This window comes from Bubalus kerabau, chromosome 2 (assembly GCF_029407905.1).
Source record: "Bubalus kerabau isolate K-KA32 ecotype Philippines breed swamp buffalo chromosome 2, PCC_UOA_SB_1v2, whole genome shotgun sequence".
NCBI lineage: Eukaryota > Metazoa > Chordata > Mammalia > Artiodactyla > Bovidae > Bubalus > Bubalus kerabau.
Genome location: NC_073625.1, coordinates 112877736 through 112946078, shown reverse-complemented (window position 1 = coordinate 112946078; position 68343 = coordinate 112877736). Strand labels below are relative to the sequence as shown.

At 41.9% G+C, this 68343-nt stretch overlaps 1 protein-coding gene across 2 annotated transcripts; it reads left to right on the top strand.

Annotated features, from left to right (window-relative positions):
• Positions 1-26807: 26807 nt before the first annotated feature.
• Positions 26808-61255, top strand: ILDR1 (immunoglobulin like domain containing receptor 1). Of its 2 annotated transcripts, none has more exons than XM_055568370.1 (8): positions 26808-27099; positions 39944-40114; positions 41427-41576; positions 47755-47874; positions 48149-48295; positions 55013-55144; positions 55363-56157; positions 60492-61255. In XM_055568370.1, the coding sequence occupies exons 1-8, from the start codon at positions 27045-27047 to the stop codon at positions 60509-60511; spliced, it is 1590 nt and encodes a 529-aa protein (XP_055424345.1). In that variant the 5' UTR covers positions 26808-27044; the 3' UTR covers positions 60512-61255. The 2 variants fall into 2 exon arrangements, with proteins under 2 accessions (XP_055424345.1, XP_055424344.1); XM_055568369.1 differs by having other exon boundaries at positions 55363-56198.
• Positions 61256-68343: the final 7088 nt, after the last annotated feature.

Genomic DNA, 68343 nt, shown 5'->3' with positions numbered 1-68343 from the left:
ATATTACTACAGAAAAACTGCAGCAATAAAAACACTACCACTAAGATAACCTTCCCAAATAAATTATTTAAATATGTATTCCAGAATAGTTAAAAATGAATTAAAATTGAAAGTCTAAGAATGGAAACACTATGGTTAAAGAAAGAAAGCTTAGGTGAGCTTAAAAGTCAGTAAAACATATAGAGATAACACTAAAAATAATTGTTGTAAATTAGTTTAGAAGATTAGAATGTTTAGAAAAAATCATTAGAGATAGAGTACCTGTATTTTTATAGAAGTTTGAAAGTAACAGGTGATAGGATTTTGGGAAGATGGCAGAGTAAGAAGCACCAGGAATCTCTCTCATTACTGAGACAATTGCAAAGGCAGCCTTTGTCTGATGTAACTATTCTGGAACTCTGCAGTCTATTGAGGGCTCTCAATTTTCAAGGGAAGGTTTGGACTGTAAACTGTGGTTAATTTCTATACATTTCAGCTGTTGGCACAGAAGCAGATACTCATCTGCCACTCCCAGCTCCACTGCAGGCAACTGTGCACGGTTCCTGGAGCTGCTTGCACATAGCTTGCATGAGTCAGAATGGACAAAAACAAGGCCCTATACTCCCAACCTATGGGGTTTATGTTCTGATCCCTGATGGCTGCTTCTGATACACAAGCACAGAAAAGAGATGAGAAGCCATTTTGTTGCACTTCCTCCTCCAGCTGAAATGGCCTACAGAGAGGATTTAAAGGACTGGTCCCCTTTCTCTTCCTTCGTTTTTCTCTTTTTCCTGTTTTTGGAGCCAGACATTAAAGACAAAGAAATTCGAAAGCAACTGCATATATGGGGAAATTGTGAAAGGCAAAGATTCACAAGAGACCTGTGAGAACCTTAACTTTATACCTCAGTCTGATCCTTAGCACAGAGACAAAAAGGGAACAATGTGAAAGGTAGACAATCTGATCTCCAGGGTTAGTACATTATTAAGATTCAAATGTCCAGTTTTCAGTAAAAAAAAAATCATATCCAATGTATATAAAGAAATATAAAGTATTAAAAGAAAAAAATAAATCAACAGAAACTGCTCTTAAAGACTTCATGGCACATCTACTGGACAAAGACTTTAAAGCAACTGTCTTAAAGATGCTCAAAGAACTAAAACAGGATGTAGAGAAAGTCAATAAAATGATGTATGAACACAATGGAAGTGTTGGTAAAAGAGTTACAAAACCTAAAGAGAAACCAAAAAATTATAGAGCTGAAAAGTACAATAACTGGTATTTTAAAATTCACTAGGAGTCAAACCAAAATTTGAGTAGGCAGAAGAGTCAATGAACTTAAAGATGAGACCAAAAAAATTATCAAGATTGAGAAACAGAAAAAAATAAAGATGAAGAAAAATTATTAGAGGCTAGGTTACCCATGGAACACCCTGACATTAATCAATATATTCATTGTGGGAGTCTAGAAGGAGAAGAGAGGGAGAAAGGGGAAGAACACTTCACAAATTTCATGAAAGACTTAAATATAAATATTCAAGTAGTTCAACAAACTCCAAGTAAGATGAACTCAAAGAAACCTATACTGAGACATATAATGAAATTTCTGGAAAGCAAAATACAAAGAGAGAATGTATTTATTTATTTTTGGCCATGCTAGGTCTCTGTTGCTGTGAGGGCTTTTCTCTGGTTGTGGAGAGCAGGACTGCTCTCTAGGTGTGATGTGGAGGCTTCTCATAGCAGTGCTTCTCTTGTTGCTGAGCATGGGCTGTAGGAATTCAGGTGTCTTCAGGCTCGAGAGCCCAGGCCCAATATTTGTGGCTCATGGGCTTAGTTGCTCCCAGGCATGTGGGATCCCAGATCAGGGATCGAATTCATGTCTCCTGCATTGGTAGGTGGATTCTTTACCACTGAGCCACCAGGGAAGCACCAGAGAACCTTCAAAGCATCAGGTGAGAAAGACTTGTCATATACAAAGTGTTAGTCACTCAGTCATGCCTGACACTTTGTGACCCCTTGGACTGTAGCCTACCAGATTCCTCTGTCTACGGGATGCTCCAGGCCCAGAATACTGGAGTGGGTAACCATTCCCTTCTCTAGGAGATCTTCCCGACTCAGGGATTGAACCTGTGTCTCCTGCATTTCAGTCAGATTCTTTACCTTCTGAGCCATCAGGGAAGCCCCTTTAGGGTCCTTTATAAGATTATCACCATAGTATTAATACTTTTTAGAAACTTTGGAGGCCAGAAGGCCATGGGCCAATATATTCAAAGCACTAAAAGAAAAAAGAAAAACCTATCAACCAACAACCCCATATATGGAAAAACTGTCCTTCAAATGTAAGGGAGAAATTAAGTCATTCCCAGGTAAACAAAAGGATTGTTTACTACTTGATTGTCTTCACAAGAAATGCTCAAGGGAGTCCTGCAGGGTAAAATAAAGCAAACTAGAAGTAACTCAAAGTTGTGCAAAGAAATAAAGATCTCAGTAAAGTTTAATAAACTGGCAATTCTAAAAGCTAGTATCATTAGAACTTTGATTTGCAACTCGATTTTTTTTTTTTCAAAATAAATAAAACAGAATGTACTCTTATTTAAAAAGTGGAATATTAAAAAATTAGCTGTAAAAGATATGCATCAAAAAATACCTCACAGAAATGTTGAAAATAAAAAAATCGAAAAATATATACCATGCAACTACTAATTGTAAAAAGATGCTAAAACAAAATATTAATGCATTTAACACACTTATTAGTTTGTATTTTGGGCCCACAATGAATAAAGATGTAATTCTGTGATGTCAACAACTGAAAGGGGTGGTGACAGAGCTATAAAGGAGCAAAGTTTTGTTTATTAAAGTTAAGCAAATATAATTCAAATTAGAATGCTACAATTTTTAGATGTTTAAATATAGTCCCCAAGGTAACCACAAAGTTTGGTGGTTATATATACATAGCTATATATAGTTATATAATATATATAAAATGATATGAGAAAGAAATTTGAGCATTTCACTATAAAAAAGAAAATACAACTAAGCACAAAAGAAGACAATAGGGTAGGAAAATAAGGACAAAAAAAATCTATAAGGCACATAAGAAGACAAATAGAAAAATGAAAAAAATAAGTCTCATCAGTAATTACTGATAGTTGAAGACTTCATTAGCCACTCTCCATAATGGGTAGAACAACCAAACAGAAGATATGCAAGGAAATAAAGGACAGTAATATAAGCCTAACAGATCTGATGAACATACATATAACATTTACCCAACAACAACAGCATTGATCTTCTCATTAACAGAAGATATTTTCTAGGATAGACTATAAGTTAGGCCTCAGATTCACTTTCAGTGAACTTTAAGAGATAGATATAATACAAAATATGTTATCAGACCACAATGGAATAATGTTAGAAGTCAATAACAGAATCAAAACTAAAAGTTCACATATTTATAGAAATTAAGAAACATATTTTTAAGCAATCAGTAGAGCAAAGGGAAAATCCCAGGGGATATTAGAAAACCTTAGAGAAGAATGAGAACAAAACACATCAAAACTTATAGAATACAGTGAAAACTAGGACTAAGGTGAATATTTATAGCTATAAACACTGATGTCAAAAAACAAGGATCTTAAATTGACAACATAAGGAACCAGAAACTTTACAGCTTAAGTAACTAGAAAAAGAAGAACACACTAAACCCAAAGATAGCAGAAGGAAGGAAATAATAGCAATTAGGACAGAAATAAATGAAAAAAGAATGTAAAAAATAGAGAAATCAATGAAATCAAAATGTTGTACATTTTAAAAGATAAAAAAAAATTGACAAACCTTCAGCTAGTTGGATTAAGAACATGGAAGATCCAAATTACTAAAATCAGAAGCAATCAAAGGGTCAAAGAAGGAATTAAAAAAAGGAATACAAAATAATCTTGAGACAGACAAAAATGAAAACACAAATTACCAAAATTCATGGTATGCAGAAAATGCAGTTCTAAGAAGGTAGTTGATAGGAATTAATGTCCATATTAAGAAAGAAAAGAAGTCTCCTTTAAATCTTTAAGAACTTATCAGTAAATTTTAAAATTGTGCTATTTTTGTCATCTATTTTACTTTACCCATGCTTCAAACATTGTTATTATTTTGCTTTATATAATCGCTTATTTTTTAGCACATTTAAATCTAAGAAAAAGATTTTATTTTCTTTTATTTATTCATTATTTCCTTAAATTTTTTGTATATACATTCATATCTCATTTTATTGCACTAGGCTTTATTACACTTTGCATATGCTTCATATTTTACAAAATGAAGGTTTGCAGCAACCCAGAGTTGTCAGATAATGGTTACCATTTTTCAGCAAAAAATATTTTTTACTTAAGGTATATTCATTTTTTAGACATTATACTAATGAACAATTAATAAGCTACAATATAGTGTAAACATAACCTTTATATGTACTCAGAAATCAAAAAAATTGTGTGACTCACTTTGTTGAAGTGATTTGGAATCAAATCAGCAGTATCTCTGAGGTACACCTGTCAATTCTAACCAATAAATATTCCTTCACCTAAATGACTGTTTTTTTTTTTCCACATTTCTTGGGGATGAATTTTATCAACATTTATCTGAAATGGTATTTCTCCATCATTTCTGAAGACAATTTTTTTCTGAGTGAGGAACTGGAGGAAATTCCTTGGTGATCCAGTGGTTAAGACTCTGTGCTCTCACTGCCAGGGGCCTGGGTTCAATCCCTGGTCATGGAACTATGATCCCACAAAACGAGTGCCCCTACCCAAGGGGAAAAAAAAAGAATTGGAATTAACAGTTTTTTTTTTTTCTTTTCAGCACTTTATTTTAAATTTTTTTTTTTTAAATTTTATTGGGGTGATAGTTCATTTACAATACTATGTTACTTTCAGGTATACAGCAAAGTGAATCTGTTATACATTTATCCACTCTTTCTAATATTATTTTCCTAGGTCAGGCCATTATAGAGCATTGAGTAGAGTTCCCCATGCTGTTCAGTAGGTCCTTATTAAGTATCTATTTTATACATTGTAGTGTGTGTGTGTCAATCCCAATCTTCCAATTTATCCTTCCCCCACCCTACCCCATGTAACTGTAAGTTTATTTTCTACATCTGTAACTCTATTTCTGTTTTGTAGATAAGTTTATTTGTAGCCTTCTTTTAGCTTCCACGTTTAAGTGGTATCAAGTGATATTTGTCTTTCTCCATCTGACTTACTTCACTCAATATGACAAGATTCGGTCCATCTATATTGCTGCAAATGGTCTTTCAGCACTTTAAACATGTTACTCCATTGTGTTCCTACTTAGTTTCAAGTTTCAGGGGGAGAAAAAAATCTACTGTAATTCTTTTTTTTTCCTGGCTGTGTCATGTGGTATGTGGGCTCTTAGTTCCCTTACCGGGGATAAAACTCAAGCTCCCTGCAGTGGGAGCGTGGAGTCTTAATCACTGGACTGGCAGAGCAGTCCTAAATCTGCTGTAATGCTTCTCCCTGTTCTTCTGTAGGAACATTTTTTCCCCTATTTTTAAGATTTTCTCTCTGCTCTTGGTTGTCAGCACTTTGAATATTGGGATGGACTGAACTGTTCCCCTCCAGAGCTATATGTTGAAATTCCAACCCCAAGTACATGGAATGTGACTATATTTGAAGATATGGTCTTTAAATGAGGCTGTTAAGAGGGTTCCTAATCCAATCTGACTGATATCCTTATAGGAAAGGAACGTTTAGATACAAAAAGAGACACCATGGGTGACAGCCATGGACAAAGTGATGACCACGTGACAAGATAGCAAGAGGTTGGCCATCTGCCAGCCACGAGGAGATGCCTCAGATGAAGCCAACCCTACCACACCTTGATCTTGAACTTGGAGCCTTCAGAACTGTGAGAAATTGATTTCTGTTGCTTAAGTTACCCAGTCTGTGACATTTTGTTATAATAGCCTAGCAAATACAAATACCAACCATGCTGGCACCCTGATCTTGGACTTTCCAGACTCCAAAACTGTGAGAAATAAATTTCTGCTTAAGCCACCCAGTCTAAGGAATTTTGTTATAACAGCCTGAGTCAACTAGGACAGCCTCATAATTTTTTGTTTAAAATCAGATGTTTTATACAAAATAATAGATGTTGAGGTAAATATGTTTTGTGCTTAGAGTTAAACATGCCTTCCTTCTGCTAGGTCCTTAGCCATGTGGGAGTTGTGTTAATTTTGTCTGGAGTTGAGTTGGGTTTGAAGTTTGTTGTTGATATGGCACACCTCAGTGTACCATAGGCTTCAGATTTCTCTAATGATACCTTGTGAGGGCCCACACAACCAACACCAGGGTGTTTCTTCACATGTCTGCTCGACACACGGTTTTAACTCATTCTGTTTTGAGTCTTCCCTTTGAACTGCTCCCCAGGAAGAATCTGTCTTTTGCAATTCTCCTAGCTATCAGTTCAGTTCAGTCACTCAGTCATGTCCGACTCTGCTACCCCATGGACTGTAGCACACCAGGCCTCCCTGTCCATCACCAACTCCCAGAGTTTACTCAAACTCATGCCCATTGAGTTCGTGATGCCATCCAACCATCTTATCGTCTGTTGTCCCCTTTTCCTCCTGCCTTCAATCTTTCCCAGGATCAGGGTCCTTCCCAATGAGTCAGTTCTTCGCATCAGGTGGCCAAAGTACTGGAGTTTCAGCTTCAACATCAGTCCTTCCAATGAATATTCAGGACTGATTTCCTTTAGGATGGACTGACTGGATCTCCTTGCAGTCCAAGGCATTCTCAGGAGCCTTATCCAACACCACAGTTCAAAAGCATCAATTCTTCGGCACTCAATTTTCTTTATAGTCTGACTCTCACATCCATACATGACCACTGGAAACACCATAGCCTTGACTAGACAGACCTTTGTTGGCAAAGTAATAGCTCTGCTTTTTAATATGCTGTCTAGGTTGGTCATAACTTTTCTTCCAAGGAGTAAGCATCTTTTAATTTCATGGCTGCAGTCACCATCTGTAGTGATTTTGGAGCCCAGAAAAATAAAGTCTCACACTGTTTCCACTGTTTCCCCATCTATTTACCATGAAGTGATGGGACCAGATATCATGATCTTCGTTTTCTGAATGTTGAGCTTTAAGCCAACTTTTTCACTCTCCTCTTTCACTTTCATCAAGAGGCTCTTTAGTTCTTCTTCACTTTCTGCTATAAGGGTGGTGTCATCTACATATCTGAGGTTATTGATATTTCTCCTGGCAATCTTGATTCCAGCTTGTGCTTCTTCCAGCCCAGTGTTTCTCATGATGTACTCTGCATAGAAGTTAAATAAGCATGGTGACAATATACAGCCTTGATGTACTCCTTTTCCTATTTGGAAATAGACTGTTGTTCCATGTTCAGTTCTAACAGTTGCTTCCTGATCTGCATACAGGTTTCTCAAGAGGCAGGTCAGGTAGACTGGTATTCCCATCTCTTGAAGAATTTTCCACAGTTTATTGTGATCCACACAGTCAAAGGCTTTGGCATAGTCAATAAAGCAGAAATAGATGTTTTTCTGGAGCTCTTTTGCTTTTTGATGATCCAGCAGATGTTGGTAATTTGATCTCTGGTTCCTCTGCCTTTTCTAAAACCAGATTGAATATCTGGAAGTTCACAGTTCATATATTGCTGATGGCTTGAAGAATTTTGAGCATTACTTTCCTAGCGTGTGAGATGAGTGCAATTGTGCGGTAGTTTGAGCATTCTTTGGCATTGCATTTCCTTGGGATTGAAATGAAAACTGACGTTTTCCAGTCCTGTGGCCACTGCTGAGTTTTCCAGATTTGCTGGCATACTAAGTGTAGCACTTTCACAGTATTATCTTTTAGGATTTGAAAGAGCTCAACTGGAATTCCATCACCTCCACTAGCTTTGTTCGTAGTGATGCTTTCTAAGGCCCACTTGACTTCACATTCCAGGATGTCTGGCTCTAGGTGAGTGATCACATCATCATGATTATCTGGGTTGTGAAGATCTTTTTTGCACAGTTCTTCTGTATATTCCTGTCACCTCTTCTTAATATCTTCTGCTTCTGTTAGGTCTATACCATTTCTGTCCTTTATTGAGCCCATCTTTGCATGAAATGTTTTCTTGGTATGTCTAATTTTCTTGAAGAGATCTCTAGTTTTTCCCATTCTATTGTTTTCCTCTATTTCTTTGCACTGATCACTGAGGAAGGCTTTCTTATGTCTCCTTGATATTCTTTGGAACTCTGCATTAAAATGGGTATATCTTTCCTTTTCTCCTTTGCTTTTTGCTTCTCTTCTTTTCTCAGCTATTTGTAAGGCCTCCTCAGACAGCCATTTTGCTTATTTACATTTCTTTTTCTGGGAGGATGGTCTTGCTCCCTGTCTCCTGTACAGTGTCACAAACCTCAGTCCATAGTTCTTCAGGCACTCTGTCTCTCAGATTTAGTCCCTTAAATCTATTTCTCACTTCCAATGTATAATCGTTAGGGATTTGATTTAGGTCATACCTGAATGGTCTAGTGGTTTTCCCTACTTTCTTCAATTTCAGTCTGAATTTGGCAATAAGGAGTTCATGGTCTGAGCCACAGTCAGCTCCTGGTCTTGTTTTTGCTGACTGTATAGAGCTTCTCCATCTTTGGCTGCAAAGAATATAATCAATCTGATTTCAGTGTTGACCATCTGGTGATGTCCATGTGTAGAGTCTTCTCTTGTGTTGTTGGAAGAGGGTGTTTGCTACGACCAGTGCATTCTCCTGGCAAAACAAAAGGTAAAGCCTTTACCCTGCTTTATTCTGTACTCTAAGGCCAAATCTGCCTGTAACCTCCAGGTGTTTCTTGACTTCCTACTTTTGCATTCCAGTCCCCTATAATGAAAAGGACATCTCTTTTGGGTGTTAGTTCTAGAAGGTCTTGTAGGTCTTCATAGAACTGTTCAACTTCAGCTTCTTCAGCATAACTGGTTGGGGCATAGACTTGGATTACTGTGATATTGAATGATTTTCCTCGGAAACGAGATCATTCTGTCATTTTTGAGATTGCATCCAAGTACTCCATTTCAGACTCTTTTGTTGACTATGATGGCTACTCCATTTCTTCTAAGGGAGTCTTATATCTACTACTGCCCACAGTAGTAGATATAATGGTCATCTGAGTTAAATTCACCCATTCCAGTCCATTTTAGTTCAGTGATTCCTTAAATGTCGACTTCACTGTTGCCATCTCCTGTTTGACCACTTCCAATCTGCCTAATTCATGGACCTAACATTCCACATTTCTATGCAATATTGCTCTTTACAGCATCGGACTTTGCTTCCATCACCAGTCACATTCACAACTGGGTGTTGTTTTTGCTTTGGCTCTGTCTCTTCATTCTTTCTGGAGTTATTTCTCCACTGATCTCCAGTAGCATGTTGGGCACCTACCAACCTGGTGAGTTCATCTTTCAGTGTCCTATCATTTTGCCTTTTCATACTGTTCATGGGGTTCTCAAGTCAAGAATGCTGAAGTGGTTTGCCATTCCCTTCTCCAGTTGACCACATTTTGTCCCTTCTCCAGTGGACCACATTTTGTGAGTATTCAGCAAGAATACTGAAGTGGTTTGCCATTCTTTCTCCACCATGATCCATCCATCTTGGGTGGCCCTAAACGGCACGGCTCATAGTGTCATTGAGTTAGACAAGGCTGTGGTCCATGTGATTAGATTGGTTAGTTTTCTGTGATGGTGGTTTTCAGTCTGAATGCCCTCTGATGGAGAAGGATAAGAGGGTTATGGAAACTTCCTGATGGGAGAGACCGACTGAGGGGGAAACTGGGTCTTGTTCTGATGGGTGGGGCCATGCTCAGTAAATCTTTAATCCAATATTCCTAGCTATATTCTTATTTTCAGTTAAGTTCAGTTCAGTTGCTCAGTCGTGTCCGACTCTGCGACCCCATGAATCGCAGCACACCAGGCCTCCCTGTCCATCACCAACTCCCGGAGTTCACTCAGACTCACGTCCATCGAGTCAGTGATGCCATCCAGCCATCTCATCTTCTGTCGTCCCCTTCTCCTCCTTCCCCCTAATCCCTCCCAGCATCAGAGTCTTTTCCAATGAGTCAACTCTTCGCATGAGGTGGCCAAAGTACTGGAGTTTCAGCTTTAGCATCATTCCTTCCAAAGAAATCCCAGGGCTGATCTCCTTCAGAATGGACTGGTTGGATCTTCTTGCAGTCCAAGGGACTCTCAAGAGTCTTCTCCAACACCACAGTTCAAAAGCATCAATTCTTCGGCGCTCAGCCTTCTTCACAGTCCAACTCTCACATCCATACATGACCACTGGAAAAACCATAGCCTTGACTAGACGGACCTTTGTTGGCAAAGTAATAGCTCTGCTTTTTAATATGCTATCTAGGTTGGTCATAACTTTTCTTCCAAGGAGTAAGCGTCTTTTAATTTCATGGCTGCAGTCACCATCTGCAGTGATTTTGCAGCCCAGAAAAATAAAGTCTGACACTGTTTCCCCATCTATTTCCCATGAAGTGATGGGACCAGATGCCATGATCTTCGTTTTCTGAATGTTGAGCTTTAAGCCAACTTTTTCACTCTCCACTTTCTTTTTCATCAAGAGGCTTTTGAGTTCCTCTTCACTTTCTGCCATAAGGGTGGTGTCATCTGCATATCTGAGATTATTGATATTTTACTTAGTGCTTATCAGAGTGGTTACAGAGGAGGGGTGTGAGGAAGGCAGAGTTCTCTGATGTTCTCTTTGTTTCAGTTTTAGGCAGACATTGTGAACCTCATGGGCTTTCACTAGTGTTCCCATCCCTCCTTCAAATCTAGTGCTGGGCTAGAACCTACTCTTGAATTTTTCCAAGGGGTAAACATGGTTTTTCTGTTTTCTTCCCCCTAGTGGCAATGGGCTTCCACCAGTGCCTCACAGACACAGTTTTTGTTTCCATTATCCCTGCAGATTAAGCCTTTTGTTCCCTAAGGGAGATAAGACAAATGGGTTTGGGCAGAGTTTTGGCAGCAATTTCTAATCCCCATCATTCACTCATTCCTGTGAGGAAAATTCCTCAAGATTTTCTCCAGTTTTCCTTGTGAGCTCCTGGTGATATTCTTACAGAAAAACCCTGCAAGAAGATGAGAACTCCCAGGGGCTTCACTGTATCACACAAACCTGCACTCAGTCTTTAGCAACTTATTACAATTTTCCAGCTGATTCTTGTTGACATGAGGCATCTGGAGACCCCTACCCCAGGTAATTGGCTTCCTGGATGGCTCAGTGGTAATAAATCTGCCTGCCAATGCAGGAGACACAGGACATGCAGGTTTGATCCCTGGGTCTGGAAGATTCCTGGAGGAGGAAATGGCAACCCATTTCAGTATTCTTGCCTGGGAAATCCCAAGGACAGAGGAGCCTGGAGTGCTATAGTCTATGGGGTCACAAAGATTTGGACACAACTTAGCGACTGAGCACTCATGCACACCCCAGGTAATCAGATCCTGTTTTTCCGTTTAGGAGCTTGTCTCTCCCTAAAATTTGGGTTCCCTTTTTGCCTGATCATGGCAGTTCTAAGAATTCAAGAGTCTTCATTGGTTTGCAGTTTATCCATCATTTTCTTATTGTTAGGGTGGGAAGAAGTCTCCTTATAACTTTCTACATCTTCTGAGTTGAAACTAAAATTAATCTCTATAATTTTTCATGTACAATTTCTGGGCTCAACAAAAATGACCAGATACACAAGTTTGCTGAATAGAAGGTTAGTATACAAAATCAACTTGACTTCTATATGCCAACCACAAATAATAGAAAATAAAAAATTTTAATGATAGAGCTTGCCATCAAACAATGTCAATAGAAATAAACCTCACGAAGATGTATGGCATTTCTACCAAGAAAAAAAACCCTAAAGTAATTATTAAGATAAATTAAAAATATAAAAATAAATGGAGATATTAGAGGGCTCAAAATATAAAATGTTAAATTTCCCAAATTGACCTATTGATGAAAGGCAATCCCAATTAGTAGCCTAGCAGGTTTTTTTCTGGAAATTATTGCACTGATTCTAAAATATATGTGGAAATGCAAAGAGCTAAGAATAGTCTAGTCAGTCTTGGAGAAAAAATGAGGTAGAAAGACTTGCTGTAGCAGATATCAGGACTTTTTAATAAAGTTCTGATTAAAAGAATGTGGTACAGGCACAAATATAGACAAATAAATAGACCAGTGGAAGAGAATAGAGAATCCAGAATCAGATACACACATGTATCAATACTTGATTTTTTTTAATGTTGACACTGCTGAGCAATGGAGAAAGGAATTAATTTTCAGTGATTGGGCTTTGTCAATTGGATATTCACATGAGAAATGATGAAATTTAACTCACCCTTCCACCCCTTACCTAATTCACACCTTAATTCTATTTGTATAATAGACTTAAAAGTAAAAACCAAAATATAGTCCTTCTAGGAGGCAACAGAGGACAATATCTTCATGAACCTAGGGAAGGCAAGTATTTCTTAAATAAAATACTAGAATCTTAAGCACATTAAAGGAAAAGATTTACAAATTTATATATAATAAATAAATAAAAACATTAAAAAATACATTTGTTCATCAAACAAAATCATTAAGAGAGCAAAATGGCTAGTCAAAAATTAGGAGAAGACGTTTTTAACCACAAAAAGGACTACACCCCAGACACAGAAGAAACTCCTAAATATCAAGAAAGTGATAGAAAAATAAGTGTAAGATTCCACAAAAGCCAAAAGTAAGATATCCAAAAGGCCAATAAACATATGAGAGAGTGTTCAGTTTCATTAGTCGTTAGGGAATGCAAATTAAACCACAAGGCAATACCATCACACATCCACCTATAGAGTTATACTTGAAAAGACCATTGGTTCCAAATATTGCCACGGATGCTGAGCAATGAAAACTTTCATACACTGATATATGGGTATGTGGGTAAATTTGGAAAAAATCTTTGGCATCTTACAGAATGATCTCTGTTCGTTTCCAAGGCAAACCATTCAATATCACAGTAATCCAAGTCTATGCCCCAACCAGTAATGCTTAAGAAGCTGAAGTTGAACGGTTCTATGAAGACCTACAAGATCTTTTAGAACTAACACCCAAAAAAGATGTCCTTTTCATTATAGGGGACAGGAATGCAAAAGTAGGAAGTCAAGAAACACCTGGAGTAACAGGCAAATTTGGCCTTGGAATACGGAATGAAGCAGGGCAAAGACTAATAGAGTTTTGCCAAGAAAATGCACTGGTCATAAAAAACACCCTCTTCCAACAACACAAGAGAAGACTCTATACATGGACATCACAAGATGGTCAACATCGAAATCAGATTGATTATATTCTTTGCAGCCAAAGATGGAGAAGCTCTATACAGTCAGCAAAAACAAGACCAGGAGCTGACTGTGGCTCAGACCATGAACTCCTTATTGCAAAATTCAGACTTAAATTGAAGAAAGTAGGGAAAACCACTAGACCATTCAGGTATGACCTAAATCAAATCCCTTATGATTATACAGTGGAAGTGAGAAATAGATTTAAGGGACCAGATCTGATAGATAGAGTGCCTGATGAACTATGGAATGAGGTTCACGACATTGTACAGGAGACAGGGATCAGGACCATCCCCATAGAAAAGAAATGCAAAAAAGCAAAATGGCTGTCTGGGGAGGCCTTACAAATAGCTGTGAAAAGAAGAGAAGCAAAAAGCAAAGGAGAAAAGGAAAGATATAAACATCTGAATGCAGAGTTCCAAAGAATAGCAAGAAGAGATAAGAAAACCTTCTTCAGCAATCAATGCAAAGAAATAGAGGAAAACAACAGAATGGGAAAGACTAGGGAATCTCTTCAAGAAAATCAGAGATACCAAAGGAACATTTCATGCAAAGATGGGCTCGATAAAGGACAGAAATGGTATGGACCTAACAGAAGCAGAAGATATTAAGAAGAGATGGCAAGAATACACAGAAGAACCATACAAAAAAGATCTTCACGACCCAGATAATCACGATGGTGTGATCACTGACCTAGAGCCAGACATCCTGGAATGTGAAGTCAAGTGGGCCTTAGAAAGCATCACTACGAACAAAGCTAGTGGAGGTGATGGAATTCCAGTTGAGCTATTCCAAATCCTGAAAAATGATGCTATGAAAGTCCTGCACTCAATATGCCAGCACATTCGGAAAACTCAGCAGTGGCCACAGGACTGGAAAAGGTCAGTTTTCATTCCAATCCCAAAGAAAGGCAATGCCAAAGAATGCTCAAACTACAGCACAATTGCACTCATCTCACATGCTAGTAAAGTAATGCTCAAAATTCTCCAAGCCAGGCTTCAGCAATATGTGAACCATGAACTTCCTGATGTTCAAGCTTGTTTTAGAAAAGACAGAGGAACCAGAGATCAAATTGCCAACATCCGCTGGATCATGGAAAAAGCAAGAGAGTTCCAGAAAGACATCTCTTTCTGCTTTATTGACTATGCCAAAGCCTTTGACTGTGTGGATCACAATAAACAGTGGAAAATTCTGAAAGAGATGGGAATACCAGACCACCTGACCTGCCTCTTGAGAAACCTGTATGCAGGTCAGGAAGCAACAGTTAGAACTGGACATGGAACAACAGACTGGTTCCAAATAGGAAAAGGAGTACGTCAAGGCTGTATATTATCACCCTGCTTATTTAACTTATATGCAGAGTACATTATGAGAAACGCTGGGCTGGAAGAAACACAAGCTGGAATCAAGATTGCCGGGAGAAATATCAATAACGTCAGATATGCAGATGACACCACCCTTATGGCAGAAAGTGAAGAGGAACTCAAAAGCCTCTTGATGAAAGTGAAAGTGGAGAATGAAAGAGTTGGCTTAAAGCTCAACATTCAGAAAACGAAGATCATGGCATCCGGTCCCACCACTTCATGGGAAATGGATGGGGAAACAGTGGAAACAGTGTCAGACTTTATTTTTCTGGGCTGCAAAATCACTGCAGATGGTGACTGCAGCCATGAAATTAAAAGACGCTAACTCCTTGGAAGGAAAGTTATGACCAACCTAGATAGCATATTCAAAAGCCGAGACATTACTTTGCCAACGAAGGTCTGTCTAGTCAAGGCTATGGTTTTTCCAGTGGTCATGTATGGATGTGAGAGTTGGACTGTGAAGAAGGCTGAGCGCCGAAGAATTGATGCTTCTGAACTGTGGTGTTGGAGAAGACTCTTGAGAGTCCCTCGGACTGCAAGGAGATCCAACCAGTCCATCCTGAAGGAGATCAGCTCTGGGATTTCTTTGGAGGGAATGATGCTGAAGCTGAAACTCCAGTACTTTGGCCACCTCATGCGAAGAGTTGACTCATTGGAAAAGACTCTGATGCTGGGAGGGATTGGGGGCAAGAGGAGAAGGGGACGACAGAGGATGAGATGGCTGGATGGCATCACTGACTCGATGGACATGAGTCTGAGTGAACTCCGGGAGTTGGTGATGGACAGGGAGGCCTGGTGTGCTGCGATTCATGGGGTCGCAAAGAGTCGGACACGACTGAGCGACTGATTTGATCTGATGAAGATTGAACATATGCTTATTCTACTGGTAATCTATTGTTGCATAATAGCAATACTGTTTTAGTAACTTTAAATAATATATATTCTCTTATTCTTTCTGTGGGTTAGGAATTTGACAGTAGTTTAGCTGTAGAATTTTGGGCTCAGGGTCTCTCAGAGTTTAGTTAAGATATCAGCTTTTCTGAACACTTGACTGCTGCTAGAAAATTTCCTCCCAGGATAGCTCACTCACACATCCATTGGCAGGAATCCTTGCTTCCTCAGTGTGTGGGCCTCTCCATAGGACTACCTGAGTATCTTCATAATATTGCAACAGGTTTCCCCCAGAGGAGACAGGGAAGAAACTGTAATGCCTTTTAGGACCTAGTCTCAGAGGTAACACAGTGTCACTTCTGTTATTTTATTCATTAGAAGTGAGTCACTTAGTCCAGTCTATACTTGAGGGTCATGAATTTAGGCTCCCCCTTTTGAAGACAGGAGGGTCAAAGATTTCATGGACATATTTTAAAATCATCACACAGAAAAGGGAATCTATTACACTGTTGGTGGGAATGCAAATTGATATAGCCACTGTGGAGAACAGTATGGAGTTTCCTTAAAAAACTAGGAATAAAGCTACCATATGACCCAGCAATCCCACTACGGGGCATATACCCTGAGGAAACCAGAACCGAAAAAGACACATGTACCACCAGTGTTCACAGTAGCACTATTTACAATAGCTAGGACACAGAAGCAACCTTGATGTCCATTGACAGATGAATGAAAAAGGAAGTTGTGGTACATATACACAATGGCATATTACTTGGCTACAAAAAGGAATTTCCTTCAAAAAGGAATTTTGAGTCATTTGTAATGAGGTGGATGAACTTAAGAGCCTATACAAAATGAAGTAAGTCAGAAAGAGAAAGACAAATATCGTATATTAATGCATATATGTGGCATCTGGAAAGATAGTACTGATGATCCTATTTGCATGGCAGCAAAGGAGATACAGACATTTTGGACACAGTTGTGGGTAGGAGAGGGCGGGATCATATGAGAGAGTAGAACTGAAACATACACATTACCATGTGTAAAACAGCCAGTGGGAGTTCGATGTATGACTCAGTGACCCAAAGCCAGTGCTCTGTGACAACTGAGAGGGATGGGATGGGGAGGGAGGTGGAAAGGGGGTTCAAGAGAGAGGGGACATATATAGGCCTAATGCTGATTCATGTTGCTATAAGGAGAAACCATCACAATATTGTAAAATAATTATCATCTAATTTAAAAAACAAAATATAAAATAAAATCACCACACATACCCTATAAACTGATCATTCAACCCTGAAATATAGAAGCAAAAATGGGTTGGTGTGTGGCCTCTAAAACATTTATAAGTATTTTATACCATCATTATTCATAATAGCCAAATTGTAAAAAATAAGCAAAATATCTATCAACAATATAATGGATAAATAAATTGTGGTATATTCTAACAATGGGAAACTATTCAGAAATGAAAAGTAATAAATTACAGATTAATAAATTATAGGTACATGCAAACCCATAGAAGAATCTCACTAATTCTTTTGCTTGCTAACTTTTTGCTCACTAATATTAAGCCAAAAAGACAAATTCAAAAAAACTGTACTATTATTTCCTTTATATAGATACTAAAAGAGGCAAAACCAGAATGCAGTGGAAGAAGTCAAGATGGTGATTACCTCTGCAGAAGAGGAAGGAGGGAATGACTAAGAGGGGTAATGAGGAGGACCTTCTGAAATGGTGTTAACTGATCTATAACTTGCCCAGAATAGTGGTTGCAAAGGTGTGTTTATAGTGTGATATTTCATTGAGTGATACACCTTTTATTTGTGCAGATTTCAGAATTGTTTTATACTCTAAATTTGCAAAAATTCTAAATGCTACTAAGAAAGGAAAAATAAAAATACTCTTCAGGCAAATTCAAAACAAGTCTTAGTGCTAGATTTGGCTTGCAAGTAGCCAGTTTGTAATATCTGCTTTAGTCTAGGCTTGGTAAATATGATATTCAGTTGGCCTCAAACTATATGGGTTACAGTAGCCTTTGATGGTATCATAAATCTATTCCTGTAGAATTTAGAATAGTTGAATGTTGATTCTGGAAGAGAACTTCTGGATCATTTGGTCCACTGATTTTGCAAATCAGGCAGAGGCAACCCCTTAGATATTTCACAGAATAGTTTCTCAGAACACAGTTTAAAAACTACTGATCTAGTTTAACTCGCTTTTACTACAAATAAAGACACAGGCTTAGAGAACATGTGTTGCTGCTGCTGCTGCTGCTGCTACTAAGTCGCTTCAGTCGTGTCTGACTCTGTGCGACCCCGTAGACGGCAGCCCGCCAGGCTCTGCCATCCCTGGGATTCTCCAGGCAAGAACACTGGAGTGGGTTGCCATTTCCTTCTCCAATGCATGAAAGTGAAAGGTGAAAGTGAAGTCGCTCAGTCGTGTCCGACTCTTAGCGACCCCATGGACTGCAGCCTACCAGGCTCCTCCATCCGTGGGATTTTCCAAGCAAGAGTACTGGAGTGGGGTGCCATTGCCTTCTCCGAGAACATGTGTTACTACTGTTATAATTGTTTAGAGTTATTACTTCGTGTTAATGACCTGAGATTCACTGCCATTTGAAGGTACTGAGCTGCCCTGATGGAGAAGCCAAAAAAGGGGCAAAGTTACACCTCTCAGAACCATGGTTTTTGAAGTAGAGACTCCTATTCTGTCACTTGAGGTGGTGGCAAAGCAAAGTTACTAAAGAGAAGCTGAGATGGGAGATGTGTTGGAAAGTGTTTCATTTAGGGACTGTCCTGGGGAATACCCTGATTGGTAGTAAATAAATGGGGCATTCTCTGAGCCAGCACACCCTTCAATTAGCTTCTCAACGCTGGCTGAACATTAAAACCACCTGGGAACTTAAAAAAAAAGAAAAACTGTTTCCTGGGCCTCCCTCATAGACTATTGAATCAGAGTCTGGAGTGTGCTGCAAAGAACTGGATATTCTGACCCTTATTGAGCTTTACAGAGATATGCATGGACTGAGCTCATTTTCTCAGAGGAGCTCTGAGTTTACACAGCAAACCGGGCCTTGACAAAAGAGAAAGAAACATTAGAAAAGAAAAAAAAATCCCTCTCATGGTAGCAAAACTGTGGGCTTTCTACCTTGGTTGCTATGACCTGAGAACATGGACCTCTTCTCTATGGCTCCAGCCTCAGGAATGCAGACCCCTTCTCCCCTCCTTAGAAGAAAATATTGAAAGAATCAGATTCTTAGACCTTTCAATGACAAGTGTGATTACAGAATGAGTTTCATGCTTTGGCAGAACATGGAGTCCATCCCTCTGCTCAGAATCGGCAGAGCCTGGCAGGACCCTTCTCTGAAGGAGGTCAGTTATGTGTTGGCTCTGTTTTTCTCTGTCCAGTCAAGGGACCCTGACGTCTCCTAATCTGGCTTCTTCTCACCTTTGAACTGCAGAATGCCAGAGGTGGGAAGGACCAAGAAGGTTATCTTATGCAGTTTCCTATTCGATAGATAAAAACCTCTAAGCCCAAAGTGGCTTACATAGAGTAACACTGAATGCCAGTGGAAATGTCATGACACAAACACTTGGTCTGATTCTACATCCAGTGCTCACTCTCTTTTTTCATCTTGAAAGTAAATCACTCTTACAATACCAGTTATAAAAAATAATATAACTGGTACCATTTATACCACCGAAATGTAGCTGATTTTACACTTTTAGCATATTTGTTTCAGATATTTAAAAAAAATAAAACATCACAGATTCAGCTAAAGTCCCTTCCATTTCTCTCCTCCCTCCCTCTCAGGAGTAACAACACCCTAATGCTGGTGAATCCCATTCCCCTGAATGTTTTTATACTTTGTTCTACATATAAATGAATCTTCCATAACACTGCATGATATTGTTTTGTGTCTTAATATTTGACAGAGAAGTATCTTGCAACATCTTTATTTATATGGTATTATATTTTTAATGTTCATCTGTGGTATATATCTAGTTAATTAATTTTAACAGTGCAATATTATCTCATTCCATTTATAAGCCCCATAGTATTATTTCCCGCCAGCAGAAAGTTGTTTCCGAGTTTTGCATAAATTGCTTTGCAATGAACACCCTTGCACATGTGTGCACAAGAGTTAGAATATCTATGGAGTGGAGACCTAGAGGGGAATCACAAGATCCTAGGATATGTGCATCTTTAACTTTACGAGGTTTTGTCAATTTGTTCTCCGCAATAGTTAAACCAATTTACACTTCTCACATCTTTACCAATACTTGGTAGGTTTAGACTTTTACATTTTAACCAATTTGTCATATGTGAAACAGCATTTGTTGTTTTAGATTTCCAATTTTTGATTACTTATTAAGTTGAGCATCTTTTAATATGTATAACACTATGTCAGTTCAGTTCAGTCACTCAGTCGTGTCCAACTCTGCGACCCCATGGACTGCAGCATGCCAGGCCTCCCTGTCCATCACCAACTCCCGGAGTTTACTCAAATTCATGTCCATTAAGTCGGTGATGCCATCCAAGCATCTCATCCTCTGTCGTCCCCTTCTCCTCCCACCTTCAATCTTTCCCAGCATCAGGGTCTTTTCCAGTAAGTCAGTTCTTCGCATCAAGTGGCCAAAGTATTGGAGTTTCAGCTTCAACATCAATCCTTCCAATGAAGGACTAAGTCAGAATACTAAGAATACTAAGTCAGATTTCCTCTAATGTGCATGGGATTTGCAAGGTCTTCTTATTGCAGTGGCTTATTTGTTGCAGAGCACAGGCTCTAGGGCATGCAGGCTTCAGTAGCTGTGGCATGTGAGCTCAGCAGTTGCAGCTCCTGGGGTCAATAGTTGCAGCGTATTGGTTTAGTGGCATCCGGTCCCATCACTTCATGGGAAATGGATGGGGAAACAGTGGAAACAGTGTCAGACTTTATTTTTCTGGGCTGCAAAATCACTGCAGATGGTGACTGCAGCCATGAAATTAAAAGACGCTTACTCCTTGGAAGGAAAGTTATGACCAACCTAGATAGCATATTCAAAAGCAGAGACATTACTTTGCCAACAAAGGTTCGTCTAGTCAAGGCTATGGTTTTTCCAGTGGTCATGTATGGATGTGAGAGTTGGACTGTGAAGAAGGCTGAGCGCCGAAGAATTGATGCTTTTGAACTGTGGTGTTGGAGAAGACTCTTGAGAGTCCCTCGGACTGCAAGGAGATCCAACCAGTCCATTCTGAAGGAGATCAGCCCTGGGATTTCTTTGGAGGGAATGATGCTGAAGCTGAAACTCCAGTACTTTGGCCACCTCATGCGAAGAGTTGACTCATTGGAAAAGACTCTGATGCTGGGAGGGATTGGGGGCAAGAGGAGAAGGGGACGACAGAGGATGAGATGGCTGGATGGCATCACTGACTCGATGGATGTGACTCTCAGAGAACTCCGGGAGTTGGTGATGGACAGGGAGGCCTGGTGTGCTGCGATTCATGGGGTCGCAAAGAGTTGGACATGACTGAGCGACTGATCTGATCTGATCTGATGGGTTTAGTTGCTCTGAGGCATGTGAGATCTTCCTGAACTGGCATCGAACCCATGTCTCCTACATTGGCAGGCAGATTCTTTATCACTGAGTCACTAGGGAAGCCCTGCAAATATATATTTTAAAGTCATATTTTCCAAATGGATGTTGCTGGTTGTACAACCACAAGTGACATGAATATATTGACCTTGTTTCCAGCAACATTTCTTGTTAGTCCTTATAAATAATTTACAAATTCTCTTCAATGTTCTGTGTGGATAATCATAAAACTGTGAATAACAACATGTTTATTCTTCATTTTCAGGCTTTTACTTTTTATTTTCTTATTATACTAGTTATGCATGTCACTTCAGTCACTCCAGTCGTGTCTGACTCTGTGACCTTATGGACTGTAGCCCAGCAGGCTCCTCTGTCCATGGGATTCTCTAGGCAAGAATACTGGAGTGGGTTGCTGTGCTCTCCTCCAGGGGATCTTCCCAACTCAGGGATCTACCTCGCGTCTCCTGCATTGCTGGCGGATTCTTTACGGCTGAGCCACCAAGGAAGCCCCATACTAGTTTTAATATCCTGTAAAATGTTGAATAGGAGTGGTAATAATAAACGTTATTTGTTCTCAAACTCCTTTCACTAGATTGTACTACCTCCTGCTTTTAGCCCTACTCCAAGATAAACTGTCTTGTTATATCCCATTAATCCAGAAGATTTCTCAGTCTCTACTAGTCCAGACCTCCGTATACAGGTATGCAGCTTCTACTAACTTCATCTAATCAATCACACTTAATAAAGATGTCCAACCATCCACAGGAGTTTCATTTGGATGGTCAACTATTCTCTAGGGTGCAATGTGTCTGAAGTGACTCAAAACTTTTCTATATATCTATGTTCTTTAAAGGCATCACGGTCCACCTAGGCTCAACAGTCAGAAACATATTCTTCTCTCAGTTTCCACATCTAACTTATTAGCAATTTTGTCAATTCTGTATTCTAATTGGAGAAGGAAATGGCAACCCACTCCAGTGTTCTTCCCTGGAGAACCCCAGGGACAGGGGAGCCTGGTGGGCTGTTGTCTCTGGGGTCGCACAGAGTCGGACACGACTGAAGCAACTTCGCAGCAGCAGCATATTCTAAATATCTGCCAAAGTATTTTCTCCTCTCCTTTCCCAACACTAATGACTGGTTTAAGCCCTCACTGACTATAGTAACAGTTTCATAACTGGTCTCCCTGCCTTTCATCTCAATTTTCACCTACCATTCTTTTTACTGCTGCCAAGTTTCTTTCTAAAGATAAACTTTAGAAAGTCTGATCGTGCCTCACCCACCTTGAAACCCTTCACTGTCTTCCCAGTGTCTATTACATGAAGGCTTAGTTCTCCAGCTGGTCATGCAAGGCCTTTTATTTACCCTGGCTAGCTCTCTGACATACTTTCCTACCACTCCCCCACCTTGTTTTATAGTCTAGCAGAACTCAAGTGCTTATAATTAAGCTTTGCTATTTCCTGGTCCCATGATTCTTGACCTGCTGATCCCTCTGCTTGGATTACTCTGGCAAAATTTTATTTGTTTTCAAACCCAGATTACATGTCACATCCTCCAGAAACTATGGATTAACAGCTCAACAAATATTTATTGAGCACTACCTATATGCTAGGTGTTATGCTATAAGCTTGGCATATAAAATGAATGACACACTCCAAATGGTACAACATTGGTTAGCAACTTTCTTTTCTTGCCATCCTTTAGCTTTAACTGTCTGAAGCTAGTTTTTATTTACATGTTCTTTTCTTTTCTCCTTTCTTAATAAATATGCACATAGATGTATAAATACAACAATATTCTCAAACACAGAGGCATATGCACATATGGATTCAGTATTCAGAATAGTCATGGATACAGTTTCAACTCAAAAGTACATTTATATGTGGTGGGATCATAAGCTCAGTACTTGGTTTTAGAGCCTGGACTAGAGAACACAAAGAAGCACAGTATGGCTAGAGTAGTATCTAAGGGTGTGTGCTCTGAAGATAGGTTGCCTAAGTTTGCATCTCAGCTCGGTTACTTACAAGCTGGGTGACCCTAGGTAAATAACTGTATCTTTGTGCCTCAAGTTCCTCAGCTATAAAGTGGGGACAATGATAGTCTTTGCCACATAGTATAGTTGAAAGAATTATTGAAGTTAAAAAGAAAAGTGCTTAGAATACTGCCTAGCACAATGTAAGTGTTTAATAAATAGTAGCTATTATTATTTTGCAGATGAGGATACTTTTGTCTCAGTCACTATCAGCAGGTCGTGATTTTTTACTTCTATATCTAGCCATGAAAGAACTGTTGTTCTGAAACAAACGTATACTCTTATCTAATCTTTATTGAATGAGTGGCACATGGTGGCAAAATCATTGGCCCAGGAGAGCTCATGGCAGTGGAATAGAATTTTTCTTTGTTTGGGGCTAAATAGTTTAAGTGGAAAGAAACTGTTCTTTCCACATAGAGTCAACTATACACACTGAGACACAAGTAAGTGAGAGTATATGGTGGTATAATAGCTAAGATCACAAGGTCTGGAATCAGACTGCCTCACTGAGACTCAAAATTCCACCATTTACCAGCTTTGTCACCTTGGGCAAGGTACTTCTTTGTATCTCAGTTTCCACATCTATAAAGTGGGATTAATAATAAGTTTCTATTTCATACAGTTATTGTGAGAATTTAATGAGATAGTCCATGTAAAGTACTTAGGACATTACTTGGTACATAATACTTAATAAGTGGTGAAGAAAAAAGATACACCATAGTAGACTAAGGACCATATAAAGTTAACAACCATATGAACACCCAGCTTGTAAGTAACAGAGCTGAGATGCAAACTTAGGCAACCTATCTTCAGAGCACACACCCTTAGTTACTACTGTAGCCATACTGTGCTTCTTTGTGTTCTCTAGTCTAGGCTCCAAAACCAAGTACTGAGCTTATGATCCCACCACATATAAATGTACTTTTGAGTTGAAACTGTATCCATGACTATTCTGAATACTGAATCCATATGTGCATATGCCTCTGTGTTTGAGAATATTGTCGTATTTATACATCTATGTGCATATTTACTAAGAAAGGAGAAAAGAAAAGAACATGTAAATAAAAATTAGCTTCAGACAGTTAAAGCTAAAGGATGGCAAGAAAAGAAAGTTGCTAACCATATAAAGTTAAATGTTCACTCCAAGGGAAGCAGTGGAGGTAGATGTTCAGTTGACCAAGTGATTCCCAAGAGAGAATAAGGAAATTTTCTACTGCACTTGGCATAACTTTTGTTAAAGGTGTTTTTTTGTTGTTATTCCTATGGATATACATACATTCCTATGTATCCCCCAGTTATGTTTGGATTAGACCACCAGGCTTTCCGAAAACACATTCCATGGGACATCTGTCCTAAGATATGTATGAGAAAAAAGGTTTTATGGTTGAACAATGCTGGGAAATACTGTGAGACATATTCCCTTGGATATGCAAATGTGTAATAGCAGCCCTAAGGGTTTGATGGGTCCTGAAAAAATGTTTCATTTAGCTTAATCCAGCATTTCTTAGGGAGAAGGCAATGGCAGCCCACTCCAGTACTCTTGTCTGGAGAATCCCATGGATGGAGGAGCCTGGTAGGCTGCAGTCTATGAGGTCGCTAAGAGTTGGACACGACTGAGCGACTTCCCTTTCACTTTTCACTTTCATGTATTGGAGAAGGAAATGGCAACCCACTCCAGTGTTCTTGCCTGGAGAATCCCAGGGACGGGGGAGCCTGGTGGGCTGCTGTCTATGGGGTCACACAGAGTTGGATATGACTGAAGTGACTTAGCAGCAGCATTTCTTGAATATATTTGATCAAAGAGCCCTTTCCCCCATATTCTATTTATTAACATTTCATGGAACTACTGTTCTATGGAATAAATATGGGGAAATGCTGACTTCAATGAGTGTTAAAATGACCTTAATACCAAAGCAAGGGCTAAGCGAGGTAGGTTTAAGAAGAGGGCTCATACGTTTTTAGAGTGGAACTGAAAATTTCCCTAGAACAATTCTCTCAGCCAGGAGACACAGAAATCCTTCAGGGTCACAAACTATAAAACACACCCAGTGTTCCTGGGAGCATGTACAGGGAACCTGGGAGGCGGTGGGGGAGAATCCCTCGCTCACATTGTACCCTGCTGCTCCTGCTATTCTGGATCCCACTGTGGGCTTCTAAACATCCTGTACTATCTGCCTTTAGCCATGCACTTCCTGATTTTACTTCCTACTTTATAGAAGAGAAAAGGCTACAAGAAAAACACTTAAAGTGGAAAGGCCCTATTGGGGAACCAGAGGCCAGACCCAGGAGTAGAGGGGAAGGAGGAGAGTTGGAAAGAAGAAACTGGGTTGAAACCTCCAATCAGATTCAGGACAAGGATGCTCCTCTGGGTGGAGGAGAGAGGAGGGACTCCAGTAGTGCCAGAAGAGGAACCTTCCCAGCAACGTAAAACATGAGATATACTTTAGGAGGGATAATATTGACTTCTAAGGTTGGTGAGCAGAAGGGCAGTTCCCTGAGGGCAGAAGCCATCTTTAGTGGTAGTGTTAGGCACTCAGCCCTGTCTGACTCTTTGCAATCCCATGGACTGTAGCCCACCAGATTCCTCTGTCCATGGAATTTTCCAGGCAAGAATCCTGGAGGGGGTTGCCATTCCCTTCTCCAGGGGATCTTCCTAACCCAGGGATGGAACCCGGGTCTTGTGTATTGCAGGCAGAGTCTTTACAGTCTGAGCCACCAGGGGAGCCCAGAAATCACGTTTAACAGATCTTTATAACTATTTTCTTCAGGTAAAAGGTGGTGGCTAGAAGAAAGGAGAATTGTGTTCTTTACATAATGAGGAGCACAGTGAGAAATCCCCAATAAAGGAGAGGTGTATAAAATGGCTGTCTATTTGTATTGGCCAATGTTTATATTACTTTCCAAATTAATGTCATTGGTTGGCTGCTTCCTGAAGGCAAGCTGCCTTTCTCTCTGTTTTGCTTTATCCCTACAGGTGGCTTCCTACCAGGGAAGGAGAGGCTGGGATTACATCCTAAGTGGCCTGATGCAAAGAGACTTAGAATCCGTGGCTGAGGTCTGCAAGGGGCTGCTGAGCTGCATGTAGGATGGCAAATAATAAAAAAGGACTAAATCAATATTAACGATGCCTAACTATGGGTGGTGGGAGCAGGATTTTTTTCTTACTTCCATTAATTCATATTTTTCTAACTTTTCTATCATGAACATCCTTTTCTTTTACAGCTTGGAAGATTAAGTCTGTTTCTCTAGTTCATACCCCGCATCTTTATTTCGAGAAAATCTGAACAATCATTGCATGTAAACTTCCTTTAAGTGTGGTTTTAGTGGGGGAAAAAAGAATTTCCCAAGCATGTATGAGTGAATGGAAACATACGGCAGGAAATATTCCCTAAAAAGTTATATCCACAGAATTTTACAAACGGGGAGAAATTTGCTAGGCGTAAGATTTGCCGAGAACTTCTGGAAAATATGGTAACAGGCTCCGTAGACAAAGCGGAGAGTGGCAGGAAACGCTGTTTCACTGAGGAGAATCACCTGGCAGCCTGCCTGGGGGCGGAGGCAGGTATGAAAGGTGGCCGCGGGCGGGGGCCGGGGGCGGAGCAGGAAGCCCCGGCGCTAGGAGCGGGAGGCGGAGCCGCGAGGAGCGCCCCAGGTGGGCAGGAGGCGGCGGTACCTGCCCCGGGCCCAGGGTCGGTCCACCGGCCGCGCTGCGCCGAGTGAGGGCAAAACGGAGGGATTCCTTGGCGAAGTGGTGCGTCGTGGACGGGTCGCTGATGAAGAAAGACACAGTGTCCCCGCAGTCCCTGAGCTGAAAGGGGCCGGAGAGCGCCGGTATGGGCTCCGAGCTGCCCGCACCTTGGCTGCTGCTCTTCACCTGGCTCCCAACAGGTGAGCCATGGGAAAATGGGTTCTAGCCAGGCCCAAGGAGAGAGGAAGCCATTGTTGCCTGGCCTAACAGAGTTGGCCGCAGGAGGGACAGTGGAGGCCTGGGCCGCGCTCTGGTAGCTCTTGGCATGGGCGCCAGGATGTGCGGAGACTGGATCGAGTTTCTGCCTGTGGGAACCTGTTTACTTTTATTAGCTTAGGCCTTTACGAAACAGGTGCAACTAAGGAAGAAACTCAGAGCCTCTGGCCTCCTCCTGCTCCCTCGGCACTTCTTGGTCTCTAAAGCCGGAGTGACAGAGGCAGAAACGCCACTCTTTCAATTCCTAATTACTTTTTCCTTTCATCTGATACTTGCCATAGGTTTTAGATACGGTGACAACCATATTGGCTCAGAAATACACTTATTTCGTTCCTGAGAGGTATATGTATCCTCAGTATATGATGGAAAGTTCGATATGATTCAGAATCTATTAATATTTTATAGGATCACAACAGGAGGTTCTTTGCTAACCATGTTCAGTGTCACTTTTCTACTTTGTATCCGCTCACTACCCTAACTTTACCCCATGATCATTGTCTCCCCATCAAGTGCTCATCCATCCACCATTTTCATTTCCTTAACCTCCAGGCCAATCCTCTGTGCTTTGAAAGCATGGTTTTGTGTGTCTCAGTGTATCAGTTGGGGAAATAGCAGGCCATGATCTGCATGAGTGAAATCAGGTGGGAAGAGAGAGCACAGTGAAAGAATGTGTAGGTTCTTTCAGCCCTTTTCAATTGAAATGTAGGTGTGACCTTGCAAACCGGAACCTGAGTTCCCTTGGAAGTTCCGCTCTGTTCTATTTCATTTTACCTTTTTTACTTCCCTCTTTTAGGAATAGCCACCCTCTCACCTCTTAGTTGTCAGTGGGAGGTCAGCTCAGTTTGCTCACAGACCAGTTTGAGTCTTGTATTTCTCTTCGGGAAAAGATGTAATATGAAGGTACAGGAAGAATTCCGTTTCTACAAGCTTGAGAGGACATGAAGATAGCTCAGATGTAATCAGATCTCATTCAGACAAGATTCTATAATTCTTTTTAAGCTTAATGCTGAGAATGAAAGGGAGGGAGAATTGCAAAAGGCTATAAAACTGTTATCCCTAAGGTCTTTTGGCTTACCACATTTTCTGTAGAATGTGGGTCCTATAAATTGTCTGAAGCTGAGGAGGGTGAATGTTGGACGCTCATGATACACAAGGAAATGGACTGAACTGTACCGAATGGAAGTGCCCGAAATTCCACTAGAGCAGTCGCCAGCTTAGACTGAAAACAAATTCGTAAAAATCCCACAGTTTTGCACAGACTTCTCTCCTGTGCCTCGCATGTTTAGCTCAAACTCCACAGCAGCTAGGGATTTCTGAAGCTGCTTGAGCTATCTTTTTAGGAAAGTTGAAGTCTACTTTCACTCTCGCCCTGAGCATGCCATCCCCAGAATTAGGACTTGTAGCCAGCAGTCATTTAGGAAAAAAGAATAAGGAAAGAAGCCTTACAGACAAAAATTCCATTAGGGTATAAACCTCAATCCTTAAATCACCAGCATATTTTAAAAGCTGTTCTGTTTTTGTGAGGAATATTGAGCACTGAATATTTTTCAAATACAATGACCATAACCAAAGTGTATATTCTTAAAGTAAACAAATTGCTAAATGGACAAAGTCTTTGGAAAGTAGAGCTCCATGTGTTCATGAACCAGCCATGCTATGTGAGTAGCCAGGATGCTGCTGCTGCCGCGTCGCTTCAGTCGTGTCCGACTTTGTGTGACCCCATAGACGGCAGCCCACCCGGCTCTCCCGTCCCTGGGATTCTCCAGGCAAGAATATTGGAGTGGGTTGCCATTTCCTGCTGGGGTGGTCAAATAATACAGACTGCCGTGTTTGCCTGGTATTCATTAAATGGAAGCCTACCTGCGTTACACATTTTAAAACCAGAGAATGCTAAACACGGAAAAGTCCTAAGTCCAGAAGAAATATAGTTTGCATTGTGACATGTACACACATATATGAGATTTATAAAATAGGAACAAGAGGTATACACACACACACAAAAAAAACAGTCACCATGTTGGATTAAAAGTATTAAGTTAATAAATATTGCTTTAGTAACATTTAAATTCATAGAAAGTTATCCCCAAATTAGCAGCAACTTACTAGAAAAATCCAGTAAGTTGATTTTTTTTTTTTCAAGATCCACTGCAAACTGAGGTATGAACTTTGGAAAACCCTGCACTAGAATGTATTCATTTTGGTCTATCACCTTTTTGTCTTCTGTTTCTAAAGAAGAGGCAGCCCAGCCCTTTGATTAGCATCCAAGTTTCTGCAGTTGCAAAGTGTGGGTGAGTAATGAGATTATGTCAGATGTGGGTACACTGGCTAGTCAGTGTGGCTTGGGCTTCTGACAAAGCCTCTGAGGTCAGGAAGTCCTGTGAAGTTACCATAGTCTTTATGTTTGGAGCTGTGGCGAGATCAGAGGGTTTGTGTGTGTAATTCTCTAAACTTTTTTTCTTTAAAAAGGAAGAAAGTTTTATCACACAAGTAATATTTGCTTCTTAAAACAGACTATTAAGATAAGGCTAAATTAAGTTCCTGCAGCCCTTTGCATTAATGGCTAATAGCACTTGTTACCACCATCCAAACTCAAACTTTATTCCTGGAAAGAAAAGTTAGTTTTTTCCCCCAGATGCTAGAAGGTTGTGTGTCATTTGTGCTTTTGTGAATTTTTAAAAAGATCTTAGAAGGGTGTTAACTTATAGATCCATGTAGCTATCAACTTGTGTTACCATTCTTTGGGAAATCAGACAGCTGACTTCTAAAGAACAAGATTCTTAGCATCTAAACCATTCGCTTTCATTTGGTGGTGGTTGTGAAGGTTGGGATCATACTAAAGACCTAATACATTTGTGAAGTTGCTCAGTCATGTCTGACTCCTTGCAACCCCATGGACTATAGCCTGCCAGCCTCCTCTGTTCGTGGGGTTTTCCAGGCAAGAATACTAGAGTGGGTTGCCATTTCCTTCTCCAGGGGATCTTCCTGATCCAGGTTTTCAGCACTGCAGGCAGACTCTTTACCACCCGGGAAGCCCTAATATGCCTTGGTCCCTGATATAGTAAATAGTAAAGTGGAGCTTCTCAGGTGGTGGATAAGGGACTGCCTACTGCTCCTCTCCCTTGCCCCACCCCTCACCTCCTGTGAGGCTCCCTGAAGTACCTCTCAGAATGCAGTGCTCTGGGAACACAAGTAGAAATCACCCCCAGTCCTTGTCTTCCCCTCCCAGCCAATTTTACAGATAAGGAAATCTGTGCAGAGAAGTCAGATGTCTAAGGTTGACACAGTGGAGTTGGTTTGAGGGTTGGGATGAGGATTCTGGCATCCTCACTCTTAGGCCATGCTCTTACATCTATTTCATACCATGGAGCAGGTTTGTTCTGTCTCATTGAATCCTGGTAGAAATGGAAATTGACTACCTCTGGGATGTCTGCATGTATGTGTACTAAGTCACTGTAGTCGTGTCCAACTCTGTGACCCTTTGGACTGTAGCCCACCAGGCTCCTCTGTCCATGGGATTCTGTAGGCAAAATCACTGGAGTGGGTTGCCAGGTCCTCCTCCAGGCGATCTTGCCAATCCAGGAACTGACCCCATGTCTCTTATGTCTCTTGTGCTGGCAGGTGGTTCTTTATGACTGGCACCACCTGGGAAGCCCCTGGGATGTCTAGCCAGATGTTAATTATTAAACATCTTGCCCCAACAGCAATGCAGTGGGATGAGATGGTGGGTAATTACTGTACTGTTTGCCTGGGTTTCTTTCAGCCTAATACTTTATTTCATTATTTGAAGTCCTTAGGGGAGAAATAAAATTGTGTGTTTTAAGAATTAAAAAGACTGATCATGTCTTTCTCTGGTACTCATTTCTAGATCTTCCAAAATACACATCTTAGGTGGGTCAAGGAAAGGATTTGACACTTTCTTCATTTCCCAAACCCAGTACCATGTTCTGTTGCTTAATCCCAGCAGCTTAACCATCTCCTTACCTTTAGGCCTGCTACTTCTTTGTCTAGTTCCAACCATTCTCCACACAGATGATAATTTTGGGTTAATTTTTCCCACCTTCACTTCAGTGGGCTTCTCAGGTGGCGCTAGTGGTAAAGAATCCATCTGCCAATGCACAAGACATAAGAGACAAGGGCTCCATCCCTAGTTCAGGAAGATCCCCTGGAGTAGGAAATGACAACCCACTCCAGAATTCTTGCCTGGAAAATTCCTTGGACAGAGGAGCCTGGCGGGCTGCAATCCATAGGGTTGCAAAGAGTTGGACACGACTGAAGCAACGTATAACATGCATGCTCCTTCACTTTAATGCTCTAAGAACCTCTACTAGATCCCCATAGTCTGTATGAGTGGATTAAAGCTCTTTGGAATTCAAGACCCACTCATTCTGGCCTCACTAACTTGGGCAGCTATGTCTCCACTGCAATGAGCATCCTCTTGTACCCTTCCCACCCCCAGCATACTCTCTTCTTCCTTGCTTTTTGTCTGGCCATATTACAAATGGTTAACTTTAACCATTTATTTTCTGTACTTTCAGAGCACTTAAAAATTGTTCCAGGCAGTTTACCCTTTTTGTACGAATTTGTTTATTTGCCAGATGTTTAATGTATACCATGTACCAGACATGCTGTCAAACAAAAGTAGACATGGCCTTGGACTCTATGGTGTTTATGGTCTGAAGGACAAACAAAGAAATGTGGAAATACAGCTATGACAGGGACCATGAGAAAGAGATACAAGGTACAACAAGAGGTTGTAATAGACGGATTTTGCTCATTCGGGAGGCCGTCTCTGGAGAAATGATACTTGAGTTGACAGCTGAGGTGTAATCATCCCAGACAAATGAATAGCATGTGCAAGGCTGCTGAATAGGAGCTCAGTGAGAATGAGGGATGGCAAGAATGTCTCCATGACTGAGAGGAGGAAGCCTTTCCATGTGGTGGGAAGGAGGCAGGGGTGGGTAGGACCAGATAGCGTAGTCTCATGGATCGTGGTAGGAGGCTGTGTATTTATCCTGAGAACAGTGGACAGCTTTTGGAGATATTTAAAGAGAAAGAGTTGGGAGGTGGACAGCAGTGTGCTATTCACATGGAAGAAAACCAGAGTGTGTGCAGGTACCAGTTAACTGAAGCAGTATCCAGGCTGGAAGTGATGGAGCTTGTGCTGGGGTGATGGTGAAAATGGAGAGAGACGGATCCCAGAAATAGTAGGGAGATAAATAAACGCAGTTTGATAATAGATTTTGTAGGGAGTGTGAGGGAGAAAGAGATGTCAAGGACAAGACCTAGTTTTCAGTCTTGCCCATTGACTGAGATGGGAAATAGGGAAGAACCCAAGTTTGAATAGGAGGAGGAGGATTTAGATTTGGGGCCCAATTTAGATTCTGAAACAGCCAAGAAGAGCTATGAGGAGGATTTGAGCCTGGGTGTCTGTCTTGGCTCTTATTGCAGAGTAGCAGGACTTGTTATACAAAGCTCTACCAGTTTCTGAGCAATCCTGTAAAGCTCAGCCATGACCAGATGTACCTTGTTTACGCATTTACTTGTTTATTGTTGACTTGCCCACCAAAAGTAGAAGTTCCAAGAGTTCAGGGACCTTGTCTCTCATCAGCTACTTTACCCCCATCATCTGGAACAGCGCTTGTCTCATAGTAGGTATTCAATAAGTGAGTGAGTGAGTGAGTGAGTGAGTGAGTGACCTCTGGAGGCCCAGGGCACACAGAAATTTGTCATTCTGGTGAGACTTAAATTTGCATGTGCGCTGAGATTAGCATGTGGGTACACGGTTGAGTCACTGGCCTGAGCGAATGACTTTGGGAAACCCCGAGCATCTGCCTCTCAGGGCTTGTTGTCCTCTACTCATAATAACTAAAGGATACCAAATTCAAACCACCTGAGAAGCTATTTTTTTCACTTAGTAGGTTATCAGAATTTTTTTTAAGATTGATATTCTCCCCTGTTGGAAAGATTGTGGTGATACATGGGAGTGTCACACACTGCTCATGGGACTATAAATTTCTTTACTGAATTATTAAAAGCCTCATCCCCTTTGACCTAGCAATCTCACTTTGAGAAATACATCCTACTGGAATAAAAAAGGACTTTTGTAAAGAGATACCTAATATAACATAAAGGTATTCACTTCAATAGTTATTTCGGCATTGTTTGTGATAATGAAAATTTAGAAACAACCTAAATGCCCATCATTAGCAAAAGGGGTAAATTATGGTTCATCCATGTAGTGACTTTTCACGCAGTCACTAAAAAAATTATATCTATTTATACTGATAAAGAATATAATGATATTTCATTTGTTTGAAGAAAAAACAAAATTGTGAGTTAATGCACATAATATGATTAATTTAAAAAAAAACAGTGTAGGAAAAGATGTGGAGGATAGACACAAAATTATGGTGCTTCTGGAGACTAGAGGTCATGGTGAACAAGGAGGAACTTTTTACTTTATACCCTTCTCTATTGTTTAAGTTTCTTATTATTTATCTTATGAAGAAAAAAAGGGATTTCTCTACAAAATGATTGAAGTAAATTTGTAAATGTCCCTTAAGGGGTTAAACCTCTGCCATTAGGAAACTTACCTAGAAGGCAAGTGGTACAGTGGAAATAGTAGGATTTGGGATTTTAGAGGTATAAGCATAAATTTAGTCTTGCTATTTATTAGCTATGTGGCTTCAACCCAGTTATTTAATCTACCTGAGGATTTTCCTCATCTATGAAATTGAGATGAAAATAAGGCTGATCTCATAGGGATTTGCCAAGGTTAAAGGACATACTGTATAATAAACCCTCAATACCATGCTGACCAACATCGAAATGCTCAGTAGTTACATTTTCCTCCCCAGGGCAGCCATAGGCTTCTGCCACGCCAAGCCTACCACTGTTAAGTGCACCCAGATCTTTGTTAACCGTGGAACTCACAGACGTACTTCCTTCTGCATCCCAACCGGTTTCGTCTCCCCTTTTCTCCTGTCTCAGCTCTCCCTGCCCCTTAACTCTTGTCCATGCATTGCCAGGCCCTCTTCCTCTGGATTCTTTTCCTGTTTGCACTGTTATCTAAGGAAATATGACAAGTACCGATGGTAAATATACTTGGGGAGATAGCTTGCCCTGACATAAACTCTGATAGGATTAAATCTGTGTACTTTTGTTAACCTGCTGACTGGAGCAGAGGTGCCTGGGTGCCTGAAAAACAGGAATCAAGACCTTCCATCGAGGCAGCAGTAGGCTACTGCCCCTTGCTGGGAAACACTTTGCTCTCCGCCCTGCCTGCCACTCCCTTCCAAGCAAGACCCTTCATGTGAAAAGGAGGGGAAATGCCAACCAGTCCCCTGAAAATGATTTTTAGTTAAAAAAAAAATTTTACCTAGATCCCTATGCTGTACAGATAATAATTTCTAGAAACTTATTAAACATCTTTCCCACTCTACTACATGGGGAAAACAGGCTGAATAAATAAATGTGCAAAGATATGCATCTATTTGGGAACACATGGCATTGAGTTGTAAAGATACTCTTCTTTCTTTGGTATATTCTCCTTCCACCTTAACACAGAATGATAGTCCCCACTCTGCGCATCAGCGTAGTCTTGGAAAGTACCTCATGGCGGGAAACTGAGAATCCCCTTCCCCTTCTCTCCTTCCCATGGGCTCCGTTATCTCATCTGAAGTCACCTTTCCACCCTTATATGACAGATCCCTCTTCCTCTTTCACAGAGGAGACCAACTGAATGGGTTTGCCAGGTAAGACACAGCTTTAAAAGCTTTTAGTGCAGTAACTCATTTTGCAAAAAGAAGGCAGTAATGACTGCTTACATTTGTATTATTTTAATTCTTTCAAAAATGCTTTTACATGCTATTCTCAGTTGATCTCAACCTCTTAAAATGGACAAGATAAAAAACGATACAAATAATAGCTGACATTTATCAAGTGTCTATTATGTGCCAGGCTCTTTGCTAAATGCTGGACATATTTATCTCCTTTAGTCCTCACTATTACTTATTCAAACACATATTATCATCATCCTAATTTTGCATGTAGAGAAACAACCTTAGTTTGGAAATAACTTGTCAGGTCTTTTAGCTAGTGGGGGAGTGGAGGCAAAATTTGAACCCAGAAAACACAGTTTCCAGAATTTAAGGAGAAAATTATAAAGGCAACTAGGAAATTAGATGGTGATAAACTGGGGAGAAGGAGATGCCACATGATGAAGAGAATGAGAACAGAAAGAAAATCTAAGAATTTGATAAGTCAATAGAACTAAGTTTAAAAGATCAAAGATGCAACCAGGACATGTATAAACAGAACACTTATCTTTTTAAATCTCTTCATATTTTCAGCCCAGATTCTGCTGCCCTTAGTCTTTTTTTGAAAACTTTACCTGCTTGATAGCGTGCACGCCCAATGTGGTTAATTTTACAGAGAAATTAGAGGCTAAAGGAGAAGATGGGAAGTTTCTGACTTTGAAATGGGCTGTCTTGCTACTTCCCTCCCCTTCCTCCCAATCTGGAAATTCCTCCTGCTTTTTGAGAGTCCAGTTCCTGACTTCTGCTTGGAAGGTCAGGCTTGCTTGCTTGGGAAAGATTGAGTTTTGGTGTGAGCAAGACTCCAGTTCAAAATACTGAGGCTGAGAAGGCTTGGCTTATTATAGTCTCTGAACTTTTGCCCACAGCTATGGCCAGGACTGACCCCACCCTAGGGGTCTTTGTGAGGACTGGAGACAGTGTATGTTTATCACCTGGCACACAGTAGATGCTGAGATCCAGAGCAGCAGCTAAGAAGAAGGGAGAAAGGTTTGCTGGTCGGTCAGTACCTTTGTCCTGAGAGACGCCCTCGCTCTCCATGTGGGACTGGGCAGGGGGTGAAGGTCTGGGAACTGTGCAGGGTGCTGTGGGGCTAACAGACCCCTGGAGGGAGTGTGAGTGAGTGCGATATGGTCAAATACATGGCAACCTGTCATAATTCAAGGCTTGAAATTCACTTAAGGGATGAAATTAAAGGATAAAAGAGCAGCAAAGCCAGTTCTGACGGTAAAGGTGAGTCATGTCACCCCACGTGTGGTTTGTCCATAATAAGGGCATTCATGGAAGAGATGCTAAGTGAACATTTGGTAATGAAGGTGATCACCCTTGTCCCCATTCTTCTGCCTCAGGGTGTCAGATTCAGCCATCTTCAAAGTTACCCCAGAGTAATTTCTGGCTCCAACCAAATACTTATCTCTGACTCCTGGCACACCTGTACTATCCACCCCCCCCCCCGGCCCCCCGCATATATTCCACCTCTATACAAATAACGTTGACTGGAGTCCTTTGAACAAACTGTCGTTTGTATCAGATTACCATTCGACAAAATCAAGGACACATAGTTTACTAATGACGGTATTAGAGTAACTGCAGCCTGTAGTATATTAAGTATTGCATGTGTAGCTTGGCCCCATGCTCTGATTATTTGCAAGCTATTGAATACCAAACATCTTCCTCTATTTAAAAAATAGCTTGATTCTGCTCAGGGCAGAGTCTTGGTTCCAACCGCTTTAGAAAATGAATGACCACAGACAAGCCACTTGCCTTGTCCAGTCTCAGGTTTGCTGTGTATGCAATGGCACAGCTTGTTTCTCCCCGGGGCTCATAAAGATAGTGAGTAGAAGGAAATATATGAAAGTTCTTTGTGAGTCTAGGATTTTGCTTAGATTGCCAGTCAGTTTTTTTCTATCTCAATCAATGCAAGTTACTGATCAAAATAAGCTAATGTTGACAATGCCATCCTATTTGTTGTCAGATCTTACTGCAGCTGCTTCTTCTGTTCAGTTAAAGCTGTGTTGGGTAAAAGCTCCAAGGTTTAATCCAGGTCAGTTCTGGGAAAAAAGAGGTGGTGAAGGTGGAGAAGCAAAAGTAAAAAAATCAGATTATGAAAGAATCCATGTTAAGTTTCAGATACTAGTCATTAGCTCTTGATTCTTATTGGACTGACTTCAGGAATCCTACAGCTAGTAGAGACAGCAACTCTCCCCGCCCTCCCCGCACCGCCCCCCCCCCCACAAGCTCCTCAAGGCTTATTTTCAAAATGATGCTCTTTTCCCATTCACAGCTAAATAAGAAAGTCATCCATCTTCCTAAAAACACCACTTTCACCTTATTATTCTTTTTCAGAAAAACCTTCAGTGATTATCCATTAACTAGAAACAGATTCTGGAGTGCAATTTACACACCATCCCATTTGCCTACTCCCACTCCCCACCATCATCTCACCTTATTTATCATCTGTCTTCCGTAAAGCCAGAGGCCCCAGCTGGACTGGTTCCTTCAGATTCCCCAAGGAACGGCCTCTTCATGATAAGTGCCTTTGCTCACTCCTTTCTTCTATCGTGACTCAATGAGTCTCTCTGCCCTCTTCCTGTTTTTCACATATCATCTTAATCCTACCTTGTTTTTAGAATCTAGCGTAACTCTCTCTTCCTTCTGTGATGGTTCCCCACCCACAGGTCTCCCCCTACACTTCTGTAGACCCTCTCTAGCATGGCTATCACTGGCACATCCTCATTATAGCTCAGCCCTGAAGAGGGCTCAGGTCATTTCTAGGGGCCAGAGTCTGTCCCAAGCAGCACAGCATCTTGCTGTCTCTGGACATGAGAAAAGTGGATGCTGATCCCATCATAAACCATGGTGTTCTGTATTAGGAGGGTTGTGTCTAGGTGAGGCAGGGCCCAGCACCATGCTCATGGCTCTGGCCATTGAGCCAGGCCCACCCAGCTCTGAATGGCGGGGGGTGACTGTTTTGTTTGTGGGAGTAACTCAGTCAAAATGAACACAGCTCCACTTGAGAACTCTATTGGAGAGACTTCTAACTTGAACCCCTTTCTCCATGGCCCTCAGAATAAGGGGAAAAGGAAAAAGACTCATACACTGTCACCAACATGGCAGCATATATGCCAGCACCTTGCCAGTTACCATGGCAGGTGCCAGAAGTGTGGATTATCTCACTGCATTCTTGCAAGGACCTGATGAGGTTAGTACTTATACAATCTCTGTTCATAGCTGAGGAAACACAGGCTCAGAGAGAGTAAATAACTTCTCCAGTGTCCAAGTGAGTAGTACAGTTTGATTTGAACCCAACTGTATCTGAGTCCAAAGCCTGGGTTTAGTTTAGCTAGTCTATACCAGTGGTCCTCAAAGTACGGTGCCCAGAGAAGTAGTATCAGAATCTCCTGGAAATGTATTAGATGTAAGTTCTTGGGTCCCACCCAAGTCCTACTGAATTAGAAACTCCCGCTGACAGTGATCTGGGCTGTCACAAGTACTCCTGGTGATGTATGCTCAAGTTTGAGTACTATTTCTCCACGTTAAACCTGCTATAAGAAGGCCCCTATAACTGGGCCTAGAATCCATATTGACATAGGAACATCTGAAGATGCTGGTAATGTGTGGACCTCGGACCATGTCAAAGTCCCACCTGACATTTCTGTGCCACCTGGTTCCTCATCAACACAGACTTGGAGCTTTAAGTATATCTGTAGATTTGGAAGGTAAGGGGAGAAAGTTTTTAAAAATAAAAGAAAAATTGTTAGTTCCTTCAAATCTTTTGTGAAAAAAAATTGTCAGTCTGATCATTTTTTTTTTTTTAATTTGTTTTGTGTTTATGTTGGGCCAGTTGTACTTCCAGTTTTCACTGTCATTCATTCCATCATGTATTCAACATGAATGAACATACATTTGTTGGGTGCTAAGGGCTTCCTGGTGGCTCAGAAGGTAAAGATTCTGCCTGCAATGTGGGAGATCTGGGTTTGATCCCTGGGTTGGAAAGATCCCCTGGAGACGGGCACCCACTCCAGTATTCTGGCCTGGAGAATTCCATGGACAGAGGAGCCTGGCAGGCTACAGTCCATGGGGTTGCAAAGAGCTGGACATGAAGAGTGACTTCACTTTTTAAGGAGGTGCCAGGTGCCAGTATGAGGCTCTTGTGTTTGAACAGTGAGCCAGAAGCAAGCCCAGTAGGCCTCCAAGCCTACAGTAGCCAGGCCATCCCCAAGAAGTGTGAAAAGTACTGCCAGAGATAGGGCAGGGCACTTTGGGAAAACAGAGGAAGCCCCCTCTTTCAGACTTGCAGTCAGAGGAGGCAAGGGTGCAGCTGAAAACCTAAGAAATAAGTCTTGCTTAGCCTGGTGAAGGGAGTGCAGTAGCAACTGGTGATGTGGAAGAGTGCTCCAGCCAAGAGATGTACACCTGGGATGACCTGGGGAAGACATCTATCCTAGCACGAGAAGGATGGAGGCAAGTCAAGAGTGTCCAAAGCCCTCTGTCAGGGTGGGGCATGAAGGGAGATGAGGCCCCAGAGAAAGGCTGAAAGCAGACCTGACTGGTCTCCTAGGCCAGGGTACAGAGGTTGAACTTTATCCTTAGGGAAATGGGAAAACATTTTAAGAAGAGAAGTGACATGAAAAAATATCTACACTAGCAAAGTCATTCTTTTATGGCCTTCTTTTAATATCGTTTCTTTCTCATTGTTGGATGTGTCATCACTCCATATGGACTGTAGCCAACTTAGGAGTCATGATTCTTCCTCTTTTTTCCCTCCGTCTCCTCCAGGGTGTCTGCAATATCCACCACAACCCCGCCCAGGCTGAGTAAGACAATTGCCTGTGAGCTGCTCCCAACCAGCCAGGCAGTGTGTTTGCTTATGGACATTGCTTTTCTTGCCCCACAAATAGAAGGATGTCACCCCTTAGCGTCCTTCAGCACTGTCTTCTGCTCTTGGCTGCAGGCTGCATGTCCTTGCTGGTGACGGTCCAGCACACGGAGCGCTATGTCACCCTGTTTGCCTCGGTCATCCTCAAATGTGACTACACCACCTCTGCCCAGCTCCAGGATGTGGTGGTGACGTGGCGCTTCAAGTCCTTCTGCAAGGACCCCATCTTTGACTACTACTCTGCATGTGAGTGCCCTCCTCCCCACTCTTGCCCCCCACTCTCCCAAGGCCCCTCTGTGGAGTACTGCCATTAGGGTTAGGAATTATTTAGGATCACAAATCCTTATAGTGAGAAGAAGCCAGAAAGATTGCTTATTGCAGTTCCCTCATTTTATAGATAGACAAGCTGAGGCCAAGTAGATGACATAACTTATTCAGGGTCACATACCATTAATGTATTTTAAAATTTCTGTTCCACTTTGTTCAAAAAGGAATGAAGGCAGCTTAGCCATTAAGTAAAAAGGCAGAGCAAGTCCTGCATCCTAGTTAATGCCTGGTGCACTCGTATCCCCCACCCCACCCACTAGCCACAGTATGAATGAGGAACGGTCATTTGTGAGCCTCCCGCCCACTGCCACATCCCCGTCTAGGGCCAGCCTTCCGGTAGACAGTCATGCCTCTCTCAGTGACTTGGAGCGCACTGGCCACAGGTAGCCTGCTCACTGTGGGCATCTCTGAATGCTGCGCAGCTCTCCCCTACACTTAGCCAAGTCCTCCCTCTCAGTGACAACTGCCCCACTCCTGTCAGTCTTGCTGTCTTGAACCTAAGTCCTTCTCTCACTGCCCACCTCTGCCTCTCTCAAAAAACAGACGAGCCCAGACTCCCACCACCAACCTGGGACAATTGACCTTTAGAAATTTGGAGAATAGAAGTAGACCCTGTTCACCCTGAGCTTCCCAATCTGAGGCAAAGCAGGGGGAGGCATCAGCTTTACCATTTTTAGCCCTGACTAGTATCTTACAATATGAGCTCCAAAACCTAACTTACTGAGCCACCCACAGAGCCTCACCTTGTTCCCAGAACACCCCCTTTCTAAATTGAGGCATTGTTTCCTGGGGGCTACTCTTAAAATGCATGTATTAAGTGGGAAGATGGGAGGGACCAGGTAGAAGGCATTTATCATCAGCAGATTTAACAGCTCTCAAAACGTTTATTGAGAGGGCAGGTTAGAGGAACCATTTGGGAGCAGATTCTGGAGTCACTTTGGAAATGAGGCGAGGGACATTTGGATGGGAGGTGGTGATGCACTTCAGGATTTAGAAATTTTGGCCCAGTAGAGGGGTCCGGAGTCTTGCTGCTCAAAGTGTGAGCAATGGTTTCACCTGGGAGCTCATTAGAAATGTAGACTCTCAGATCCCCATCTGTGAGAAGATGCCTAGGAGATGCAGAGACTCAGGAAACACTGAGAACCTTCACTGCTCCAGGGACCACTAAGGTCACCTTTCTTGATGGGAATTCCTCACTGCTGTGTGACTTGCCCATGTCCTCTTTCTCCAGCATACCAAGCGGCTTTATCCCTGGGCCAGGACCCGTCCAATGACTGCAATGACAGCCAGCGGGAAGTTCGCATCGTGGCCCAGCGGCGGGGGCAGAGTGAACCTGTGCTGGGGGTGGATTACCGGCAGCGCAAGATCACCATCCAGAATCGTGAGTTCGGAGGCAGCTGGGGACTGGGGGCGGAGAGCTGTGTAGACACCAGGCCCAGCAGGCTGAGTCATTGTGGGGATTTCCCTTTGCTTCTGTTGCTTGATGATCTACTTGGTCACTTTCATTTTTTGAGGAAAGTGCCAAATGCACAGAATGTGCCACCCCCTCTGAAGTCAGTACCCTGGAAGTTGGGCTCAGACAAGAGGATGGCCTACTTCTTTGGCTAAAGGTCTGGGACTGGGTGTTTTCCTTCACCTTCCTGAGATTCATGGCTAATGTGTGGCTCAGGCTCCCTTGATTCCTTCCAGAAAGTGCTCTCAAGGCCTACTCAAACCCCAGACGCCTGAGTTCCCCTCTGGCTACCCCTGTTTCCCAAATCTATGGAGTGGGGGTTTCTAAGTAGATGGCCACTTATGGACCCTTGCCCTCCACTGGTAGAGGAAAGAGCACTGGGTGTAGAATCAAAAGATGGGGTGGTGATCCCATGCTTCCACCCCCTTGCTTAGTGACCTATTCTTTTCTCTGGCCTCTGTTATCAAATCTGAAAGATGGGCATAATGGTCTTTGTCTCCACACACTGAAGTAAACATCAAATACAACATCTGAGAGCTACGTCTGAAGCATATGCGTTCTTTGTGAGAGTACAAGGAGTAGACTCAGGTGTCAGACTCAGGTGTAGGTCCCTGTTCTGCACTCACAGGGGTTGTGAACTTGGGCAAGTCCCTTTCATTTTTTAAGCCTCAATTTCTGTAAGGTGGGACTTGCCATAGTACTTGTCTCATGGAGAGTTGTGAGGATTAAGTGAGATGATGTGTATAAAGCACTTAGAAAACCACATGTGTGGTGAACTTTCATTATGACCATTCAGCACACCTGTGAATGAAGGGTCAGTGCCCCACATTACTGGGGGGAATGGATTCCATGTCCAATGGATTATTGGCACAGAATTCAGAGCCTATTTCAATGAGCTTTATCTATAGTGTTAAATCGGAGAAGGCAATGGCACCCCACTCCAGTACTCTTGCCTAGAAAATCCCATGGAAGGAGGAGCCTGGTGGGCTGCAGTCCATGGGGTCACTACGAGTCTGACACGACTGAGCAACTTCACTTTCACTTTTCACTTTCATGCATTGGAGAAGGAAATGGCAACCCACTCCAGTGTTCTTGCCTGGAGAATCCCAGGGATGGCGGAGCCTTGTGGGCTGCCATCTATGGGGTCACACAGAGTCGGACATGACGGAAGCGACTTAGCAGCAGCAGCAGCATCAGTTCAGTTCAGTTCAGTTCAGTCCAGTTGCTCAGTCATGTTTGACTCTTTGCGACCCCACGAATCGCAGCACGCCAGGCCTCCCTGTCCATCACCAACTCCCGGAGTTCACTCAGACTCACGTCTATCGAGTCTATGCCATCGAGCCATCTCATCCTCTGTCGTCCCCTTCTCCTCCTGCCCCCAATCCCTCCCAGCATCAGAGTCTTTTCCAATGAGTCAACTCTTCCCATGAGGTGGCGAAGGTACTGGAGTTTCAGCTTTAGCATTACTCCTTCCAAAGAAATCCCAGGGCTGATCTCCTTCAGGATGGACTGGTTGGATCTCCTCGCAGTCCAAGGGACTCACAAGAGTCTTCTCCAACACCACAGTTCAAAAGCATCAATTCTTCGGCGCTCAACCTTCTTCACAGTCCAACTCTCACATCCATACATGACCACTGGAAAAACCATAGCCTTGGCTAGACGGATCTTTGTTGGCAAAGTAATGTCTCTGCTTTTGAATATGCTATCTAGGTTGGTCATAACTTTTCTTCCAAGGAGTAAGCGTCTTTTAATCTCATGGCTGCAGTCACCATCTGCAGTGATTTTGGAGCCCCCCAAAAAAGTCTGACACTGTTTCCACTGTTTCCCCATCTATTTCCCATGAAGTGATGGGACCAGATGCCATGATCTTCGTTTTCTGAATGTTGAGCTTTAAGCCCACTTTTTCACTCTCCACTTTCACTTTCATCAAGAGGCTTTTGAGTTCCTCTTCACTTTCTGCCATAAGGGTGCTGTCATCTGCATATCTGACGTTATTGATATTTCTCCTGGCAATCTTGATTCCAGCTTGTGTTTCTTCCAGTCCAGCATTTCTCATGATATACTCTGCATAGAAGTTAAATAAACAGGGTGACAATATACAGCCTTGATGTACTCCTTTTCCTATTTGGAACCAGTCTGTTGTTCCATGTCCAGTTCTAACTGTTGCTTCCTGACCTGCATACAGATTTCTCCAGAGGCAGGTCAGGTAGTCTGGTATTCCCATCTCTTTCAGAATTTTCCACAGTTTATTGTGATGCACACAGTCAAAAGCTTTGGCATAGTCAATAAAGCAGAAAGAGATGTTTTTCTGGAACTCTCTTGCTTTTTCCATGATCCAGCAGATGTTGGCAATTTGATCTCTGGTTCCTCTGCCTTTTCTAAAACCAGCTTGAACATCAGGAAGTTCACGGTTCACGTATTGCTGAAGCCTTGCTTGGAGAATTTTGAGCGTGTAAGATGAGTGCAATTGTGCGGTAGTTTGAGCATTCTTTGGCATTGCCTTTCTTTGGGACTGGAATGAAAACTGACCTTTTCCAGTCCTGTGGCCACTGCTGAGTTTTCCAAATTTGCTGACATATTGAGTGCAGCACTTTCACAGCATCATCTTTCAGGATTTGAAATAGCTCAACTGGAATTCCATCACCTCCACTAGCTTTGTTCGTAGTGATGCTTTCTAAGGCCCACTTGACTTCACATTCCAGGATGTCTGGCTCTAGGTCAGTGATCACACCATCGTGATTATCTGGGTCGTGAAGATCTTTTTTGTACAGTTCTTCTGTGTATTCCTGCCGTCTCTTCTTAATATCTTCTGCTTCTGTTAGGTCCGTACCATTTGTATCCTTTATCGAGCCCATCTTTGCATGAAATGTTCCCTTGGTATCTCTAATTTTCTTGAAGAGATCTCTAGTCTTTCCCATCCTGTTGTTTTCCTCTATTTCTTTACATTGATTGCTGAGGAAGGCTTTCTTATCTCTTCTTGCTATTCTTTGGAACTCTGCATTCAGATGCTCCTATCTTTCATTTTCTCCTTTGCTTTTCGCTTCTCTTCTTTTCACAGGCCTCCTATTTGTAAGGCCTCCCCGGACAGCCATTTTGCTTTTTTGCATTTCTTTTCCATGGGGATGGTCTTGATCCCTGTCTCCTGTACAATGTCATGAACCTCCATCCATAGTTCATCAGGCACTCTATCTATCAGATCTAGGCCCTTAAATCTATTTCTCACTTCCACTGTATAATCATAAGGGATTTGATTTAGGTCATACCTGAATGGTCTAGTGGTTTTCCCTACTTTCTTCAATTTCAGTCTGAATTTGGCAATAAGGAGCTCATGATCAGAGCCACAGTCAGCTCCTGGTCTTGTTTTTGCTGACTGTATAGAGTTCTCCATCTTTGGCTGCAAAGAATATAATCAGTCTGATTTCAGTGTTGACCATCTGGTGATGTCCATGTGTAGAGTCTTCTCTTGTGTTGTTGGAAGAGGGTGTTTGCTATGACCAGTGCATTTTCTTGGCAAAATTGTATTAGTCTTTGCCCTGCTTCATTCCGTATTCCAAGCAGCAGCATAGTGTTAAATAAATATTGGCTGGTTAAAAGTGGGGAGGGGGGTGGAAAGTGGGAGAATACACCTAGCAGGCTACTCAGGGTACCCATAGCAACAATCTGAAGAAATCAGTGAATATTCTATGACTATTTGGAGGTAGATCAACCTAGTTTAAAAATTGCTTCCAACTTTGTGTATAATACTTTGGCTGCAATATGTAAGTCTGATCTGTTTATATTCAACCTCTGACCTTCCCAAGTCAGCCCTTGAGTATTCAGCCTTTTGGAACATCTGTCCTTTTCCAGTTTTTAGGTGCATCCTCAGAGGTTCAGGGTGACTACTCTTTCCAGAGCCCAGAAACTTAACTCTGATCTGACCCCAAAGTTTAAATTCTCCTTTACAGATTTTGAAGGACCAAAGTCCCCATAGGTGATAGTCTCTGATTTTCTGTCATTTTCTTTTTCATTCTAAATGAATAACACTGTCCACTACCCCTACTCCCAACCACCTTTGGGTCAAATTCTGCCTCCTTATTCCCATGGGAAAGTAGTATTTCCCCTGGGTTTTAATTTCTATCTCCAGGATTGTTGTGACTTCTTGGAGCCCTTGTTTTCTGAAATTTTTATGCCTGTGTTTGCATCATTTGAGAATACCCTGTCAAATCAGTTCTAATGAATGAATGTCCTCATTATTCTGATATCCCTGAAATAATCTTTGTCTCTAGTAAAATTGGGGGAGATTTATAATACACATTAACCTTGGAGGGGGTGTTTCCTCCAAAGCACTTTCACCATTTTTCCAAGTCTGGGGTAAGCTTGTTTCTGGGAAAGGCAGCAGGTTGGAAAATCATGAGTAGGAAAAAAACTGTAGGGATTGACGTAGAAAGAGAAGGAAAGAGAAGTCAAAGTTAGCTCCAGTGGTGCATGACCTTGCATGTTTGTTTCACTTCCTCAATAAATATTTCTTGACCAACAGATAAAAAAGAATTGCAACTATGACTGCCAAGTAAGCAGGAGCAAATCTATAACTAAGGACTTGAAGGATTTGAAGGTGTCCTCTGGTACTTTGTGTGGCTAAAGTAGCTTGGACATGGGGGCTACCCTGATGTCTTTGATTGGACCTTAAGCCCTTTCAGGACAGACACAGCACAGGTCTTGTTTGAACTTCCACAGAGTCTGACATAGTGCTGGACCCACAGAATGTCTTTAGAGAACATTTGCCTTTATTAAATGTGAACATAACCTTCATCTATCTTAATGGGGTAGAGACTTGGTGCTCACAAAAACTCATTCTTTTCTTGAGTAACACTTACTCTGAAAATATTGGCATTTCATCCTTACTTATTCCTCAAGTTCATCTTAACTGTCCCATCAAGATTCAGAAGTGTATGTTCACAGCTGGTGAGGAACCCAAGCTGTGGATTTTCCTACCCAGTTTGGAGAAGACATTAGAGCTTGGTGGTTGAGGTCACGAGTTTTGAGGCAAGACTTAAGTTTGAACCTACCTCTGTTACCTCTCTCTGTTCCAGTTTCCTCTAGTTTTAGTTTCCTCATCTGATATGCAGCTAATAATCCTACCCCTTGTATCAGGATTAAATTTGATTGCAAGTAAGCAAAAGCCCCAAATATTAGTGACTTAAACAATAAAAAGTTAATTTCTTCCTTGGTGGCTCAGTGGTAAAGAACCTGCCTGCCAATGCAGGAGACGCCAGAGACTCGGGTTTGGTCTCTGGGTTAGAAAGATCCCCTGGAAGAGGAAATGGAAACCTAATATTCTTGCCTGGAAAATTCCATGGACAGAGGAGCCTGATGGGCTACACAGTCTGTGGGGTCACAGAGAGTCAGACATGACTGAGCAACTGAGCACGCGCACATACAGGTGTAAATTTGGGGCTAGACAGACCAGAACTAGTGTGGTGGCCATGTTCCATCAATTCCTCAGGAACCCAAGCTCCTTCCTGCTCACTAAGAATGTCATCTCTTTCCTTACGGTCCAAGATGGTAGCCATCACATTTGCTTTCCAGATAACAGAGTGGAGGAAGAAATGAAGAAGAAAAGAGCAAAGATGTCCCCAAACTGTTTTCAAGAAGGTTCCTGAGAGCTGTCATGTGACACTTCTGTTTATATTCTGTCCACCAGAACCAAGTCACATGTCCATGTCCATCTGTAAGACAGGATGACAATTAGTGACTTTATTCTGGATAGCTATGTATTGATACATGAGCAAAAATTCTACGACCATGAGAGAAAGGGAGAATAGACATTGGGAGGTAACTGGTAACCTCTGCCTCACCCATTTAGAGAGTTGTGGAAGGAAGGAAGTGTGGTGATGTATCCTAACTCCTTTCAGGGTACCTGGTAGAGCTCACTAAGTGGTCAGTTTTACCACCTTTATACTGTTCGGAGAAAGAAGAGAATCTCAAAGGAAGGAATAGAGGCCTTTCTCTAACTATGAGAGGCCCTTTTAGGATGTGGAAGTATAATGCTGGGGACCTGAAGCTACCAGAAATCAGAAACCCATGCCCTCTCCTTTAATTGCTGGCACCTTCCCCTCCTTCACTGCAGGAGCAGATCTGGTGATTAATGAAGTGATGTGGTGGGACCATGGAGTGTATTACTGCACCATTGAGGCCCCAGGGGACACGTCAGGAGACCCAGATAAGGAAGTGAAGCTCATCGTCCTGCGTAAGTGCTCTTGGAGATTTCTATTTGGCCACCCCCACTGTGACACTTTTACATAAAGGGAAAAAAAAAACAGAAACAAGCAAACCTAGGTTATTGTGGTCGGTAGCCAGCCTCTGAAGTTACCTTACCAAAGTTGAATTTTTAATTCTGCGTGTATATTGCTCATCCTTAACCTATAGGTCAAGAGCTGTGTAGATCAGACCTTTAGCATGTTACAAGCTAAAGCATGCCCCTGAAGATCTAGTTCGACCCTTGCTTGGCTTCCCCCCTGCAGACTGGCTGACCGTGATCTTCATCGTCCTGGGAGCCCTCCTCCTGCTCCTGCTGATTGGAGTGTGCTGGTGCCAGTGTTGCCCCCAGTACTGCTGCTGCCACCTCCGCTGCCCCTGCTGTCCCAACCGCTGCTGCTGCCCCCAGGAAGGTGAGGGGGACAGATGAGCAGTGGGAGGGGGCGGGACGGAAGCCTAGTGCCCCACACATATCAATTTCACATGACCACATCAAAACCTTGCATTCTCCCAGGTTCTTCTCCATGCCCTTCTCATCACAGGCTCAGAGGTCTTTGGGCTCAGTTCAGAAAATGATGCTTAGGGAAGCCATAGATCCAGGCGGGAAGACTTATGCCTGTTCACCTTCTAGACTGCCTAAGGCCCCCTTCAGATGGGTCTGTCCACTGGTGTCCTTTCCTCAGCAGCCCTGATAGGCCTCTGCTTCAGTATTTTCCCCCAACTCTGACCTTGCTTGGACATGAGGTGGCTGGAGGGAGTGGTTTGCATGGAACAATGAGAGAGAAGGCCACTTCCTAGAGATGACTTGAAAAGAACAGATCAGAAGAGAGAGAGGTGTTGGAGCGGGGGTCCTCAAACTTAAGAATCTCCTGGAGGGCTTGTTAAAACTTGGTTGCCGGCTCTACCTTTGGAGTTTCTGATTTAATCGGTCTTGCGTGGGCCTGAGGATTTTTATTTCTCAGAAGTTCACACTGCTGGTCTAGGGGCCACACTTTGAGAGTCTCTGTTTTAGACAAAGGAAAGAGAAGGCAGAAGATCTTGTTCTAACAGTGATCTTTCTTTGGGCTTGAATTTGGCCTTTTATTAATAAAACAGAATTGTGACATGCCCTAAAACATTTGGTGAAGACAAAAGAAGAAAGTTTATTCCACAAAGATCTTTTCTTACTGAATGGATGGAGCAGAATCAGCAGCTTTAAAGGAAGGATTTTTTTGTGTTTTTAAAGTAGCATTTCCTTTTCCTGGTGGTATAAGTAAAGTATTACCTTGTAGGAAATCTGAAAAATTCAGGAAAATGAAAAAAACTGATCTGAGCACCCAGATATAACCACTGTTATCATTTTGGTCCATTTGAAGGATATTAAAAGAAACCCAGAAATTGGCTTTTAAGATAGAAACAAAACCTAATCTATAATGTCAGGAAGGTCAATGGTCTGAATCTGGTTTCAGGCCTGTGTTCTGAGGTTGCTGTCTTATAGGAAAAGAGAACTAACTTTTATGGATGTCTGGTGTGTGGGGCCTTTGCATATATTTCCCTTTTGAATCCTCACAACCCTAGAAGGCAGGTATCATTGTTATTTAACAATGAGGAGACTGAAGGTCAGAGGAGTCACACAAGGTAAGTAGCAGAAACAATGCGGTGTTGCATTCGTTCTCGTCTGACTTACAGTATGTGAATTTCCCACAACAGAGGCTGCCACAGCCTGTCTGTGTAGATCTCTATGGGATTGGCTGAGATGCCAATAAGCTCCTTCAAGAGACGAGAAATAGCAGAGAACTTGGTATTGGGCCATGGAGCTCCTTGCCTTTCTATCCCTCCTCTGGGAAGGAGGTCATGTAGGAGTCACTGCTCCCGGTGCTGTAATATGCAGACTGAGATGAGAGAAACTCTCCCAGGATACTTTCTCGGAATCCCTAAGTCTGTGGGGCACTCAAAACAGGCAGGGGCTAGGGACACAGTCAGCACCAGCGATAAATGTGTCTACTGTCCGTAAGCTGATTAACAGGTTCTGGGAGAAAGTGGTTTCTCCCAAGTGGTTAGATTTCATTTAGAAGAACTGGTGAGATAAGGAAATGTGGGCCACAAAGAAAGATCCTTGAACTTGAGCAGATGAGGTCACTTTCAAAGTGAGTCACCTGGGGAGTCTGTCCTGAGAAACTTGGTGACAAGAGGAGATTACATGGAGAGGGCAGGACTTGTCAAGTTAAGCTCTTGGATGGGGAAGAGGGTGGATGTGATCATTGATTTTTTTTTTTTTTTTTTAAATAAGGTAACCCTAAGCAAGGCTATGGTTTTTCCAGTGGTCATGTATAGATGTGAGGGACTGTGAAGAAAGCCGAGTGCTGAAGAATTGATGCTTTTGAACTGTGATGTTGGAGAAGACTCTTGAGAGTCCCTTGGACTGCTAGGAGATCCAACCAGTCCATCCTAAAGGAGATCAGCCTGGGTGTTCATTGGAAGGACTGATGCTAAAGCTGAAACTCCAATACTTTGGCCACCTCATGCGAAGAGTTGACTCATGGGAAAAGACCTTGATGCTGGGAGGGATTGGCGGCAGAAGGAGAAGGGGACGACAGAGAATGAGATGGCTGGATGGCATCACCGACTCAATGGACATGAGTTTGAGTAAACTCCAGGAATTGGTGATGGACACGGAGGCCTGGTGTGCTGCGATTCATAGGGTCGCAAAGAGCTGGATACGACTGAGCGACTGAACTGAACTGAAGCATACTTGTAGATGGAGAACCAAGGCCAGTAGAAAGAAAGAGAAAGGAAGCATTGTGAAGTGAGGCAGCAACTGAGGAGGGATGGAATCAGTGGGAGTGACATCAGGACTACCTTTCACTGTAAGAGAGGGAAGGGAAAGGAAGCCTGCCCTCTGGAGAGACAGAGGAAGTTGTTAACGCAAGGAATATGATTAAAGTGTAAGGGAAGGAGCTGGGGGAGTGAGTTGACACCAGCCTGTCTCGATTTCAGCAGATCGAAATTCTAGACACAAAAGGCAGCTTCGAGAACGATGTCAGTGATTCTTGAGCTTCTGTGACCACAGCCCACCCCCACAACCTGCCCCAGCTTTCCAGTGAGAGGACCAGGGAGCAGTAAAACAAAAATGACACCAAAGTTTAGTAACCCCACTTCAGCTGAGGGAAGTGGGGCCTAGACAGAGATTTCCACAATTACACACAGCTTGTTAGTGGTAAGCCTTTAGTCCTAGGTCTCTTGATTCCATGTCCAGGACTGGTTCCTCTTCCTTAACAAAGACATGTCATCAGCTGAAAGTTCATACTGCGGGGAAGACATCAGAAGTGGGGAATGTTTAAACTGCCACTCTGGAGGAGGGAAGCAGGGTTGCTGAATCAGTCAAGGAGATCTACGCATATTGGAAAAATGGCTATTTGAGGTTGGTTGTCTGACAATGGAGCCATCATGCACCCAGGAAGCATGGACTGGTAGTTCCTGAAAGCTGAAATAGCAAGGGTTCAAGGGGTGTGAGATTCTAGGATGCTTCTGAGGATGTCCTTGAAAGGACTGCCAGTCAAATCAGCATACTATGTATACTGCCAGTGTATATAAAAAAGAAAAAGGACTGTATGACCTATGGCTCAGGGAGGGTGAAGAACTCTCTGTAAGAGTGGAGAGGGGGTGGTAGGGAATGGAAAGAGTTGGAGGTCCTCAGGGTGATTCAGGCACCATGGGTGATTCACACAGAAGATTCTGGCTGCGGGTCTCTGGTGGAAGGGAGGTGTTGAGCATTATTTCTGGCACAAAGAGTGATCTTAAAGCACATGCCCCGGGTTTTCCTCAGAAATGAAAATGAATATGCTTTTGATGCTTTAGTCTCCAAATGTGTACTTTTTGTCTTCTATGGGATATAAGGTGAAAGTAGTGACTTATATTAACCATTTATTGTAACAACATGAGCCATGACCCATTGAATATTTGCCAGTATTAGGCATTTCATATGTATTACCTCATTTAACTGCAACAACTTTATGAAATAGGTATTATTATCCCTGGGGCTTCCCTGTTGGCTCAGATAGTAAAGAATCTGCCTGCAATGCAAGAGACCTGGGTTCGATCACTGGGTCAGGAAGATCACCTGGAGGAGGAAATGGCAACCCACTCCAGTATTCTTGCCTGGAGATTTCCATAAACAGAGTTGCCTATCGGGCTACAGTCCATGGGGTCACAAATCAGTCAGACATGACTGAGTGGCTAACACTTTCACTTCACTATTTATTATCCCCAGCTCAAAAAATGAGGAGGTTGAGCTAACATACTGAGGAGACTCAACTGAAATTACACAGCTAATACATGCTGGGATTCCAGTTGAAGTCCCAGTGACTCTTAAAGCCTGTGTTTATGGAAACCTATCCCTGAGGACCATAATTCTCAGAACGTTTTTGAGAGTTGAGAATCCACAATAGTCAACTCCAACTCCTGCCTTAAAGCTTGTTGAAAACATGGATTTTCTCATCTTGTATTTGACTTTCAGTCTGGGAGTGGGATCCAGGAGTCTGTATATTTAACTATCTCATTAAAGGTGATCAAGACAGATTTTACACCACTGAGGTTCAGAGATAACTTATTAGGAGTCATTTAAGGCTTTGTTTGGCACCCCACTCCAGTACTCCTGCCCGGAAAATCCCATGGACGGAGGAGCCTGGTAGGCTGCAGTCCATGGGGTCGCTGAGGGTCAGACACGACTTGAGTGACTTCACTTTCAATTTTCATTTCATGCATTGGAGAAGGAAATGGCAACCCACTCCAGTGTTCTTGCCTGGAGAATCCCAGGGACGGTGGAGCCTGGTGGGCTGCCGATGGGGTCACACAGAGTCGGACACGACTGAAGTGACTTAGCAGCAGCAAGGCTTTGTTAATTTCTCCATGTTTCTTATTTTATTGCCTGATTCCCCATTAGGTGAGCAACAGAAAGCCTGATAGTCTAGACTTCCCCATCGAGCTATTTTTTTAGGGACAGGCAGGCAAGGTAGAAGCTCAGAGACTATATTTTTTCACTCCAGTGCATTAGGGAAGGAAAGAACTCTAGAAAGAGATGGTGGCAGTTAAGAAGGAAGCAGGTGAGTTAATCTTGGGAATGTGTGAAAATCTGACAGGAAGCCTGATGGAAGATCCAGAAAAGTCTCTAGGAAGTCATCTCTGCAAAGGGTCCCATTAATTAAGAAGTCATTTGGAGAGCAAGAAGAGAAGCCCAACTCTCCTTTTCCTTCCTATTGAATTGGAGGAGCTGAAAAAGGAAGTGGCCCAAAGAGGTAACAGTACCATCGGGAGGAGATCAAGATTCAGTTAAGAGGGGTAGGGGGCAGCGAACGTTGTTCCCAATGGGATCAGATGTCCTGAGGCCCTGGAAGCAGAGATTAGTCTGGAGTGAGTTTTGAAAGGTGTGGTGCTGAGGAGAGAAAAATAATGTGAGAAGGTACTGCTGGGAAAGGGTTTTTTTTTTTTTTTGCTTTATCACATAAAGGAGTCTGGGGACTCTGCAATTTGGCAGAAAGAGTAGAGGCTTGACAGACAGACACAGGGTCACACACTGCCTCTACTGGTCGGTCACCAGCTGTGGGACATTGGGCTGGGAAGGTAACCTCTCTAACTTTCTCATCTGATGCTCACATTTAAGAGATTTCTCTGAGGATTAGTTAACTCATGTAAAGTGACTGGCCTGTATTAAGGAGGGCATTGTATGTGCTGAAGGTGGCATGTTATACGGAATTGGGGGAGGCATGTGTTAGCAAGAGAGAGAGGAAAGTGCTGAGTAGGTGAACTTGTCTTCAGAGGGTCTGGTGTGCTGTCCTTAGGCATGAAGGTGTGGCAGGTGGGTGAGCTGCTCTAAGCCTGCATCTGACTTCGTCCAGGCTGGGCTGTGACTCACGATCAGGGCTGGAGCTCCACACAGGTCTGCGGGCTTGGCTACAACCACTTCTTGTTGTGTTGGAAGTTGGTTTTATACTGGAGCCATTGGATAGCCTTCCAGATGACCCTTAGCTGCTGGCCTCAGCAAATCCCCCACCCTATGCTGGGTCCAGAATGCCTGTCTTTTGCCTCCTCCTACTATGGTAAGAGGAAGCTCTGGCAGAGCTCTGTGGCTTTAGGGGCATTCAGAGGGTTGGGGAACCCAGGAAGAGGTGAGAGTACCATGCTGGGGGCCTAAAGAGGGCACTTCCTACACTTAAGCACACAAGTGGATAGACATGGGACTGTTCTACATGCATGTATACACAGGGACCTTGGGAGACATGTGCACTCGGTAACAAAATAGAATCACATGAGCAAAACAACTAAATGCATTTGTTTTTAATTTGTATGTGCTGTGGGTTGTGTGCTTCAGATCAGCTGCAGAGGGGACTGGAGAAACATTTCTATGGACTCTTGGGCTGCTTTTTTTTAATATACTATTTTCTTTGCCCTGAAAGGAAATGGTATTTCCCTTCTCTCTTCTCTGCCTCTAACCCACCCATTAGAGATTCCCCTTACTTAGGGAAAACCCCAACATTTAATAAAGTGAGGAGAAGTGTAGAAAGGATCTACTTCAGGTTTTTGCATTCTCTGCCTTCTTCCCCGTGGTTTTCTCCCACCCAGGGCTGGCATTACCAGCTGGAAACATTCATCAGTCCCTTTCCCTTTACCAGTAATTCTGCACATTGACCTCAGCATCTGTGTCCTTTTCTTCCACTCTGAGCAGGTGATCCTCCCAAGAAGCCCCTGACTCACCGCCTCCTGTAAGCCCTTTGCATCTGTGCCTTCTATAGTTGGCCTATAGCCTGAGATTTCACTGCCTGCTAAGATCTACATTTCTACCTATACATTTTAGGTGACCTTGGAAATTGGCAGGAAGATGAAATGATTTCAAGACTAGGAAGTCAAGTTTCAGGAGGATATTTCCTAGGGTGCAGGAACTGCAGTCTTGCCAGGGAATTTATTCCCAGCATTTTGACAGAGGAACAGTGGATTCACTACTTCCCTTAACTCTTCCACCCGTGTAAGAGAGGACACAGTAAACTTCAAGGAGAGAAAGTGGCCTCTTGGCAAGGCTGCTGGGTGGATAGAAGTGAAGTGGGGCGTGTGAGCCTTGCGCTGGCTCAGGGTCTGCGTTTCTCCCTTTTCCCCTGCAGCCCTGGCCCGCCACCGCTACATGAAGCAGGCTCAGGCCCTAGGCTCTCAGATGATGGAAAAACCCCTGTACTGGGGGGCGGACAGGAGCTCCCAGTTTTCATCTTATCCAATGAACCCACTGCTGCAGCGAGGTAAACCCTGCCAGAGATTTGGGGTGGGAGAGGGTAAAGGGCAAGGGTAGGCTCATGGGCTGCATCGGGGCCTTCATGACCAAATAGTGGGCATCTTTGTGATGGAAGATGGGAAGGTGTAGATTCACGCTAAATAAGGTGGCACTTGGGGGCCCTGATTCTGAGGAGTGTGTTTTGGACGAGCAGTTCTGCATGTTCTTATTCTTATTTTCATTCAGATTTGTCCCTGCGATCCAGCATTCCCGAGGTGCCAGTGACCCAGGCAACCGCTCACCCTCCCATCCCCAATGGTATCCTAGAGTATTTGGAGAAGGAACTGCGGAACCTCAACCCAGCCCAGCCTCTGCCACCTGACCTCCAGGCCATATCTGGCCACCCCTGCAGCATCCTGTCCTCCCTGGGCTCTGAGGTTGTGGAACGCAGAGTCATCCACCTGCCTCCCCTGGTCAGAGACCTGCCGGCTTCGCGGAGGACCAGCAGCTCCTCCCGCCAGCAGTGGCTCCCCACACCGCCATCTCCCTCCAGACCCTGGGATCTGAGGGAGGGGAGAAGGCAGCACCGCTACTCTGATTTCCACCAGGAGCTCCGGGATCCTGAGGCTCAGTGCTGGGAGTTGGAGCAAAGGGAGCTGGACCGATTGCGGCGTGGGAGGCACCGTGGCTCCAGGCATCGCTGGTCACCCAGGCCCTGGTCGGACAGGGACAGCCTCAGTGACGGCGACGGCCCCTCATCCAGTGAGGCCCACTGGCGGCCCCACCGCCCCGCTCTCCGGAGCCGCTACCCAGAGAGAGATCCCCGCAGGCCCAGCCCCAAGGAAAGCACTCAGGGGCACCAGAGGCGCAGGCCCCGCAGCTACTCCCCTCCCCTGCCTTCTGGCCTCAGTTCCTGGAGCTCCGAGGAGGAGAAGGAGAGGCAGCCCCAGAGTTGGGAGACCCGCCGCCATCGTCGCTCGTGCTCCCCAAACTGGCCTGAGGAGAAGCCACCCAGCTACCGCTCGCTGGATGTCAGCTCAGGCAAGAATGGCAAGAAAAAAGGGAGTGTGAAGAGGCGCTTGGTGAGCCTGGGGCTTCCTGCTGAGGGTCGGGAATGGGCAGTAAGGACTCTTCATCCAGGCTGACACAGGCCACCTCATATGCCTCCGTGGAGGGCCCCTGGTCCCTGTTTTGCACCGCTTGCTCTCTGGGCTCCGTGAGACACCTCTTATAGAGTTGGAAGGAACTGTGAGTGCTCAGGGCAAGCTTGGTGCTTCAGGAGGGGCTCCTCGCCCCCAGCCTGGCTCCACCCCTCATCACAGTTCTCTGAGGCCAGTCGGGCAGGGTCCCCCCATTTCACAGGTGAGGAAACCAGGCTCAAAATAATTAAGTACCTTGTGAGTAGTGGAGCTAGGACTCCAGGGCAGGCCTTCAGGCTAAATCTTTACTTCTTGTCATAGCTGCCTTGCTTTACTTAGCAACAACCTCCATTCCCCAAATTAGAACAGTGGGACTGACAGTGTGCAAGGGCCTGTTGTATTTGAGGATGCAGCCCTTTGAGACTCCTCTGGAAAGTATCATTACAATGATTTAGAAACAGACCCAAAACAAAACAAAACAACCTGATATCCCAAATATGGGTCAACACTTTAGGATTCTGTGAACAGGCAAGGTGCCAATGTCAGAGCCTGAAAGGGGCACAAAAGGAAGTAGGCTTTTTAATGCCTCTGAGTATAGACCCTTTTCCACTGTAAGATGTGACTTTAAAAAGTCATTTTATAATTAATATACCTCAATGATAGTATTCTTTCTATGTTGTCTCTTTGCAAATTATGCTGGTTGTTGCTCAAAAATATTCATGAATTGCCTTCAGAACCAACTTACAAGCTACCCACAAAAATCTATTTCTTTATTCATTCAAAAATCCTTTTTCTGTTTTGTTTCTGCTGAGATAAAGGAATGCGGAGCAGGTTGTGAGGGAGGTTCTCAGAGTAGAGGGATATTAGAGGAACAAGAATTTTAATCTCTTATGCACATTGACTGATACAACTCTCATTTGGAAATGCAGGTTCTGCTGTGCTTTGTTTTAAAAGCAATCATCTGCATAGTGTGTGCAAAGACAGGCACCTTGTGAGCGCCTCAGTGCTGGTCTTTCTAGGGAAGAACCTTGGTGAAAGAGTGATTTGTGAGGAAGATAGTGGAGGCCCACAGGCATTTCTGAAATAATCAATGGCGATTATATTCTCACAGATGTCCCATGAGAGAGGCAGAGAGTAATAATGAAACTAAGTGGCACTGAAAGTGAAAGGAAAGTGAAGTTGCTCAGTTGTGTCCGATTCTTTGTGACCCCATGGACCGTAGCCTACCAGGCTCCTCTGTCCGTGGGATTTTCCAGGCAATAGTACTGGAGTGGATTGCCATTTCCTTCTCCAGAGGATCTTCCCGACCCAGGGATGGAACCCAGGACTCCCGCATAGTAGACAGACGCTTTACCGTCTGAGCCACCAGGGAAGCCAATGACTATGGACATTTACGCAGTGTTTCATTTAATCCTTTCAACACCCTGTTCATTTACAGTGGATACAACTCTTCCATGTTACCAGTAAGAAAATTACATCCTGAAAGAAAATACAAAATCAATCAGAGTTGAGACAATCACTGTTACTTTGGTCATGTGGTTACTAGATGGTCTCTTATCTTCACTGTAACAGAGAAAAAATTAAAAGCCAGCTTCAAACCCAAATCCTATTTTCTTCTAAGTTAAAGAAGAAATTTAAATTTTCCTTTATTTTCTTCTAAATTATATAGTTTCTTGTAAGTGAAAGAGGGGGAAAGTGGGGTATCAGTTATGTTCTGGATATTGGAATAAGCCATTTCTAAGTCTTATTTCACTTAATCCTTGCAACTGCCTTGTGAGGCTTAGTGAGGTTAAGTAACATGCTCAAGGTCACACAGCCAAGAGGGAGTGAAACCAAAATTTGAACAAAGCCCTTTAACTCTCAAGCCTGTGCTCTTTTCAATTCATGCTGCCTAATTAGAAGAAAATCTGTGGGGCAATGTTTTCTTGTGACTTTTATTTCTTCCTTATTTTCTGAAAGTATTATAGCTTCCTTTATAGTACACCTTCCTTTATAGTACACCTTTCTTCAGGGTGTACACAAAATAATTCTATCACAAACAAACCAAATTTTCAATTGTAAAGTTGCTTGTGAGAGGAAAAGTCACTCAAGATAATTCTAAAGGCCTTCATTATTTTGGATTTCTCTGAGCTTATCTCCTAAAGAGTTCTCACTTCAATTTATCACATTCAACTGTCCACTCATATTCTGAATGACCAGAGGCCCAGGACCAAAGCTTGATTTAGAAGGGTGATTGGTTTGGAGGGCACCGTGTTTTGTTTGTAACTTGAATTGTGAATGCCTTTGTAGTTGTTATTGTTTAGTAAGTTGTATCCGACTCTTTTGTGACCCCATGGACTATAGCCCACCAGGCTCTTTTATCCATGGGATTTCCCAGGCAAGAATACTGGAATGGGTTGCCATTTCCTTCTCCAGGGGATCTTCCTCAACCAGGGATTGAATCTGTGTCCCCTACATTAGCAGGTGGGTTCTTTACTTCTAAGCTACCAGGGAAAGCCCCTTGAATGCCTTTAATGGAGCCAAAATTTCATTCTTTGCTTCTCTCCTTAATGGGGCTGGAGGCTTTCAAAATACCTTCTAACCTTTAAAGTCTTTGGAGCTTGCAGCTAATTTTAGAAGTTATAATATAATTGGGCCACTAGATGGTGATCTTTAATTATATATAACTTGAAGTTTCTCTACTCAGGTTGATAAAATGTATCACTATTTTCTTAAGATTTTTTAAAAAAGATTTATTTATGGCCGTGCTGGCTCTCGGTTCTTGTGCCAGGCTTTCTCTAGTTGCAGTGAGCAGGTGCTACTCTCTTCTGTGGTGCATGGGCTTCTCATGGCTTCGCTTGTTGTGGAGCACCGGCTCTAGAGTACATGGGCTCAGAAGTTGCAGCACGTGGGCTCTAGAACACAGGCTCAGTAATAGTGGCTTACTTGCCCTGTGGCATGTGGGATCTTCCCAGACCAGGGATTGAACCCACATCCCCTGCATTGGCAGGTGGCTTCTCAACCACTGGACTACCAGGAAAGCCCTCAGGCTTTCAGCAGATACAACTTTACCATAACTTTTTGCAAAATACTTATTAAGAATATTAAATATTCAGATACTCTAGTGGCTGATTTTCCTGATGCCTGATCCCCAGGCTGGGGAGCCTGACATGGGGCTCAGAACACTCACTCCTATGGAAGAACTTCTGCAATGTAACTATTCTCCAGTGTGGGTCACTCACCCAGTGGAGTATGGGGTTTGATTATATAGCAGGTCTGTCCCTCCTACCTGTCTCACTATAGTTCTTTATGTGTTTGGTTCCAGGAGATATTTTCTTATAGGTTCCAGTTTTTTTTCTTATCGATGGTTTTTCTGAAAATAGTTGTAATTTTGGTGTGCTGATGACAGGAGGTGAGCTCTGGGCCTTTCTACTCTGCCAGTTTGGCTACTCTCTCCCATCCCACATCATTTGATTAGAAACCATGTCCCCTAAAACTTTCTTGATAAAATGGAAACATACAAAATTTTTGAAGCAACATGAATGTAGTACATACATGTACATTTTGAACAGTATGTTTTGAGACAGATACCTTGCCATTCCAACAAGAAAGGTCACATTCATTGATGACAGCTGTAGATATTCAAAACTAGAATAAAAATAATCGCCAGTACATAGAGAAATATGAGAAATGAAAACCATACTCTCTGAAGCCCTTGTAGCACAAGATGAAAAAACCAAAAGATCAAGTGGAATAACTTCTGAAGAAAAGTCACTGAGTTTGGTCAGCAAGAGGTAATTAGTGATCTGAAAAAATAACTTCAGAGAAATACCATGGTATGAAACTGAACTTTTTAGACAGGGTTGAGAACAAACAGCTCAGGAGAATATAAATAGAGAGAAGAGAACTGGGCCATGTCTTCATGAACGAATGATAGAGGTGCTGATGAATGAACATAGTATCTTTTTTTCAAGAGATTTAAAGATGTCAAAACTCTGTAAGAGGCAGAGTGAATGAGAAGTTTTCAGAAGTTAAAGGTGGTTGAGGGAGGCTCAGAAAGGTAGGAAAAGCAAGAAACCAAAGCCAGGGGGAGAAACTGGCTTCACGAAGAGTCAAGAAGTAATGTTTTAGATTCAGAGCTGCTGTCCCAGCAGCCACCACTCACTGAGGATTTGCACCTGAATCAAGCCCTTGTGTATTGTGTGCATAGACCATAGAGCACAGCTGACTGGACTTTTGTGTTCTTGTATTCCCCAGGAGAGAGAGCGCTCCCATAGTGGAGGGAGCGTGGTCATTTAGTCGCCGGGCGCAACACTGCTTCTGTGGCGACTCTCAGCTCCCGTGTGCCGCCAGCAGCATCTAGGTTTCCACTTGGCTTGAGACGGACACCACAAGTTTGTATCTAACATCTTCGGCTTAGAGTCTGAGAATCAGATGGTATAATTTTATCAACAAAGTTTGAGGAGTCAATGACTGTGGTTTTAACCTTGGTACACACTCTGCATATTCAGGTAGTCAGACTTGTAATGAATCCTAATTGGGATGTGATCCCTCAGGAACCTAGTAACCTGAGTCTTCAACTGGGTCACACTGCTCAGAACTGTGGCCATTCTCAAGGTGAGAACTCGGGAATCTTTAAGAGGAAATCAAACATGTCTCAGAGCAAGAAATCTATGGAGCACTATAGGGAAATTTCCATGGAACCTTGCCTCTCTCGATAGTATATCTAGAAGATCCCTTCATGTTATGAGTCCACTTTACTGCCCCCAAGACTGGTCCTGAGTACCTTTAAGGGTTCATGCAGAGACGGCACAGGAAATGTTCCAGCAATGTGCCCTCTCACGGGCTATTTATTGCAAGTGTACAAAGTCACAGTTTTATTCCTTTCCTTTGTTTTCTTCTTGCTTTTTTCTTTTTTTGCCTATATCTGTATATTTTGTTATATAGTATGTATCCATTAAATCACTTTAAATGCTTTTGGGGAATAGCACAGTACATAAATAAATAAGAAGTGAAAGGTACTGGCTTGAGGATTCTGTCCTAGATTTTGATGCACTTGAAATTAAACCTCCCCGACTAAGGCTCAGAGAAGAGCCAGACCAACCCGATAGCTGTGGAGCCACCTTTCTCTTGGCACCATTTAGCCTTGTGGGGTGGGGATTTCTCAAGTAAAGGCATCCAGACAGGTTTTGCCACTCGGTGCCCCAGGAGGAAGGCTCTGTGCCTCTCTGTAACAGGCCCTACATCTCTCTCATTTTCCTTAGCCCTCTCTGGTGTCTTCATGAATCCATTTGTGCTTCAGGTAGAGACTCTCCTCCAGCAGACCATAAGGAGATGTCCTAAGATGAAGTGTGTGTGAATGTATGTATATTCCTCAATAGTATCTTTATGTGTATGGCCTTAAGCTCATTTTAGATCCTTTCGTACTGACATCTATTTTTTCTCCATCCATTTTTCTCATTAATTACATATTGGATAAAACTGGTTAAATGCCTGCACTGGGCAAATGTTTCTTTGAGATTATTTTAATATCCATAATGTAACTGAGTCTAAATTGGCAAAATAGAAAAAAATTAAAATTTTAATAGATAATTCAGTAACTGAGAGACTTCTGGCCTGGACAAGCTGACATAGACCTCTTTTCCTCTGCTCCTCCTCACTAAACACAACTTTATAAATCCTAGAAATGTTACAAGAGACAAACAAAGAAGAAATCTGAAGAGTGCTAAGAAGAAAGTGAGCTGGTTTGGGAACCCAGGACCAGATGACAACACAGAGGCAGGGCATCTTGCATCCCCCAACCAGCAGAAGGCAGCCACCCAGACCTAGTCTTTTCTGACTTCCCATCTGGCAACAGAAGGTAGTCTCATAGCTTGTTCCTTTCCCTGGATCTAGTGGAAGCCCCTCTTACAACTTCAGAGAAGGGGGACCTACTGGGAGTCCTGTCAAAAATAAATGACCAGGGGAAGCATTCTCCTTCCCTGCAGAATCAGAGATTCCTCTTTTCTATGGGGAGATGCTGATGTGGATGGGAGGACCCAGTAAGCAGGTGGCCCAACTGGAGAAAGCTCAATTGACCCCAAGGGCTGGAGACTTTCCTCCTCTGCCCAGAGATACAAGGGCTGTCTGGTGGAACCAGGAAAAAGAACCTGTCACAGCTAGTAGCCTTATAGCTAGCAGCTGGGTCCAAGAAATCACTTTATTCTCCTCTCTGCCCAGAGAACTGGGTAGCTGGAGGTGGGGGGAGGGTTACTAACTGAAGACTTTCCCCACCCACCTCCCTCACCCAGAGGTATCTTGGCAATCCAGCCGGAGGAAATTTCAACCCTCAGGCAGTCACAAAGTCTCTGAAAATTAAACAGTTACTGGAATCAGCCCACAAAAGTAGGCTAAGACTCATATATTAAACCTAAATAGAGTAACTTCCTGTAAAATATTTAAATAGAACTCAGATTTTCATAACATAATGGACAAAATGTCCAGGATATAAATCAAGAAACAAGAAAAATCACAACTTGAATGAATGCCAGCACCAAGATGAATCAGATATTGTAATTAGTCTGATAAGAATTTAAAGGCAGGCATTATAGAAATGCTACAATAATCAACTACAAATTCGCTAAATACAAGTACAAAAAATCACAGAAAATAAATAGAAGTTATGCAAAAAAAAAAAAAGGAAATTATAGAACTGAAACATAGAAATTAAAGACTTACTAGATGGGCTCACAGTAGAGTGGAGATGATGAATCAGTGAACATGAGTACAGAACAACAGAATTCACCCAATATGAATAATAGAAAAGAGATTGGGAAAAGTGACCGGAGCCTCAGGGACCTGTGGACTAATAACAAAATATCCAACATTCATATCACTGGAGTCCAATAAAGCAGAGGGAAAAGAGGGAAGAATGAATAAATATTTGAAGAAACAATGACTGAAAACTTGCCAAATTTGATGAAAAATATCAACATAGAGATTCAAGAAACTCTAAACAGGATAAATCCCAAGAATCCATGTCAATACACATCATAATTAAACTTTTGAAAACTAAAGACAAAAATTCTTGAAAGCAGCCAGAGAAAAACAATGAAATCCCTGTAGGGAAACACCATATGAATGGATTTCTCATGTGAGATCATGAAAAAGAAAATGTCAAAATATTTTTTAAGTCCTGAATGAAAAGAACTATTGACTCATAATTTTGTATCTGGCAAAACCAGTTTTTAGAAATGAAAATAAAAACATTCACAGATGAATGATGACTAGAAGATTTTGTGACTAGCAGATAAATCCTGGAAAGACTGGATAGAAGTTCTTCAAACAGAAAGAAAAGGACAAAAGGAAAGTTAAGCATCAGAAAGCAAAAGAAAAAATAAGTTAGAAATATGAGTCCATACAAGAGACATTCTTTTGAATATTAGATAGTATTATAATTTGTTTCAATCATAAAATATGATTTATAAAACCCCAAAGGGGGGAAAAAAATCTCGCAAAAGAAATGGGAGTTATACAGTGAGTTAACAATAATAGGTAAAGGTGAGGAAGGTAAAGAAACCTAACTGGAAGTGACATTTCTATACTTCATTTTAAGTAGTAAACAGTGTGATACAAAGTACAGAATTAGAAGTAGTATCCAGAGCACCCATATGAAAACTACAGAGATGAACTTAAAAGTGCTATAAATAAATCCAGATGAAATCCGAAAACATGTTCAAGTAACCTGCAGAAAGGTAAGAAAGAAAATAAACAACAACGACGTCCAAAAGAAACAAGTAGGAAAAAATAAAATAGCATCCTAGAGTGCTAATAACATATCAATAATTGCCTTTGTTGTAAACTGTCTAAATATGCCTATAAAAAGACAGATTAGCAGAGCAGATTAAAATATTAAAAAAAAAAACTAAATCCAACTATATGTTCCATATAAGAAATTCACTTTGTATTCAACCACAGGTAGCCTAAAGTAGGATGGAAAAGATACACCATCTACACATTAATAATAAAAATTAGAAGGAGTGACAGTATTAAAATTTCCTAAAGTAGACTTCATAGCAAAGAAAATTATCAGAGACAAAAAGAGATATTATATAATAGTTAAAGGATCAGTCTGTCAGGAAGACACAATATACTAATGTGTATAAACTAAACCATAGAGCTTCAGATACATGAGGCAAAACTGTTAAAGCTGAAAGGAGAAAGAGAAGACTCTACAATTATCGTTGGGAACCTTAACACTGCTCCCATTCATTAACTGATAGAAGTATTAGGCAAAAACATCTGAGCAACACAATCATCAAGATCTAATTAACAAATAAAACAGACCATCCAACAACAGTAGAATATAGTTTTCTCAATTTCTGTCAAACATTCACCAAGTAGAAAAGAAAAAAAAAACCCCATAAAATATACCATAAAACAGACCTTGACAGATTAAAAAATTGAAATCATTAAGCTTATATGTCCTGACTACAGTGGAATCAAACTGGAAATCTGTAACAAAGACAACAGGAAACTCTCAAAATACTTGGAAACGAAGCAACACACTTCTAAATAATTATGGGTAAACAATAAGCCTCAATGAAAATTAAAAAGTATATAGAACTAAATAAAAATTAGAACACAAAGTATGTAGGAGGCAGCTAAAGCAGTATTGAGAGGGAAATTTATAGCACCAAATGCTTACATTTAAAATGAGGAAAGGTGTCATATAATATAAATTATTTCCTCCAGAAACTAGAAAGCACAATAAAACCAAAGCAAGCAGAAGGAATGAAATAATAAAGAGCAGAAAATAAAATTGGAAATAGGAAAACATTACTGAAAAAAAATCCCAAGAAAACAAAAAGTTGGTTCTTCAAAAAAAAATAATAATAAATTTGATAAACCTCTAGCAAGACTGACAAAAATAGAACACATATCGCCTATATCAGGAATGAAATAGGATATATCATTCCTGATAGTGCAGCTGTTAAAATAAAGGAATACTACATACAACTATATGTTCATAAATATGACATTGTAGAAAAAAACAGAACAATTCCTTAAGCACCACAGACTGCTGCAATTCAAGGTGATGCAATAGACAACCTGGATAGCCCCATGACCATTAAGGAAATTGAATTTTTAATTAAAAAGCTTTCCAAAATGAAACTCAAGGCCCAGATGGTTTCACTGGACAATTCTATCAGACTTTTAAAGGGTAATTAAAACTAACTTTATACCTCTTCCAGAAAATAGAAGAGGGGGAAACATTTCCCACCTCACTCAGGAAGACAGTAGAGCCAGACAAAGATATGGCCAGAAAAAAAGAAAACTGCAAACATTCCTCCTGAATTTAGGTGCAAAAATCCTTAACAGAATATTACCAAGTATTTTAATACACAAAAATAAGTATATACCATGAACAACTGGGATTTATTCTAGGTATGCAAGACTAATTACCAGAATAGTCAAAACAATCTTGAAAAGTACAATTGAAAGACTTATATCTTCTCATTTTAAAATGTACTATAAAGCTATCATAATTGAGATAGTGTGGTACTGACATATAAGGACAGACATATTGGTCAATGGCAAATAACTAAGAGCCCAGAAACAAATCCTTACATTTATGGTAAATTGATTTTTTGCCAAAGCTATTTAGGCAACTCAGTAGAGAGAAAATAGAAAAAATACAAACTGCTGCTGGGTCATTTGCATAGCCACAAGCAAAAAGGTGGAATCATTGCATATACAAGCAGTTAACTCAAAATGGACAACAGACCTAACTGTAAGGGTTAAAACTACAACATTTAGAAAAAACTAGTCAGAATCCTTTGCGTCCTTGGATTAGTTAAAGAGTTCTTAGATATGACATCAGTAGTATAACCCTTAAATGAAAAATTTATAAATTAGACTTTATCAAAGTTTAAAACTTTTGCACTTCAAAAGACACCATTAAGGAAATGGAAATACAAGTTACAACTTAGAGAATATGATGACAAATCATATTTCTTTTTTTTTTTTTACAATTCTCTTTTTATGATTATTATTTTTAATTAAATTTATTTATTTTAATTAGAGGCTAATTACTTTACAATATTGTATTGGTTTTGCCATACATCAACATGAATCCACCACAGGTGTACACATGTTCCCAATCCTGAACCCCCCTCCCACCTCCCTCCCCATACCATCCCTCTGGGTCATCCCAGTGCACCAGCCCCAAGCTTCCTGTATCCTGCATTGAACCTGGACTGGTGATTCATTTCATATATGATATTATACATGTTTCAATGCCATTCTCCCAAATCATCCCCCCCCCTCCCTCTCCCACAGAGTCCAAAAGACTGTTCTATACATCTGTGTCTCTTTTGCTGTCTTCCATACAGGGTTATTGTTATCATCTTTCTAAATTCCATATATATGCATTAGTATACTGTATTGGTGTTTTTCCTTCTTGCTTACTTCACTCTGTATAATAGGCTCCAGTTTCATCCACCTCATTAGAACTGATTCAAATGTATTCTTTTTAATGGCTGAGTAATATTCCATTGTGTATATGTACTACAGCTTTCTTATCCATTCATCTGACAAATCATATTTCTAACAAAATATTTAGAAAGAATAAAGAAATAAAGAATAAATCTCAAAACTCAAGAAGATAAACAACTTAATTTTTAAAAATAGGTAAGATTTGAATAGAGACTTCACCAGAGAAAATAAAGATGCCTAATAAGCACATGAAAAGATGCTGTTTATTAGTAAAATAGAAATTAAAATGACAATGTAACACTACTTCACAACCACTAGAATGATGATAATAAAAGACAATGATAAGTGAAGGCCTAGACATGGAGAAATGGAAATTGCTGATTGAAATGTAAAATGATGTAGCCATTTTAAAATGCCTTTTGGCAATCAAAAAAAACATATCAAACATAAATTTACCATGTGACCCAGCAGTTTCATTACCTGGCATATATCCAAGATGAACACTCTATTTATGTGAAGACTTATACTTGAATGGTCATGGGGACCTTATTTTTAATAACTAAAAATGCAGTAAAAAAAAAAAAAAAACACCTAAATTTCTCTCAACTGGTGAATGGATGAACAAAATATAGTATATCCACACAATGGAATTCTATTCTGTAGTTAAAAAAAAAATAACTGATAGGTGCTACAACATGGATAAACTTCAAAAACATGCTCAGTAGAGGAAGCCAGATGCAAAAGACCACATATCATATGATCCAGAACAGGTAACTCTACAGAGACAGAAAGTAGCTTAATGGTTGCCTGAGCCAGGGGTGGAACAGGAATTAACTGCAAGTGGACAAGAGGTTCCTTTTTGGGGTGATGGAAGTATTCTAAAATTGGATTATGGTGATGATTGTACTAAAATCATTCAATTGTACACTTATAAGGAATGGATTCAATGATAAATCTATGCCTCAATAAAAATCTTTAGTAAATGAATATCATTCCAAAATGTTTTCTATGCATATATAGTGATAAAAATTCTTTTTTTTACATTTTATTTATTTATTTTTTTAATTTTATTTTATTTTTAAACCTCAAACACTGTATTAGTTTTGCCAAACATCAAAACGAATCCTTTTAAAATGTTCGGGATGGGGAACACATGTATACCTGTGGCGGATTCATTTTGATATTTGGCAAAACTAATACAGTTATGTAAAGTCTAAAAATAAAATAAAATTTAAAAAAAAGAAAAAAAATAAATAAATGGAAGAGATAAAGAATAAAAAATAAATAAATAAATAAAATAAAATGTGTTCAGGTTTCCGAGGCGGCTCAGTGGTAAAGAATCTGCCAGCCGGTGCATGAGATGCAGGAGTTGCAGGTTGGATCCTTGGGTTGGGAAGACCCCCTGGAGGAGGAAATGGTTACCAACACCAGTATTCTTGCCTGGAGAATCCCAAGTACAGAGGAGCCTGGAGGGTTACAGTCCATAGGATCACAAAGAGTTGGGCATAACTGAGCACGTACGCAACAGCAACCCATATTAAGAGGGATTCTGACCCACTGTTGCATATCAAGCAAAGAATATTTTTCAGAATTGGAAAAACAGTTGTGAAAGGTCTGGACTATGCCCTGTGAA

Bases quoted from the DNA above. Each gene is read 5' to 3' on its own strand.
- ILDR1 (XM_055568369.1), top strand. From the start codon at position 27,045: ATGGGCTCCGAGCTGCCCGCACCTTGGCTGCTGCTCTTCACCTGGCTC. The intron at 27,100-39,943 runs GTGAGCCATGGG...TCTTGGCTGCAG, and splicing joins CTTCACCTGGCTCCCAACAG to GCTGCATGTCCTTGCTGGTG. The intron at 40,115-41,426 runs GTGAGTGCCCTC...CTCTTTCTCCAG, and splicing joins CTTTGACTACTACTCTGCAT to CATACCAAGCGGCTTTATCC.